Source organism: Pagrus major, chromosome 2 (assembly GCF_040436345.1).
Source record: "Pagrus major chromosome 2, Pma_NU_1.0".
NCBI lineage: Eukaryota > Metazoa > Chordata > Actinopteri > Spariformes > Sparidae > Pagrus > Pagrus major.
The window spans coordinates 4,699,563-4,751,887 of NC_133216.1; the positions used below are offsets into that span (position 1 = coordinate 4,699,563).

General features: G+C 40.8%; 4 protein-coding genes across 4 annotated transcripts; 1 reads left to right on the forward strand and 3 right to left on the reverse strand.

Annotated features, from left to right (window-relative positions):
* Positions 1-5,543: 5,543 nt before the first annotated feature.
* Positions 5,544-17,899, reverse strand: tgfb1a (transforming growth factor, beta 1a). Its single transcript, XM_073487527.1, has 6 exons — positions 15,786-17,899; positions 9,507-9,776; positions 9,103-9,337; positions 7,955-8,105; positions 6,955-7,065; positions 5,544-6,837 (listed from the first exon to the last, which is right to left on the reverse strand). The coding sequence occupies exons 1-6, from the start codon at positions 16,114-16,116 to the stop codon at positions 6,790-6,792; spliced, it is 1,146 nt and encodes a 381-aa protein (XP_073343628.1). The 5' UTR covers positions 16,117-17,899; the 3' UTR covers positions 5,544-6,789.
* A 3,606-nt stretch (positions 17,900-21,505) lies between these two features.
* On the forward strand, positions 21,506-27,971 carry LOC141008929 (cyclin-dependent kinase-like 1). The gene is made up of 10 exons (XM_073481295.1): positions 21,506-21,586; positions 22,349-22,537; positions 23,045-23,166; positions 24,218-24,290; positions 25,549-25,639; positions 26,004-26,204; positions 26,370-26,452; positions 26,551-26,607; positions 27,018-27,170; positions 27,851-27,971. The coding sequence occupies exons 2-10, from the start codon at positions 22,370-22,372 to the stop codon at positions 27,944-27,946; spliced, it is 1,044 nt and encodes a 347-aa protein (XP_073337396.1). The 5' UTR covers positions 21,506-21,586; positions 22,349-22,369; the 3' UTR covers positions 27,947-27,971.
* Positions 27,972-28,398: 427 nt separating this feature from the next.
* Positions 28,399-34,334, reverse strand: LOC141008912 (cytochrome P450 2G1-like). Its single transcript, XM_073481273.1, has 9 exons — positions 34,058-34,334; positions 33,504-33,666; positions 32,900-33,049; positions 32,263-32,423; positions 31,926-32,102; positions 31,545-31,686; positions 31,000-31,187; positions 30,347-30,488; positions 28,399-30,125 (listed from the first exon to the last, which is right to left on the reverse strand). The coding sequence occupies exons 1-9, from the start codon at positions 34,226-34,228 to the stop codon at positions 29,941-29,943; spliced, it is 1,479 nt and encodes a 492-aa protein (XP_073337374.1). The 5' UTR covers positions 34,229-34,334; the 3' UTR covers positions 28,399-29,940.
* Positions 34,335-42,198: 7,864 nt separating this feature from the next.
* LOC141008922 (cytochrome P450 2F3-like) lies at positions 42,199-46,581 on the reverse strand. The gene is made up of 9 exons (XM_073481284.1): positions 46,363-46,581; positions 46,062-46,224; positions 45,786-45,935; positions 44,455-44,615; positions 44,054-44,230; positions 43,604-43,745; positions 43,317-43,504; positions 42,969-43,110; positions 42,199-42,755 (listed from the first exon to the last, which is right to left on the reverse strand). Exons 1-9 carry the CDS (start codon positions 46,531-46,533, stop codon positions 42,574-42,576), a joined length of 1,476 nt encoding a protein of 491 aa, XP_073337385.1. The 5' UTR covers positions 46,534-46,581; the 3' UTR covers positions 42,199-42,573.
* Between the last annotated feature and the right edge of the window lie 5,744 nt (positions 46,582-52,325).

Sequence of the window (52,325 nt, forward strand, 5' to 3'; positions counted from 1 at the left end):
GCTTCGGGGGAAATATGGGACCCTCAAACCTCAGCTCTCTCCAGTTCTCCTCCCCTCCCAGCGTCATCATCACCCACTGGGATATGTTATTCAGTCAGGGTTGTGAGATTAAACTGCTATTTAGGGCCTGCCTCTCCTCTGGGTGTAGCATCTACATGACCAATGTTGTCTTTTCAGACCCCAGAGTCAGATCCTCCGCTCTGTTTATTATCCAGGGAGATGGTAGCTGTTTATAGGGGCAGATTTGTCCCTCTGTGACCAGGGACAGAGAAAGAGAGAGTGCGAGAGAGAGAGAGAGAGAGACACTGAGAAGCAAGGAAACGGAGGGGCGGTACCGTGAGAAGGAGCCAGTCCGGAGATGTAATTGGTACCTTTCCTTTTTTAGAAAACATTTCTTACTAAGCGAGGTCCAGCAAATGAGTCAGGGCGCAGCATGCTTTATAACCACACTCAGACACTCTCACATGGTTTATCATACTTTCCCTTTGTAGTTTTCACTTTGAAGAGGGTTTAAGTTTCTCCTCTGCCTTTGATCCTCCGTGTATTAAGCTATGATGTTAGCTACTGGTTATGTGCATGACAAAAGAGCAGAGCCACCATCTGGTGAGGACGAAATGAAAGATTCCCATATGGGAATATGTTGTTTTTCCCCAGTTAATCTTTTTTTCTTGTAGACATTAGTGTGAAAACAGTTTAGCTAAATGTCTAGCGAGCAGGGGTGTGTGGTCTTTTATTCTGTCTTCCCCATTCATTCACTCACCGACATCTGTTTTCTTCCCCTATCACTTGCATTGTTTAGTTCAGGTGATAATTCAAAATGGCAAGGAAGTCTTCAAAGAGCTGGAAGGGGTTAACAAAAAGATGAGAGAGGAAGAGAAAGAAAAGAAGAGATGGAGCAAGCGATATGGTCAGCTGACTAAGACTGTGATAACCATCTTAGCTTAAACTGCAGGTGTGAAGTGAGAGGGATGCTGGTACAGACAAGACAGGTGGAGTGGGAAAAACCTGTCAACTCACTAGCAATCTTATTCACATTTAGCAGTGATGCCTTCACACACTTCTCTGAAAACATCTCAGTTTATATGTAGACACTGGTGAATTTCTAAAGACTCACAAATCTAAGATATAAGTCATATGTATCTCAAACAATCATGCAACAAAAACAGTGAGACCAGTTAATGTGATAGGGTGTGTAAGTAAGTGTTAACGTTAACATGTTACCATTTCAAGGAGGATATTTATGTAACAGTCTAGCTAAAAATAAAAGAAAGAAATAGAGGAAACTTTTGTAAATGTAAACTACAGCTACCACAAATCCTGTCTGTAAGGCAAAACTAGAGACTACAATTCATTACATGGACATACATGGCTTCCATGCACACTTAAAGAGTGTTAAATACAATAAGGTACACCTAAATTAATAGACAAATAAAATGACATTAAGCAAAATAAACATATCACATATCCAGGATATAGAACATTTAAGGATGAATTTTTCCAATTTATTCAACCCTAACCCCTTATATCAATATTTTCCACCTTTAACCATGTCAAATAGTTACAATGTTATTTGGAAGAAAATTGATTACTCAAATTATTACACTTAAATGTCCATTGTGTTATATTTAGTGGCATATAACAGTGAGGTTGCACATTGCCACCAGCTGAACACCCCTGTATCACCTTATCCTCCCCCATGGTGGCTGCTAAAAATACAAAAAACATGAAAGACCCTCTTTAGAGTCAGTGTTTGTTCATTCTGGGCTACTGTAGAAACTTGGCAGTGCAACATGGCAGAGGATCCGCTCCTGCTGTAGATATTAAAGGCCCATTCTAAGGTAACGAAAACAACAATTTCTTTAGTTTCAGGTCATTCTAAACTTGTGAAAACATAATTGTGAATATTATGTTTCATTGTAGCTGATAGACCCCCCTAAATCCACACTGGACCTTTAAAGCGAGACAAAATTAAATTAAAATGAAAAAAAAAAATCACAAATAGTTATAACAGGGAGTAGGAAGGCATGTTTGTTGATGTGTGTATTTGTGTGTGTATGCACACAGCTTCAGCACCTGGGGCAACAATAGCTTTGAGCAGCTGTATGATTGTGAAGCAGAGCTGAGCAGCAGCAGGACACCGGAGTGTGTTATTAAGGTCACAGTCAGCTCCGTCTGAGTCCACAGGAATTACACCAGGCCGCTCTACTGCTCCACTTTTAATGACTGGTTGTGGCAAAAGATCAGTGGACATATAATTGCAAATGTCATAGATGTTGTAATAAGACAGAACCCAAAATAGCATTTCAAGACCAGTAGTGTGGCAAATCAGCGTACATTTAGCATGATCAGTTTTCATTGTGAACTTGTAAAAGTGCCACAAAGAAAAAACTTTTCGGGCAGCATTACACCAAAGAGAGCCTTTCATTTTTTTGCGGATAAAAGAAGACGAAACACAGCACATGGGTTCAATTAAAGGGCCAATTATGTCAAAATTGAAGGGCTTAATCACTCTGATGAAGTGCAGCAAAAGAACAATTTTCTGGTTACTCATGCAGTTGCATAAACACGGCACGTGGATTGCGTTAGTGGTAAAAGAACACCTGCTTGACCTTGAAATGCTGCAGGCATCTAACTTCACTCTTGTGTAACAGTCAAACGTAGTATGGTGATTTCCAGTGCCCCCTTTTCTCCTCTTCGGATTGAACATTTTGTGGGATGAGCTTCAGTCTGCAGCAGGAGGTGTCAGCAGTTTGTTTCTGTCCCATAAAAAAGCCTGAGGGCTCGAAAGGAAGCAGCTGCTGAGAAATGAGCATTGGTTAGAAGGACAAGCCTACTTGAGTTTGACTTCCCTCTGGGACTGTTCCATTAACACCACGATAGATTTATGAGCCTCTTGACATTCATCCCCTTTGTTTGGATGTTACAGGGAAAGTAAAACAGGTGGAAATGCAGGCGTTTTTAGAAACTATTTTTAATGATCTTGTCTCCTCCAACAAAATCTGTGTTTTGCGTGTTTGTGTTCGGTAATGATCTTGTTTTCTCTGAGAAAAAAAGGCCTTTTAACATTCCAATCACATTTGCCGTGCCAAGATAAAACAGTACATATTGTGCCCTGGCACCATTAAAAATCAAGACCTGGCAGTAGATCTGTCTGAATCACTTGGAGAGGTGAGATAAAAGGGGATTCAATTATGTTGATCATGTTTCATTTTACTTTGTTTATCTGCCTTTGGAGAGCACCTTCAAAAACAATCTCTCTCAGCGTTGGCTCACAGGGGGGAAAATTCCTTTGCTTTCCAGAGGAACTATGGGTAACACGACCAGCTTTGGAACAAGATCGCACAGATCACTGTCACCTTGTTAGCAGCACAAGCACCCCCCATACCACTCACTTGCACAAAGCTTATATAAGGCATTTGACGTTGATGTGCTTGAGTCGTGGCTGTGTGTCAGTGGGTTCAGTGTTTTCATGTGCATGTGTAGAGTATGTGTGTTTAATTTTCCATGTAGTCACTGCCCTTAAGTCTGGGACTTACCAACGGGTCTGGACCTGCTCGCCGCACTTCCAATTCAGCCTCATGGGCTGCCAGTAATCCCTTGAGTACTGAGGGAGATGGGAGGGGTGGGGCTGGTTGGGTGGGGGTGGGGATGGAAGAGGTGCTAGAAGATAGTAAAATATGTATATAGGGCATGCATCCCAACAGGTATAGTGTCAGTAACGGGCTGTGCATTTATGAATTCTAGTGTTGGTTCAGCCATCAGTGAAGCCCAGTAAAGCCTGTTGCTCTTCTTCAGTCAGTCCATCGTCGTCCAGAGTAAACAGAAAGGCACTGCTTGCCCAGAAATAGACCACACGCACCTGGCATATGTTGTGCTTTTCCACTGAAAGATCTCTCTCCTGGCACTGGACAGTCATTGCTAAGTGCACAACCCGGTTTTACAAAAATTAGCTGACAGAAGCATCATGTGTGCAAGAGTCAGGTTTAGGTAGAAGAGAAGCTTTATACTGAAGTGTAGGAGGGAAAGGAGTTGTGTGGTGGGAGCAGCCCCACACACAGTGACGGCTGGGTCCCTAAAAAGGTGAGTGGGCCCATCTCCAAATCTGTGCATGGAGGTGCTCTCTGTCTCCGACATAAACACATGAACTTTGCTATTATCAACATCATCCACTTTCTCACAGGCAGTCGTGGCTCCTTCAATGATTTAAGCTACTACTTGGCTAGCTACGTTAGCTGTAACATTAGCCTCCTGGCAGTCATTTCCATTGAAGAAAGTTGGTCATTAAATTATTACATGGGTCTGGGTCTAGCCCTGGCCACCTCCCTCTCTTTCTCTTACTTGTTTTTTTTGGCATCCCGATTTATCTGCAGGTCCTACTCCAAGCAAGTAGTTAGTTTGGATCAGTAAATTTTTCAGGTCGTGGCTGGCAGCATGAAACAGGCTACAGTTTGCTAAAGCAACAATAAATGTTTAGTTTTTATTGTTTTTAAAAGTAATGGTGCACATTTTGGTTTGAATAAAATAACAAATAAATACAAATTGGTCATCATTGCTAATTTAGCATGAAGATGATTTGTTTGCTCTCTGCTTTTGTGAATGTAAGTCAATCTCTGTAGTTTCTCTCCTGTGACCCTGTTTGCACTTTCAAACATCTGCCTTACTTCACTGTTTCATCATAATTGCTTTCAGCTGTGTCAGGAGTTATGGCTGGTGAAAACCAAACACTTCCTAATTTTTCTGCTTGATAATAAAAGCTTTTAACCAACAACATATAAGTCCCCCCTGACTTTTATTGTAAAGAAGTTATCAAAAACAAAGCATGTTTATTACCAAACTGGAGGAGCTTTGTTAGCATTGATAATACCGCAGGGAGGAAGAGTATTTACAGCTGTTGCTTTGACCACTACTCAAGACAAGTGCGTCAGCTCGTCAGTTTAAGACCCATCTTCTAGCAGGTAGCAATGTTTTAAAGGAATTGCAAATCCCTGCCGCACTGGGCTGACAAGCGTCAGGAGCCAAACTGAGCCGAGCCGAGCCTGCACATGTTTATGGAAAAGCCCCACACGGGCCCCCTCGGGGCTGAGCCACAAAGAGCTTGCCCCTTTTCCCCCCGATATGTGCGGGTTTTTAATATAAATGTTCAAATACAGCCTTAAACTACAACAATCTGCTCTCAGTTTCAAGTTCAAGCCAGTTTTCAAAGTTTTTTATATCAAAACTAACCATACCTTAAACATCATGAATCAAAACATACCCAACACTAAGATAAAACCTTACAGTCATGTTTTCATGTGCAGAACAAGACTAAACTGAATGTCTAAATGGTGTTGGCATTCATGCCCACAACACAGTAGGTGTGTTTTATTTTGTGCTCATTTGGTAAAATGTTCTCTCCCTTTACCGTAATCAAACACACACATACACACATGCAAGCACTGACAAGTGAAATACACACACGCACACCTACGCAACAGTTCTCTGACAAGTGGAAACACTGCATGTTGTTTTATTTTGCTCGCAAAAATATTCCACTCGTGACGTGATAATTTAACTTCAACTTTTATTTCAAATGTTTTAAATATTTACAAAAGCAAATTTCAAATCGTAAGTGCACTAATAAAAAATATGGTAAACTGAAAAAAAAATCTTGGCTTTATTCCTAAAACATATCATAGAAGCTGAATTAATTCTCAAGTTGTACAAAAAGCGTCACACTTCAGATGAAAGTAAAACCTTGTCCTGAAATAAAAGGCAATACATTGCCCCTAATTTACTGCAGTGATTAAAAAAATAAAAACAGCAAATGTGTGTATTAAGTCTGAATGGCTTCCCTAAAACCAACACCACAACCACATCCCCTGACCCTCACCATCTAAAGACAACAAACTGTCTGTAAATCCTGAGAGAGGGAAAAACATGGTGTCATCACTCTCATCACAACCACTGATATTACTCATGGCTTCGACAGCAGGGGAGGCTTCATGAGGACAGGCTGACATTCAATTATGAACACAAACATAGTGACAAAAAAAGCATTGTATAAATCACATGGGTTGAAAAACAAACAAAACTGATGGACGGTTCGTGTGAAACGTTGCTCAGTTGGCTGACAACTCCAGTCGCTCAGTCAGAGGGAGTTTCCCCAGGTCGGACTGTCCCTGTGGTTGTCTGCTGTCCTTTACGGTGTAACTCTCATGCTGGCATTATCTTCCAGGAAAACCCCAACAACCACTGCGTTTCATACCTGGGAATTAGCACCTTTAACTATGACTTCATTAGGAAGACTGAAATGCCCCAGACAATCATCTGTGAAAACAAAAGCGTTCTTCCATTGTGGTCATTTTGGGCCACATGTCCTTTGGCATCCTTTATCCACCTTTTTTTGATTATAATAAATCATTTTACTCCTTTTTCATGTCAAACTGACACACTTTTATACATGTATATCACTTCTTTACAGATCTGTCTCACCAACAAATAAATTAGTTCATTTCAAGACAGATATTTTACTACTGCAAAGAAAAAGTATATACACATAGAAAAGAAGATCTATAATATCTAAATAAAGATGTCCATGTTTGATGTGCGTTCAACATGATAAGGCAGAGTTCGCAGGAGGAAAAGTGGACCACCAAAATCCTAATGACTTTAAATATTATGTTCCCCTTGTCCACATTTCTCTCGTCCTCTTTATCTCTGTCACATGCTCCTCTCCGTGGTCTCAAACACGGCCTCTTCCATCGCTGTACATGTTTGAGGAGAGGCAGAGCACAGTGCCATGCTGTATCTTTAGCTACACTTGCAGGACTTCACAATCATATTGGACAGCTGCTCCACCTGAAAGTAAAAAATCAACAGTAATGTGATAAATCATCTGTAAGTGTTGCTTTCACATAAAATGTTCTGTAAACATTTCACCCCAGTATGAGGTTTACTTGGCTGTGGTATAGATACCTTGTGTTGCCTGCCCACGTAGTAGAGGATTGGCAGTGGCTCCAGTGCCTGAGGAACACAGCAGGGCTGGGCAGAGGCTCCTGGGTTGTGATGCTTATACAAGGCCAAAATCTGTTAACAGTTATATGAAAACAGAGTTTACCTCAGCATTTCATCATCAACATGAGAGACAAAGTATTTACTAGTGTGAGTTACAAAAGTGCTTTTGTCAAGATCCAGCTTTAGCCACAAAGTGTCTCCAAGTGGTATTTGTGTTGCTGTTGCAAAGACAACTGGATCTTTTTCCATTTTCCTCAAAGGAGCAACGACCAACAAAGCAGTACAAAACATGATTCAAATATTCACATTACTCACACAATGTGAGTTAGTTCCTTGATGTGTGACTTCAAATGACACTCTAGTGGCTCTATGAGGCTGTATGTCAATGCTGAGATGCTGACTTTTAGCACAATGTTTACATCTGTCACTACCCGATCTTAGTTTTGGACAGCTAGTCACGGCAACACCACTTGGACAAGCCATATGCAGAACTGCAGTAAAACCGGCAAGTGTCCAATATGCTGTATGTACTGTACTCACCAATACACTAGTCAAATTGGATGTTACACCCATTTAATCATGTTAGTTCATTGTGTTGACATGCTTAAATTCTGCTAACTATCACAATACACAAAGAACACCCGAGGCTGATGGCAGGTATTTGGTTGTAAACTGAAGTATTGGACAAATTAAAATTTTGACCGGAAAAGTCGGGCATCACAAAAGTTTTTACAATTCATCCCAAGTAGGACATGAATGTGCGAACAAAATTTAATGATAATCCATTCAATAGCAGAGATATTTCAGTCTGCAGTCAAGTGGTGGACGGACAGACTGCCAGTACCCTCCCTGGAGCCAGAGAAAGCTTTTGGTCTGAGCTGCCAAACCTTACACAGCAGTACCTTATTCATCCATATAAACGGATGTGGACTGCATACTACAGTGAGGTGTTGTACTATACCTGAGAATACTTGTTTTCAGCATTCCAGATGTAGGTGCAGGACCCCATGCAGTAGTTGGCATGGTAGCCAGTTGGCTTATGTATCCATTTCCATCCCAGATCTTTCCTGAAGTCGATGTACAAGCTCCTCACACAGCAGGTCTCTGTCTGGCTGCAAAAAGAACAAAAGGGAAAACTCTTTTGTGAAGTGAGGTGTGTGATGAGATGTCACAGAGATTTTTAGAACATATATGCTGTATGAGCTACATTTTTCAGTTTTGAAGCTGCATTGATAGTTTATATACAACACACCCCATCAGTGTTTAGTGTTCATTGGGCGTGCTCATGTGTTTGGTGAACAGCGATCTGAGCGTATACATTTGCACCTAATGAACGTGAGCATCGTCAACTCCTGGGAAAGTTAACATGGGAGCATTGTTAACTACGCTCATGCACAGTTTTACTGCACCCAGCTTTAAATGGAAGAGGGTCATGTTTCATAGTGCATAATCAAGGCACAGAAGCTCAAATTTATTGTAGTTCATTACAAATCCAGTAGTGGGCAAAATTGTATAGCCTAATAAAGTTTCTCAGTCAGAAACACAGCCTCTGATTGGTCGACAGACTCGACCCAATGCATCATGGGATTGCCTAACATGCAGTTTTCCAGAGATATTTAGTATGTTGCGTACAATCTTATTTGTTGTCGCATCAACGTCGCTCCCAGATAACGAGGTTAGGCAGTAACGCGTGACTTGACATAGTAAATGTAATAATATTACCGTAATCCTAATAGTAACACGTTACATTACTTTGTTCCTGCTAAAAGTAATATAATACTGTATCATGTATCCCCAACACTGGTGGTAATATTTCTGGGCCGGAGATGGATGGGTAGGAGGAGGCTTGGAGCAGCCCTTTTTTTAAAGAAAAACTTCATGAACTTTGTTTTTGGGACTAAACTTAATTCAAAGCATTTCATCCTACTAAGACTGTAGAAATCCGGTCCATTTACCATCTAGCAATTAAAATGACCACAGACTCGTCAAGACGGTAAACACTGTCACTGCCTTTTGAAGCTAACAATGGGTTAGGCTGCCAAGTGCAGCTTTCTTCAGGTCAATGAAATAAAATACAACAAGAACTATGTGATGTGTAGGACTGCTTACGCTGTACAGGTATCCTTTGTCTCCGTGGAGCGTTTTTTGCGTGAGGTGAGGTGGCTGCTGACGTTTTGAGGGATAGACATGGTCAGGATGTACGGGTATTGCTGCGACACCTGTTGTAACCCTTGTGTGTCTCCCCTACTGTTCGAGATCCCGGAGACCTCAAAATTGATGGCACTGGTGTCGCTAGCCTGGCCGCATTCACAGTACAGTCGAAGTTGGAAACCCTGCTCATCATCTGCCAAAACACAAACATTTACAACATAAAGCAATTTAAAAAGTGGCTGGTTACTTTATCTGTAAAGGTAATTATCTTCTGGAAATTGCATGAGATTGCACATGACCTCAACAAATGGACAGAGGTGATTGTAACAGAAGATAATTACATAAAGCTTGTTTAATCTCACCGTTCCCTTTGAGCCAGTCCTGAAGGGTCTCTGTAACATCGAAGGACAGCCATTTGTCTCTCCACTTGTTAGTGATGAAGCGGGAGGCGAGGTAGCGGGCGGAGGTCCCCAGACCCTGGTACAGCTCCACCCGCTGCTCATCAGGTATTGTGGTATGCTTGATGAGCATCCGTAGCTCTGCAGTGGTCAGCAGGCGGTAATCTCCAATACTTTCTCGTATCTTAGAGATGTTAAAGGCCATCGAGTAGTTTTTGGGGCTCTTGTCGGTACCTGTTCAGCCAAGAAAAATACAAAGACTGAGTTTCTGCATGTACAAACAGAAGGCATGTTAGAGAGACAAATGGAAAACATGTCCTACTGGCGTGTGATATATAATCTAGTGTCTCAACCAATCATATCCACAAAGACAGAGAACTACTTTAAATGGGAATTGTTTCTTAAATGTTCTATGTGTGATAGTTTTTAGACTTTTTCCTTTTTTTAAAAACCAAACCTACTTAGGGCTGTCTAAACGTATTAATTAGTATATAAATATTAGAACAAGACTCTTTTTCAGTTTATTAAAACACTCAGATCTGGAGCAGAGGTACACTGAGGTAAACCTGTGTTGTTTCTTTCCTCACACTTCATTCCCTTACCACATTTTGTGGTCTTGAAGGGGTGGTGGAGTTCTAGTTCGCTGGCGAACCACAATTATGATCTATACGCAGTACTAAGCACTGTAGGCTTTACTGCAATTTCTCTTGGCATAAGAACACATTAGTTTTGAATGTAACAAACACAACAATGGGTAAATGGGTGCTGTAAGAGAACAATTAATGTACATGAGGTTCAAAGAAATTCAAACTCCTAAATGATGACATTTAGGAGTTCTGGTGTAACAGAAACATGTTTTCTTACTGGATTTAGAAACATATCCTGTCTTGTCTTAGGATACGAATTTAGTCATCCTAACTGAGGAATTGCCTAATTTAGGAAAACCCTCAAACTGTCGGAGAAGCTAACACTGATGTTAGCCTGCGGGAGAGACGAACTTGGATGTTTATCTGTTGGCTATAAATTTACCTGACAATGCGTATATATCGTCTGCTCTACTGACACAAATAATGCATCTGACTCAGCGAAGCTGAAATTGAACGCCCATCTTTTCTTGTACGCTATAAAAAGCTTGCTAGCCAGCGACAAGTGAGTTGAGCCAGCCGTTGTATCATGGATACCGATAGTGTAGTAGGAATGGCAGAATGAGCGCTGAATGAAGAATTGAGATAGGACAGGACACAGTCGTGAGTTTAGGGATTGCTTCTGTAATATTTAATACATTTTTCTGTAATGATGTCCACAAGTTCGGATTTTTTTTTTTTGCCTCTTGTTTGCTGCATTATACTGCATGAAAAGTTTTGTCTTAGATGTTTGTCTGTACAACCATAAATAAAATGGAACAGCCAAATTCAAAGTGTTACTCAATAATCTTAACTGCAGCCAAACATTCATCCACTCCAGCTGCTGTAAAGTTGACCATAGAGAGGGTTTTGTTTTCTTACAGTATCCCTGCCCATATTTGCAACTTTTATTCCTAAGCCTGCCCATATCATGACAGCAGGAACATTCCCCTGCAGAGCCTGATACAAAACAGAGCCAAGCTACTGAAGGCTTTAACACCATAAATCTAGCAGCGTTACATTACAAAAGGATACGGCGGACGGAGACCTGCAAAGATAAGAGCAGGAAGGCAGATGATCGAGAGTGAAACACTGTGTAGAAAGAGAGAGTGAGAGAGGGGGCTGTAACGGTATCTGCAAAGAAAACAGCAGAAGTGAAGAATGCATTCATGAATATAACTCAACAGTTGTCAGTGGTGGTGGTGGTGGTAGTGGTGGTGTGAGTGGGGCTGCAGAGAAATTGGAGATGTGTATCAATGTAGCCCGGGTCTGGCCCAGGTCCAAACCCTCTACTCTGCCTCAGCCTGTCAAAGCCAGGATTCTCTGCTCTCAAATCCCGGAATTACTCTTTGACAGCGGCTACAACCCAGCCTTGCATACTTGAGCTGCATAGTCGATCTAGGCCGTACCAGGAACCTCCATGTCACGGCTGTTTATGTGTATCATTTACCAGTATCGCCATCTGTGTCGTTGTGAAGGTAGTGTTTCACCCCTTGTTGTGAAGCCAAAATGAAACTGAAAAGAGCTGGTGGTGAGTGTAAAGGGAAATGAGATGACATTTTACTGGTCCCACCCAGAGCACACAGAGTCAAATGTTTGGTTGTAAGTACATGAATGGAAACACAGAGTGTCAAAACAGTGTACAGTATGTGGGGAGCAATGAATTGGCAACAGTGTACCAAGCAACACCAAGCACGGAAAGTCATCGTCTCCAGCTAGTTTGAGTAAACTAAGATATATGTGTTAAGGGTTAGAGAAGTGTTTACGAAACAGGAAATTCCGTCACTTCCCCTAAGAAGCAAATTGGCTGCAGTACTATAGTGAGCTTCGATGGACCTTAATCCTCACTTCTACTTTTCAATTAACAGAGCTTGCATCGTCTGAGGAGCCCTATCACTGAACTGCTCATGTGATCAAAATAAAACACTTTGAAGGAACAAAGTGTGAAATCTCTTCTCTATGCTTGACTTGAGAAAAGGCCTAGCTCCTCCAGATAGGGGTAAAGATAGCACCCTAGCCTGCGTACTAACATGGGTGTGGGGGGATTTGTGTGTTGAATCAGGGCCTATCCGCAGGTAAGCCGGGGACAGCTGTTGTGACAGGTAGGGAGACAGCTCTGTAATTACCACTTGGAGGAAACAGATTCCAGCAACAGCCTAAATACCTGCCTCCTTCATGCGCTCAGCTCCACCCTCCCACAGCCCACTCGTCAGTGTCTCGTTTCCCCATCTCACCCTGTTTTACACATACTGTCCGAACCCTGCTGCTACTCCTCTTCATCATACAGTGGTAGCAGCTTGATTTACTCTTAATTATTTCGGAGCCGTGAACTCACTTCACTCCCAAAGTGGCTTTTTTGCAAAGGAGAAAAGAGTTCCCTCTGTAAACAAGCTGAAAAACATTTGGACCAGTACCATGGTAAGTGGGAGAGGTGAATTGTGGGCTTCAACGGACGGATGTAACTACTAACTGGCTGAAGGAATTTAGCCTAATACCACCACACAATTATCATAATGGAGACTAAAACTATTAAGTCCTAAAATGCTCTCCACACAAATATGCATCCCTGTAGGCTGTTTTGGAGTATCAGGAAAGTGTGAGTCGTCCTATAAAAAGAACCACAAATTGAAATAACGGATAAGATTGTTAATGAATATTATAAAAAACAACTTGTACTCCAGTTGGACCCTATTATAATTGCTTTGTTGAAACACAGTTCCCTGTCTTTTACTTCTCACATAGGAGCAGAAGCTGGATTGTCTTCCACGCCCCTTGCGTGTGTTTTTTTTTAAAATAATTGCAAAACATTTCTTGCTGAGCCTCCACACGTACACACATACAGCTGGCGTTCACCCTTTCCCAGTGTGTGGAGGTTGAGTCTGTTAAAGGTACAGTTCACCCCAAAACCAAAAATACACATTTTCCCTTTTATCTGTAGTGCTATTTATCCATCTAGATTTTGTCTGGGAGTTTTTGGAGATACTGTCAGTAGAGATGTCTGCAGTCTCTTGAATATAATTAAACTACATGACACTTGCACATGACACGTGCCAAAAAAGTACATTTGAAAAACTCAACAGCAATGTGTCTGCCCAGAAATCATGACCTGGTTACTCAAGATAATCCACAAACTTTGCTGTGAGTAGTTTTGTGTAGGACTGTTTTCCCCCCACAGAAGTACACCTACCAAGTGTATCACCATGCCGAAGCAAGAATGCATTTTATGCTGTGTTCCAGTAAAAATCGTAGGGTTGGAATTTCCTAGTTGAAATTTCCAATTTCCGACCTCCAAGCGTTCCAGGTGCATGACGCCAAAGTTAACAAAAATCTTGGCTGACCGTGACAAAATGATGTCTCTTTGGCAATTTTATACATAAGTGAACTCTCCTAGCATATATAAATGAAACAGTGGTGGGAAAACCACACCAGGTAACAGACGCCATTATACATTTTATTTAACGGCACTTGTATTCTTGGAAACAAATCTAAATACTCCATTCACCAGCCTAATACAAATCATGTCATCTACAAACCCCCTCCCCATGGGTGCTGCCATTGTTGTGTGACGTCAGCTGCTCCCACATGAAGTAGGGGTAGATGAAGTAGGGGTAGCATTACTGACTAAGCTAGCCAACATTACAGCTTAGCTTAGTCCTCTTACGAGGACAGCATTAATGGTCACATCCCATGCTGTCGCGAGCACAAGTCTCTCGAGTAGATCCAAGTTCTTCTGTTGAGTTTTTCAAATGATTTCTTTTTTTACACTACAGGTTTTTTTGCACTACAGGTAAATATGTATTTGTGATTTTTCTGCTGAACTGTCCCTTTAAGGAGCTGTGCTGAGGGTTAAGACAAGTGTTCTCTGGCATTCCGCAGAGGTAGGAAACACATGCTCCCCATGGGCACCGCTTGCACCGGACCTGAGTCACTCAAGATCTCAGTGGCCATCAGCCTGCCTTCCTTCCTGCCAAGCTGCCCTGTCACAAACATGCTGCAAACACACTGATAATAAGCTCAGGAAACCCAGCAGAGAGAGGAGCAAGAGCGAATAACAGAGAGACAGAAAGCAAGAAAGAGAGAAACGGGTAATCACTGGCAGAGAGATATGGAAACGAAATAGAAAATGGTCAAGGGAAAAGAGAAAGATATGATGGAGAACAAGTGACAGGATAAACAAGGGAGAACCCAATGCTCAAGTTACAGGAAACCCCCAATCCCCGGGGGAACGAGAGGGAGAGAAAAAAGAGAAATGAGAGAGAGAGAATGAGACAGGGTGAGGGTGAAGGAGTGCATTTCACGTCTTCTCTCATCTAATTTTTCCATTTCCCTCCTGTTCTTTGGTTTCCATCTAACCAGAACAAAATCATGCCCTTCATTTTGAAAGTTCCTTTGTTCTCTTTTTGGTCTGCACGCTCCTGAGCACGGTCCATCCACTCTAGTCTTTCTTTTGAAGTGGTGGATAAAAGAGGGATAGCGTGGATGCCTGCCTGATAGGGTGAGAAGTATAGACATGTAGAGAACAATGGAGCAAAGACACAAAATGAAAAAAAACAACCTGTTTATCATAATAGTTTGGGAGTCACTGCACAATTACAGCCAAAAACCATTTGGCTGAACAAACAGCGTATGCAGCCTAGCCAAACAAACAGCGCTAATAAAGCAGTAAAAATGCCATGGACACCACGAAAGCAACTCAATGCTTCAGACCATATGCAACACACAGTCCGGCTAACTTGTAACGCCTGTGATCTCTGAACTCCTCAAGCTGCCTGAAGATGTTGGATGGAGATCAGAAGGGTTCACATGTTGAGGGAATTTATGGACAAGATTGGAATTGACGCCAGCCATGGGGCACATGCTGGTTAATTTGGGCTGTATCCGCTAGGTCTGCCTATCCCAGCAAGTGCTTTATGGCTTATTAATGCTGTATTGTAGTGGGCCAAGTCTTTGGGCCAGTAGTCTTTGGTTTCGGTACATTTATATATAGTAGTTCTTGTCCAAAGGTCACCTGTTGATTTCCCTCTGTCTTAGCAACTGTTAGGTTCAATCAGGTTACCCTTCCCCTTGTTTTGTTTTTTTTACCCCCTTTCTTCAGTAATTGAATTCTCCCCCTATGAAATGGGGCAACCCTTCAAGAACATCTTTTTCACAACTTCACACTATCAATCAGATCATCAAATGAAAAGAACACGGCTTCTTTACCTGGCCACCAGCGGTGCTTTATGGGCCAACAACATTGAAATATGTAAAAATGCTCAGTTTGGAGGACCATGTAGCCCTAACACGCCTTACCCCTCAATCCCAACAAGAATCGGGATATCCTTCAACTATGCATGAAAACTGAGGTGTAGGGCTAAGTGGTAGTGGCACGAGTGTAATGTGATTTGGCCCTGATGTGAAGAATGATAATTTTTCAAAATACTCTTGCTCTATGCTCTTTGTTTCCATGCGTGTGTTGAGCAGTGTGTCTCAAGTGCCTGTAAATATAGGAGCATAAATCAGTCATACTATTACTTGACATTCTTAGTGCTGTAGTTAAGCCATCAGCAATTGCCTCCTGACCATGGGTGTCCATGTGTGCGAAATACATGACTAATGTATTGCTGTTCTGAGTACTCACTGCTCGTGTTGAACTTGTGCACCACCTTGGCAAAGTACTCCTCCTCCTCCTGCTCTGTGGAGATGTCAGTCTGGACCTCAGTCTGCTGTTCCTTCAGCATCTCCTTGGTGCTGTTGTAGAGGGACAACAGGGTGCTAGGGATGTCCTCCTCGTCTCCAGCCTGATCTGGTGCAGGCTCTGTTGGCAAGCGCAGTTTGCTAAGGATCTGGCTCCTAATGGCCTCAATGCGCTTTTTCTTCACCATCTCCAAGTCCAGCGTCTTACATGTAGACATACCACTGACTTTGCCCACCGTGTACACAACCATGAACATCAAGAATACCAGCTTCATGGTGCCAACTTGACTGTGCACTTGTGCACTTTGGTTCTTCGCAAATCCTCTCTAACCTTTTCTTTCACTGCCCGTCTCTGACCAGGGATGCTTTGGCAACAGTGAATCACTCTGTAGAGAGGTGTGAGTGACGCAAGGTGTTTACACACGACAAAACAATTAAAGCACTGTGGAGAGTCCTGAAAGTTCAGGGCTACTGGTGCCACTGCTGTCGCTGCTGCTGTGAAAACTACCTAACACTTGTGTCTTCTTTGCATAGAAGCAGGTGGAGAGAATCCCAGTGGGCAGACAGACATCCAGTGATGAGCCAGCCTCTGACTCAGCCACACAGGTAACACAATGACGTCCCAGACGCTGAAGTGAGTCCAGAGCAGAGCTGTCAAATGCGAACAGAGCCCAGCCAAACATGCACACAGACAGCGTCCCCAAGGCTCAGAAAACCTTGACAACACTGATCAGTCCAAAATAATCTAAGACTCAGATATCCAACAGAGCTAGTTATGTGCTCACAGATTAACTTGTAATTGGTATGATTTCAAGCCTCCACCCACAATACTAAACTGAATCCTGTTTTACTTGAAGCAGCTATACTGTATACATCTCCACGTGTCGGCTCAGTGCTGTACTGCTCACCCGGCAGTCTCTCTTTACATGTCCCCAGGGACACAAAATGAAAAGTGTTGTTGGCAGAGCCTAACTTACTTACTATTTGAGTCTAAGGCTTTCGTTTCCCGTCCTCCTTGTCCCACAAGGTCTCTTCACAATTAATTTAGGACTATTGTATTTGTATGTAATGCCAGATAGGCCCTCTCTAAATGTGTCCAAGGAAGAGAAAAAAGTAGTAATATGTCTTGTGCTTAGAGTAAAAAAAATGTCCTTCCTATTTCTCTGTTTGCTGTTTTTGAAGTTTGATCAGATGACCTCTGGCTTCCTTTACAGCCCAGATTGAACTCTCAGAGGCTCTGAGTCAGCCCAGAGCTAATCAGATATCTACGGTACAGAAGAAAAAAGGATGCCGTTGTATTTAAATATCTCACTAACTTATTATACTCCAGTCATAAACCTATGCCATCAGGCAGTTAAGTTAAAACACAAATATCTGATAAACTTGTATCACTCTCCACTCTGACTACCTCTTTTTAGCAATAACAGCATGTGATCTGTCTACAGCTGCAGTTCACACGTAATTGCTTTCAAAACCTCCAACTCATGCCTACTTCAAACACAGCGCAGTTGTCTCTGTAACTGTGTCTTCATTCTGAAACACAATAATAAGATTATATGTTCTCTGTGTATCAATCCTGAGATGAAAACAGCTCAAGTATGGAAGATAAAACACAGCAAAACTGTCCTTCTGTCAATCAAAGACTGTCCTCCTATAACAATACTTTTAAATTTGACACACCTTCCTCTTTAAATGAGAGTACCATCCAGACACAGCAGCAGTAACGGCAGCAGTAGCAGTCCTTTGCTCACGCTGTTTTGGGAATCGCAACTCTGGTCTCGTCTCTGTCCTCTCCTCCCTCTATCCATCCATTCGTATCGCCTTGTTTATGCCCTCTACAACTCCTTCACACCTTCCCTCTTGAGTCTCCTCTAACACAACTCCCTATTGGCACCTCTATTTAACTCCCTGCCTCGCTCCCTTTCTCCTGGTGCGCTCTCTCTCCTGGTGCTTGTCAGAGCTTGCTGGTGACAAAGTGATTTGTGTGAGCTCTGAGCTCAGCTAACTTTTCTCTTGCACTCACATACTCTGCCTCTTTCTCTCTCTCTCTCTCTCCCCCTAACTCTTCTTTTTTTTCTTGTTCCTGTTACTCGTCTAATAGAGCGAGCAGCTCTCCGCCCAGGAAATGAGGGTAACGGCCGCAGTGTAAAACATCTGCTGTTTAACAGAGCTCTGCTGCCTGCCCTGTGTCCACATCAGGAAGCCAGGAGCTGAACACGCTGAATAACTCACTTTAGAGGCACCAGCTCTCTTACTGTCTGGCCTGCCTGCTACTGAGACAGTGATGACTGACGAGTCAATAAACCATGACAACCAGACAAATTTACCTGGTGGCTGTGAAGGTGAACGCCTGCCAGGCCAAAGAGACTAAATGTCTAAAAGTAGAACGGTAAAGTTCAAGGGATGAAGAGGGCCAACAGGGCTGGACTGTGTGGTGCACTGTCCTAGGCCTGGGTGCTTTTTAGAGGTTGGATTGTGTATTTTCAAAAGGAAGGCAAGACTAAAACAAACCGGTGATGGTTTCAATCATATGTCTGTCTGAGGGATGATTCAATGGGGAAGTAAAGATAGTAAAATACTATTGTACAGTCTTTGTTCTTGGAATATTTCAGGTTTTGCCTAAATGTGTTTCCAATGGGTTTCTATTCAGTGAGTCCTTTCTGAATAGTGAGCTATTCATCCAACACTGGAAATGAATGGTGACATTTATCAGAAGGAAATTCAAGGTAAAAATCCCCTAACGTACTAGCATTTATGACAACAATGATGACACAAACAGAAACCATTGACAGTTTGTCCCAGTGTCGACTACACTACACCTCTGATTACTGTTAATGATAAGAGGTGAGAACAAAATGAGGCTGACTATCATATGTCAACAACTCTTACTGTAACTTGTCCTGTTGTGCTGGTCTGTGGGAGCTTTGATGGGCGTGCACTGCCACCTGCTGGTCAAAGATGATTATTATCCACACGTATAATCTTCTCATTCTAAGTAATTGTGCAGTACAAATGTACACAACCATTTTAACAGTAGTGTATAGGAAGTGGAGAAGGGTCACAACAGACAAAATTACAGATCTTCCTGTATACTTTAGTCCAAGAAAATAAAATAACAGCAGCCAAATTAGAAGAATTCTTCAATGCACTTACAGGTTTTGCTTCGATTAACATAGCAGCTACAGATTTGATGAAACAAAGGCATTAAGCATTTCCTCTTTCACCCATTTAACCAAATATGTTTCCTGTGATTAAAAAAAAACACCATTAGAAAAATAAAATTTGAAAACTGTATTAAAAGAGGAAACCACTGAGCAGACATTGCGCAAAATTTTGCTCAAGCAATACACTAGTTCTTGTAATGCAAATAAAGCTCGATTGCAAATCCTAAATAAATGTTTTGAGTGGAGGTTGACCCATTAATTGGTTCAGCTGATTAACTGGCATCGATAGGATATTACAAACTATTGGTAAGATGTTCAGTTAGAGATGTATATATTTATTTAGTTATGTTTACTTTGAGTTTGATTTTCAGTGACGCAGATTTATGTATTTATTACTTTGACATAGATTTTCAATTCAGCAGTTTCTAAAAGTTGGAGATTGTTCATTTCTGATATCAGCCAATTAACCAGCTATCAGCTTTTTCCTGCTCCAAACTATTGTTTCTATATCAGCTTTAAAAAATACATGATCAATCAACCTCTAGTTTTGACCTATTTTCTCTGTTCTCCATTGGTTTTTAACCTACTGCATGGGCCTCTGAACACAACAACCAACACATCTTACCCATCTGCCATGGGGCATTTCATACCCTTCACCACAAGGCCTCGATGCCAGCACCTCAAGGTGTCTGTGTGTCTCTGAGCACAGGAGTGCAACATGGTCTGCTTTCTCATCATTGACTGTGAAGTCATAAATGATTCTCCGTGTGATTCTGCACTGGATCCCATCGAGCTGCGGCAAACCCCAAAGTCTCTGAGCCAGACAAGCCGAGGGAGCATGCTGGGAGAAAGATATTCACAGTCAACGGAGAGAACAGATAGACTATAAATCATGTTACCACATCAGAGTTTGTCCTGCCGACATTTCATATCTGTGGCAGGGTGACACATTGCTGTGGCTTCTTGTGACTATTGGACAGTGAAAAGAGGCTTGCTCTGTAACTTTGGAAAACAGCGCATATATTAATTGCCTATATTGGTGTATGGGCATGCATTTATAGTACACAATAATATGAGGTAGGACTGGGCCATATATTGATTATTGTGCTATCATGATATGAGCCTATATATTCGATTTTTGGATATCATCATACTAATGTTATTTCATAAGTGTTGTCTTTTCTTGGTTTTAAAGGCTGCATCACAGTAAAGTGATGTAGTTTTCTGAACTTACCAGACTGCCTTGTCCCACTTAAGTCATTTCGTCAATATTACTGATGATTATTTATCAGAAATCTCATTGTGTTATATTTTGTCAAAGTACCAATAGTCATCCCTTCAATATCGTTGCTGTATCGATATTGAGGAATTTGAATTATATTTGATTTTGTCTCACAGTCCTAGTATTTAGGTGCTTTTAAGTTGATTTCAAAATATCAAGATATATTGTGTATCACAATATAACCTAAAAATATCACAATATTATTTTAAGGCCACATTACCCAGCCCTAATATGAGGCATGTTCCTGTTTCAGTATATTATAAGCAGTGGTGGGGATATTTTGCTCAAGTAGAAGTAGCAAAATAACAATGTAAAAAATACTAAAGCAGAAGTCCTGCATTCAAATCTGACTCAAGTTAAAGTACAGAGGTCATATCAGCAAAATGTAAAGTATCAGAAGTAAAAGTAGGCTTACTTATGAAGCTTAATTGCCGCTTTCAATGTTATATATAATTAATATTATATTAGTGGTTAAGTTTGAGCTCATTTTAAAATGGATCTTGTATGAGTTGATCCTATGTTTGGGTTGTTTGGATCTTCAGAGTAACTTTAGCTGTCCAATGAGGTACAACAGGCAACTGGAGTTGAGTCAAAATAAAGGTTACCTACGACTGATGAATAAAATATCTATTTTTACACTACAAACACAATGGCTGTGTTTATAGTCGCTTTAAATTGAGTATAAATGATTCAAACAGCTAAATTACCAGTAGTGGTTTAAGCGAAGTTATTACTGAATCATTAATTTAGGCTACAAGCTAAGCTACCTGGCCTCACCTGCTGTCAGCCCGCTGTCTCCTTGGTTACAACGCACGTTTATTCCCATGCGCGTTTTTAATTACGTAGGCAGCTTTGTGAGTTGGTGTCCTGTACGCGTACCGTGTTAGCGTCGCTCCTTTCTGCGCAGTTTCTAAGGGGTAAGTCAAACGACCCATTCCTTCTGTGTTTATGAGTAAGCCTTCTTCAAAACGTGGTTTTAAGATGAAAATGGATTCAAAATGAAGACTCAGGTCGAGACAGTGGACGGTGCCGAGGGGAAATACTAACCAGAGGTGGGTTACCAACTATGGTTACCAAGGTAGTGACGACGCACAGGACGAGCAGACAGCGGAGGGAGTAGAGACCTCTGAGCTCCTGACCGTGACAATATTCACATTTACGTTATGAAGTTAAGCCCAGAGAGGCTGAGAGAAGTGGCTGCGCACACATACATGTAGCTCTGCGGACTTTTCATGGACTGAAATCACCCGCCGACTTGTTCCCGACTTGTCGATGTGGACCCTCTGAGATTCTGGACAGGTGAGTGTGCCCCTCAGTCTTCAGGCTGCCGGTTGTGACACTGACTAGTTTTCTGCATGAGTTGGCCTGTCTACATACCAGAAACCTCATCTGGACTGTGGCGTTATCTGGCAGGAGTCACAGGTGAAAACCTTTCCAAGCTGTAACATTCATTTCATCAATTTTAGGCTACTTGTATCAATTTTACAATTGTACTTAAGTTAGTGTTGAGTATTTCCATTTTATACAACTACCCTCCACTTCATTTGTCTGATAGCTTTTCCCACTAGTTACTTGTGTTTATTTTAAATATTTCTAATAAACTGAAGAATGCAGTGTTTCATTTATGAGTTGGGATTCTCCTTAAACTAAATAAACCAGTTATTAACACCTCTTGGATTAATTGGATAATGTCACAAAGGTTAAAACAGGCCTGTTTTTCTGAGCTAAAGAAAAAAATACCTTTTTGGAGCAGTAAAATGCAACATACACATGAATGCAGCAGGTGTATTCTGTAAAAAACCATCAGGTATAATAGTAAAAGACTGATAGGGAACATTTTAGTGCACAGTGAGTAATTTTACTATCCATTTTGTTGATAATACTTTTACTTGTGGAGTATTTTCATAGTTTGGTGTTAGTACTTCTACCCAGATACAGGACCTGAAGTACTTCATCCACCACCGTATACATTCAGGTTATTTTATTTGGGGAATGATTAAATATCACCTTATTACATTTTATTGAGGTGGTGAGTTTGTGAAAATGTTTGCCTTCTGACAGGTGACAGCTACTAACTGCCCAATGGAGAAATATGAAAAGCTGTCCAAAATTGGTGAAGGTTCCTACGGTGTGGTGTTCAAGTGCAGACACAGAGACACCGGCCAGATAGTTGCCATCAAGAAGTTTGTGGAATCTGAAGATGACCCGGTCATTAAGAAGATTGCATTGCGAGAAATACGTATGCTGAAGGTAAGAAGAGATTAGTATTACCTAATAGTATCAAGTTAGCACGCATCTAACACCACAGGTGGACACGCACGCACACACAGGAACACATATTCAGTCCACTCTTTAAGTTAGATGATCTTTTTTCACTTTGAGTGTCATGCACAGTTGTTATTATCATTATCATTACTATAATTATTATTATACACAAGGCAGTTTCAAAGAGCTTTACAAACATTTAAACTTTAAAAGGATTGGAAACAAACTTTAAAAGACTGAATAAAATAAAGCGTGGACAAATTTGGCAGAAACTCTGATACAAAAATTTAAATAGAGACATACAATCAAACTAAAAGCCATAAACATAGCATTAGGAGGCAGCAGAAAATAACAGAGTTTTAAGTCTGCTTTTAAAGATGACTCAGAGTTTGGACAGACCTTAGATCGTCTGCGGTTTTAATTAAGCATTTGTCCAACATTTTGGGCTGTTGAATGCTGACACACTGTCCATGTTCTCCATTGGCCCTGCAGCAGCTGAAACATGTGAATCTGGTCAACCTGCTGGAGGTCTTCAGGAGGAAACGACGGCTCCACTTGGTGTTTGAGTTCTGTGAGCAGACCGTCCTCAATGAGCTGGACAAACACACTCGAGGGTAGGTCATGGGCATAACATGGCTTAAATGCGTAGCAGACAGTCATCTGCTGCCACATGATATGTTAAGGGTTGTTGAGTAACATTTGAAAGTACCTGTTCCCTCTTTGTGAGTTGTTTAAAATTAGAGAGGTGTGGTATTGTAGACACTTGTATTGTAGGGTTTTGTACTTGGAAAGGCAAATAAAATCATTAAATCTTCATAAGTCTATCTGTTATCTATGTTGTTTGCACCTCTCTCAGAATTCACAATATTGCACAGTGGTGGACTAAAACTGACTGAAAGACATTAAAGCAGGTAGAAATGGTGCCAGTCTGACTAGATCACCAGCCTTAATTTTTCCAGGAGATTTTGTGCCTGGTGGCAGACAAAATAACATATTGAAAACAAGGTTTATAGAGACGCCGGTGGTGTCATCATTCTTTAGACATTACAATGTGCAATCATCATTTACTTCATAATGATAAGTTAAAGCATAAAACTTCTATTCTAGTTTAACTAAATAACTAATTGTGTGTCCATGTATTTGTCAGAGTGTTGTTTAAGTGAGAATGGCAGCAGAGAAGAGCCGGTGAATTACATAGCGGGAGTTAAGACAGCTGCCAAGAGATTTTGAAGATGTGTGAATGTTCTGAACAGAGTGAGGGAGGAACAGCCAAGTCTGAGACTAAGTATTACTGGTGTTTAGGGAAAAGGCACAATGCTTTGAGCACTCCTCATGCAATCTATGGTCACAAGATCAGTTTGTAGTTTATTTTTTGTCATGTGAAGTCACACAGCGAGCCTATGTCACAATGGCTAGCTGCTGCCTCACCATTTTTCCTTTTCCCACAAGGCTGTGCAGCAGAAACTCTAGCTGCTCCTGAAAACAAAGGCGCTGTTGCTGTTAGAGACAGGCCAGCGGTTACCCGGGTGACAAGAGGGCTGTGTAAAGCACCACTTCTTTTTTTGAAATAGCTGGAATAATAGATGAGGAAAACACGACTCGTAAATTGGTTTTGTTTGTTCCTCTTACAGCCATGCATATACCTTTGTCTCTTGTTGTCTGCAGGGTACCTGAGGCTCAGCTGAAAAGTATAGTGTGGCAGACGCTGCAGGCTGTCAACTTTTGCCACAAACACAATGTTAGTATATTTTTAATCCAATACTTAATTCAGTGCTTTCGCTGTATTATTTTTTTTATTGTGTGATTTTCTCCCACAGTGTTGGTTTCTTCTTATTTGTCTTGAAGGATAAGTTTGGAGGTTTTCAAGACTGTCTTAGACCAAAACTTTCATGCCATATGTACAGTACATTGAAGTACTTGTTTCCTCCTCTTGTATTGAGAGCCATGCAGTGATCCATTCCTAGTATGATGAATAAACTGTAATAGATGGGGGACATCTAATGGCCCTTGGTTATTGTTTTAAGGTAGAAAAATCTGAATTTATCTAGAGCTGCAAAAATTGGTTGATTCATTGATTAGTCGAATTAAAGAAAACTAATGGCCAACTGTCTTTGCTGTTTTCAGCATTCTTAAATGTAATAATTTGCTGTCTTTCTTTGTCATATTATAGTAAATGAAGAGTGTTTGGGTTTTTGATTGTTGGTTGGACAAAAGAAGCAATTTGAAGAGAGACATTTGATAGACTAGTCAATGAAAATACTCAGCAGATTAAACGATAAAGAAAATAATCATTAGTTGCAGCCCTAAACATATCTTAATTATGTTAAAAGTTTCACTGTTTAGTAGTATATTATTATAGTATATTGATTTTTTGCTCCTATATTTGCTTAAATGTATTTCCTGATTTTGTTTTCTGTATGTTCTGTAGCTGCATCATTGCATTACATACTCTATATCAAGTTAACAAGTTATTATTAATTATATTAATTATGTGTGTGCAAGGGCAAACTTGCTTACTGTTGCTGCTCGCAGCATTGCTTCAAATATGTTTTTTCTGTGACAGTAGTTTACCGATTCCCACAGCCATGCAAAACCAGCTTATATTTGACTAGCCCAGTTTTCAGTGTAAAATAGTTGTCTGAGATGTCTGAGAATTGGCTGAAGGTGTCCAGGCATTTGTACCATCTCAAAATATAAAACTTCTGAGCAACCACTCTAACTTGCCTAACTTAAAGAAAGTATACAGTAATTCCAGACCACACAGAGCAAAGTCTGACTGTGTTTAGACTTCAGTTCCTCACAACAGGAATCAGCAAAGCTCAGTGACTGCAATGCCGTATTCAGTTTCAATAGTGACATGTATAGGTTTCTGATCTCTCGGTATTGTTCCTCCACGCCTCCATTCCTAATTTGTCAGCCTTAATATAAGCCTCTCTGTCACTAAGAGACTGTGTATCATGTTGCAAAATCCCTGATCATGAGCGTTTATGTTGCAGTGCATCCACCGTGATGTAAAGCCGGAGAACATCCTCCTCACCAAAACCGGAGTCATCAAGCTCTGTGACTTTGGCTTCGCCCGCATTCTGAGTAGGTCACCCAGAGAGCCAGTGCATTTATGTGCATTTAGTGTTAATGTACCTCTAATGACTTATTCAACACAGACCCTATATCAGCTCCTGCTGATGGCCTCCTCACTTTCAATGTTTCAATGAATGCATTGCACCGGATGACAATTCAGCCAGTTAGTTCTCCTCTGTGTGGTGTGTCTCTGTTTACCCTCCCTGCCTTAGGTTTCAGTGTTATGTTACCATACATTAACATGTAGTCATGTAGTCATTCAGCATGCCATGTAATCCTTCCCTCTACAATGTTCGTGTTATTTAGTGTTCATTATTCAGTATTTAAGTGTATGCGTGTCAGTACAAGTTATCTCCCTCTGTCGTATACTCAGCGGGACCAGAGGATGACTACACAGACTACGTAGCGACCCGCTGGTACCGGGCCCCTGAGCTGCTGGTCGGAGATACTCAGTACGGTCCTCCTGTAGATGTGTGGGCTCTTGGCTGTGTCTTTGCTGAGCTGCTAAATGGGAATCCACTGTGGCCCGGGAAGTCTGACGTTGACCAGCTCTACCTCATTCGAAAAACTCTAGGTACGTTGATAGGAGACCACATCAAGATATCATCTACCTGGGTGCACAAACTCGCATGCATAATTGTGGAGATGATTACAAACGTTTCCACCAATTCACACACACACACACTGATAACATTTTGGTCATTAATGGTGATTTTGATGATCTCATTTCTGACCTCAGGTGACCTGATTCCACGTCACCAGCAGGTCTTCCGCTCCAATGTTTTCTTCAGTGGAGTCAGTATTCCTGAACCTGACACGACGGTACGAGTCCTGTTATCATTGCGTATGTTCTTTATGGGTAAGGAAGTGAAGTATGTTGAAGTGTGATGTTTCTGTTCCCCATTTACTTTTGCTCTTAGGAGCCCTTGGAAAAGCGCTTCCATGGAGTGTCGCTTCATGCCCTCCAAGTTATGAAGGTATGTTATGTCTGATACACCGGCAAGATTTTAGCTTATCACAGATATGTCGTATCAGCATATTGTATATGTTAATTAGTGAGTTAGTGACAAGAAAATTTCACTTTAGAAAAGCTAAGGATAATAATCTGTATTTATAAATAGTGTTATCATTAGATACTAAAGTTAATTTTTCAACCATGAAATAATCCTCTAAGTACATGTCTTAGTCACAGTCCAAATTTAAGGGATCTATTTTGAAAAATACTTGAGTTATCTTTTAGTTTTGGACATCTGACTCAACTCTTGGATATCATATCAGCCTTAAAAACCTAGTTTGTAAGACTGTAGTGCATAACATACAACTACAAACTGAGATCTGAGATGCATACGTTCCACCATGCTTACCTTGTCGGTCTTCTTGTGATCAGTCATGCCTGGTGATGGACCCTTCTCTCCGGCTGTCCTGTGAAGAGCTTCTGGAGCTGCCTTACTTCCAAGAAGAAGGAGGAGCCAACTGGGGCCGTGATGGTGAGCGCCTTGGGAGACGACATGACAAAGGCTCCCGACGTAGACAGGCAGGGGTGAGTATGAAATACCGTGGCTTAATGGTGTAAGAAATCATTAAACTACCCAAAACTGCAGACTGTGCACTCTGCTAGCCATGCATGTCTTTGAGTTGGTCGAAGTGACACAAAGACAGACCCTCCACCCAAAATCTTTTTAGTACAAAATATTCGCCCCTGTAGGCTTGACAATGCTGCTATGGGTTAGTTACTGCATCCATGTGCTCAGTATGCTCCAAACACTGAAAATATGATCTAGTTTCATCCAATTCAGTGAATAAAGTTATAAGGCTGTGTTGTTGTACAAGATATAAGGTTGTGTTTTCGTACAGTAATCTGTGAGGCCCAGCCCCCAGAAACACTCCACTCTGGCAGCGTTCTTCTTTTTATACATCCATCGGAGCGACATAAAAATTAATAATGCTTTTATTGGATGCAAATTTGTATACACTCCCAAGTGCAGGATGAGTCATCAACCTTTTTATCGTTTTAAAGGAAATTAGGAAACACCATTAGTAATATCAACGAAACAACTTTTTTTTGCCACTGTTGGGCCTGATACTGGACCCTGATACTGGACGATTTAGACTCGGGAACTTAAAAAGAAAAGGTTTGAGAAATGAACAGGAGATAGTCTGGGTAGTTTAGTTTTTGGTAGTCATCTTTTCACTCTCTCTCTTCCCCTTTCCTCTCTCTAGGCACAGTATCTGCCACAGTTACCGAACAGCAACATCTCACCAGCACCGGATGTCAAGAAACAGGTGAAGCATAAATACCACCTGCCCAACATTTAACAAAGGCTGAGCTGAGCTGACAAAGATGGACTTGTGCTTTGCTTTGTGCAACCATTTGAATAAAGTCGCATATATTCTTCATGTGACAGTGAGGCAGTGTATTTTACTTCTATGATCAGTTTCACTTGTCATTTTAACAATGTCTCTTAATACTCTTAGTACAACACACAATAGGTAGGGCACTTACAGCTGCAGATTAGGCAACACACTTACTGTATTATCACCAAAGAATACGGTAAGTGTCCAAGTTGAAGACACTTCCTGGTTCTGCATTTTCAACATTGTTTTATAAAAGTTACCAGTGTGCCATCATCACTTGGACAAATGTACTATTGTTTTCTTCTTTTCTGGCTCTGTCATTGACAACAACTGATCTCTACGCACATTAATACTGGCTACAAAAATATGTACTTCATATTAGGATGCATATATTAAACAAGACAGTTGAAAAATGCTGTTTAATTGATTTATTTCTCATACATTTTATTAAAAATATAGAAATCATGCATTAGTTAGCTTTAGGTTTAGTAAACAAGTTGTAAATGTTGTATTATAAAACCAAAAGTACTGAATATATAATACAGAAACATATACAATGCTGTATATGTGACGTGTACCTTCCCAACACCGTCCTATTAAAGGTTTAATAAAACCTGACATGACAGTTGGTACTCTAAGTAATTTGATGGGTTCTTAAGATATTGCAGCCTCCGTCTTTGACAATGATCCCCGGAGTCTGACATGGACATTCACTCTGTTGCTCGGACACAAGACAGTGATACACTGGAACATCCATCCACACACTGACAGGTTGACACACACCTTGACCGATCACCTGACCTTGAACTCATCAAATTACAGATGTGACTACTTGCTATACATCAGTGAGCTCTACGGCTGTAAAGCAGAGGGTGTTAATCTGGCCGATAAAATTGATTAGTGGAATTTGGACAAAGCAGTCAGTATTCATTTTTTATCAATAAATGATACGGATCAGTATGATACTGTATCTTGATCTTGATAAAGTGTGCTATTACAAACAACTACATAAGACGGGCTTCCAATATTTAGGTATCTATGACAGATGATGTGTGGTTAAATTTTATACAAATTTGACAACTGGGGACTTAATCTGCTCTTCGGGATCATTTTAGATTATTACTGGTAGAGTAGATAAACTTTCTGTGAACTGTGTATTCTGGGGGGAAATCTAAACAGGCTCAAAACTCATCCAGGCTCAAAAAGAGAAATGCCATTGTGACATAATAAAAAAGACGGCCTGTAAAATCTTTGGTAAAACCTTTAAACACACAAGACATCTTTTCTGCTGCTAGTGGTCTCTTTATCAAAACAAAATACATAACAATTTTCCATTTGAAGCGGGCTGACACATTTATTAATATGATGACATACTGTGGATTTGGTTTGGGTACTTCAATGGGAATACTGGTGACATGATTTAAAGCCATAAGAGGACAATAAACGATGGCAATGAGGTAGGTATAGATTACAGCAGATGGAAAGAAATTCCCATTACAAAAACATTTGAAAAATTCCAGTTTTTTCCTCCTTTGGCATCACTAACACTGTTCAAGTGTGAATATCTTTGTGTATATGTACATTGCAGAGAGCCAGTTGTGTGCATGGTAATATTTAAATAACCAGTGGAGATTGTCTTCATCACTAAAAATGTAATTGATTGATTGTTTTTTTAATAGGATTGTAGCACTATTGGCAACAATGTGTCTACATTGTGAGGTTAATTGCAAATATGTGCCTCTGTGACCTCTGAGAAGACATGGTCAGAGCGAGGAGTCCATTTTAGTGCTGTCATGGCAAAGTTTAGAGATACAGGCACAAGAGAAAGAAATGTTCAGTCACTGTGCTTGACTTACACACAAAATTAGATCCCTTGGTATCAAATCATACACACTTTGGAAGTGGTAAGCTTAATGAAAGGCTGAAAACATATACATATTCTGTAAAATATATCTTCACAACCGGGGAGTTGCAATTATCTTGTACCTGCGAGGCACATTGGCGAAGCTGCTGTATTCAGGGCTGAGATCTACACTGTCAGGTCCTTCAGGGCATGAAAAGGTGAAACGCTGCAGAAGTGACACCACAAAGAGGAAAATCTCCATGCGTGCAAGGGACTCTCCAACGCAAGATCTCTTTCCTGAGAGATAACAACAAACAAATCATTGAGAATTAGAATTTTATGCCCGAGATAAATAGAAAAATGATTGTAGGGACTGGGTTTTTAAAATTGGTCTCTTGAACGCATCATAGAAAAGAGCTCAGCTGTAAACACTAAAATCTCTTTTGCAAGCAGGTCTGAGGATTCAGCCTCGTTTTCTGAGTAAAACATAGTGAAAGATAATTGACTTAATTATTTACCTGCAGAGAATGGCAGGAATGCAGGATTTTTCTTAAAGTTGCCATTCTGGTCCAGGAAGTGCTGTGGATTGAAGGACCAAGGGGTCGCCCACAGTTTTTCTTCTTTCAACACAGAGTGCAACAACGGAACGATCATTGTATCCTGTTGAGACAGGACATTATATCAGGTGGAGCATTTCATCTGTAAACATTCTGCATCAATGACACTTTATGTGATTAAACCACTGACATATATAAAGAGGGACGACATGTTTTGACTTCCTCCCACTGTACAAAAAAAACCAAAAAACACGTAAATGGGCGCTGCCATCTTTCGCTGGTTACATTAGTTGGAACCAGAGTCTGTGCGGTACTGATAGGGCGGTGGAGCTGCATTATTTAGCTCAATCGTGAGCTAGGCTCAGCTTTCAATCATGACCATTGACCCTCATTTTATAGCAGCAAATAGTTAAAACACTTGAACAGACAGAAACCATTTTTGGGAAAAATTACGTTGACGTGTTTTGAGTTTTAATTTGGCCCATGTCCCATCTGTGATCATGGAGGGGGTAGGTATTATGTCCTATACTGCAGCCGGCCACCAGGGGGCGTTGCATATATTTTGGCTTCATGTCGTCCATCTTAACATAAGTAAATGGATGGAACCAGAATACCTTAGGAATTGTATAACCCCTGAAAGAGATGTCCTGGAGTGAGTAGTGAGGGAGGCTCATGGGGACAATATCCATAAGTCGCTGAATTTCATGGAGGACTGCATCTGTAAAGGGGAGGGATTTCCTGTCTTCCATACAAGGACAGCGCTCCTGTCCAATCACAGTAGCAATCTCCTGCTGCATAGTCGCTTAAAAATGAGAAAAAACAACAATGGTGAAACAATTAGTCGATTGATTCATTAGTAAATCAACAAACAAAACCTATTTTGATAGTCTTTCATATGGCAAAAATACCCACAGTCATAATGACATGTCATGTTATGACAGTTTCAAAAGTATCACGTGCAACCAATGACAAGGCACAAGGTCAAGAGCTTTATTACCTTAGGTCAATGAAAAAAATGTGAACCTACAATGATCTTGTTAATTGAGATGTGTTTCAAAGAAAGTTGGGTAAGAGAATCTATTTGATGTGAAAGTCATCAGACTTGTTGAACATGTCCAAGTGAGAGAGATATTCTTTCACACAAGCCTCTAAGACCTACCCTGTATTTTCGGGTATCTGATCAGTACATTTAGCCCAAATCTGATCGTTGAGCTGGTGGTTTCAGTTCCTGCCAGGTACAGATTCAACACTGTTGACACCAAGTTGTCATGGTGGAACTCAGTTGTGGGCAAATTCTTTTCCTAAAGAAATGAAACAACAACCATTTTACTGATATGACTACTAACTAATTATGATGATTATCATCATCATCATCATCATCATCATTATTATAGGGTGTATGTGCATTTGCATTAATGAATGACATAAGTAAGTAATAAAGTGTAACAAAGCAAGCTCAACATGCCCAGAGAAAATTAAACAGGCATGACTTTTAGTCCACTGAAGCTTATTCTGGTTAATGAACTGATGTTGGTCATACCTGACTGAGTCTTGTGAGGAAGCAGTCGATGTAATCCCTGGGTGAGCTCGGGTCCAGAGTGTCCTGGTGTTCCTGTATTTTTTTCATTATAAACTTTCTCAGCTCCTCAATTCTGCCAAACGCCTTGTGCTGTTGACCTGGCAGCCACTCCATCAACCGAGGGAAGATATTATACAGCTGTGATGGGGAGTGGAAAGGACTCATGTATATAATAAAGTATAAAGTTTCATAACTGGTTATAAACTGAGTACCTGCATTTGTGGTGCTGCTCAGATTGAAATGCATGGACAGTTCAATTATAATCATGGCCAAGAACTTGTTTAAAAACTCATCTTACCTGACCCCAGGGACTGCTGCCAAACTTGAGGGTCTCTGAGATTATCTGCAGGAGGTGGAGGAAGTGGTCGTCGTCATAGCTGAAGCGTTGACCAAACACCAAGCAGCAGATCACATTGGACACAGTGCAGCTCAAGAAATAGGTGGGATCAAAAGGTGTGGCTAGAGAAAAAAAGGAGAAAATGCTCAGTCAGCCTTCAGTGTGACTGTTAATAAGGGCCAACACCACTTGGACTGTTTTGCCCCCCCCCTCCCCTATCTGAGTGGTATGTTCCATCTCTTCACTGTAGTTCTGAGTTTCAGTGAAAACAATACTGCCTTTGACTGTAAGTACTTTAAGTCTTATTTTAATACCCATTATATTCATCCTTTGAATTGTTTGAAGCTGGAAATATCAAACGCTCTCTTTGGCAGAATGTATTTCACACTATCCAAGTAAAAAAAATAAAAATACAGCAGCCCAGTTTTGAGCATTTGTCTCAAGAATTTAAATGCCATGTGCCTTATTTACAGTTTATTTAAGCAAGTTTAAAGCCCATAAATATTGCTTATTTGGAACAAAAGAATGACCTTTCAGTCATGACCCTGTTTACCTAACATACAAGGCAGCACAGTCACTGTCACACATACATACGTACCTTTGGCACAATTTATGCGGGCCACCAGATGTTTGCTCTCCTCCTGGATCCACGCTTCCATCCCCTTACGTCCCATCCCAAAGTCTCTCAGCGTTGTCAGGGTGAAACGTCGCAACTGCCGCCAGCGCTCTCCATTACTGATCCCCAGACCTTTAAAAGGTGTACAAATGGTAGATACAATTGACTCGTATGAAAGAAAAAGCTTGTAGCTAGTTGGTGTGAATAAATCTTTGCAAAATAATTTGGGATCTCAAGGCTTCCAGAGACTTGGATAACGTCCCCATCTACTTCAGTTGTTTATGAGAATGTTTTTTTTATGTTTTGTGGACTACAAAACTTTACTTGACTTTCCACCCGCATGGCGAGAGTAGACGATGAGTGAATTTTCATTTTTGGGTGAGCTGTTCTTTTAAAGTACAATAAAGTAGCAAGTTGGAAAGTGTGTGTGGTTGTGTGTGTTGTGACTGCAGGGAAAACAAACATCAAATATTTTTACAGAAGCATTTGGGAACATTTAACTAATAAACCAACTGTTTGCACTAATATGCAGATGATTAGATCACATGTTGACATGTTACACAAACATCAAACAGTGCCATATTACCATAGCCCCTGGTGGCTCTCATCAGAAAAGGAACAGGACCTCTGCCAGTAAAGTCATCTGCTTGCTCCACCAGTGCCTCCTTCACTGCATCATACCCCACCAGAACCACAGTGCGCTGACGGCCCAGGTACAGAGTCATCACAGGGCCATAGCTTTCACTGAGCTGAAGGTCAAACAGAGCAAACGGACAGCCCTTTGACTCTTGTGCAGGCATGCAAGGAACAAACCAAAGCAAATAAACCAGTGTACTGCAGAGAACAAAACACATGGGCTGGGCTCCCAAAAAAACACAAAACAAGAGCAACCACTGAGACTTGGTAAAAGTTTAAAAGTAAATGAGCAAAAGTAGACTTAAAGCACAGTGTATCTATATATCTCTTAATAAAGGGATTTATGCAAATAAGGAATTTTAATCCCAATGTACTTGCAAGGTTGCACAACACACTGTGATAAAGCCAAAGCAGACAAATTATAATATTATGTACAGACAAGAAGATGAGAAAATGACAGATACATATAATAACAGACTGTAAAAACAAAGTTGTCATTCTCACCTTGAGCAGAGTTTTGAATGGAGCTCTTTTGTCGAGCTGCAGCAGGTTTCCTATGACAGGCAAGCCAGAGGGTCCGGGCGGCAAACTAATCTGTCTGCGGCTCTTCAGGATCAATATCCACAGCAAAACAATGAGCAGCCCTGCTGAAATTAACGTGACCGAGATCTCCATAATGCTGCCCGAAAGTAGAGATAAAACCTCTGCAGCCGACGAGGGTCGAAGTCTTCAGAGAGAGCACCTGATTGCAACCTACATACAGCTGTGACTGCTGCTGTTTGTCTGCAGGGTGACCAACCTTTTACCTGGTTTTCCTGCTGGTTTACGGCAGAGCAACTGGGCAGGAAAAAGGAGTTCGTGTCGTTCAAAGAGTAACTTGTTGATGGTCCCTAAGTGAGACCCCCTGAGGGGCTCTGATGTGAGTTCACCTTCCTGTGACTGCAGACACAGTGGGTGACTGAGAAAACTATGCGGCCGTGTCCGGAGTGAATGTGTGTCAAAAACAATATTAAAACAATAGACTAAACCGGCATCGTGCATGTAACACCCCTTTTTGATTGAAAATGTGTAATTGATGATCATTTGAATAATTAGCCTGCAGTTTGTTGTTGTTGTTTGTTTTTTAAAAGCTTCACACTGTTTTCAGGATATAATCACGGTGACTTTTAGAAAGTTTAATCTCTCCACTCTCAGTTCCTTTGTGAGTATTGTGCAACTGCTAACGACTTACATTAAGACACACACTTGATACTGTGTGATGCATCGTTTGTCAGGCCTATTAAAAAGCCCAGTGCTGCTCCTGCCTGTAGTAATGGCAGCAGCAGGGATGTTAAGGTGTAGTTTTGTAAATATTGGCTATGGTGTGTTTTAATACTATTTAAGAACTAGGCTCATCCAATGAAAATATATGTTATGGAGTTGATTCTTAAAAACTGGATGAAGGAATTTTTATTTTTTTTATTTTTTTATTTTTCCTCTGAGGGATTGGCCCCTTGTCATGATCAGGGGGCTTGCTTGCCTCAGTGACCCCAAGTGCTATACCGGCACAAGCTTAGACTCCTCTGGTGGGACACCCAAGTCGGATATGTTGGGGTAGAGGGTTGAGACCTGACAAAGCACAGTCCACTGGTCCTCCAGGTTGGGGGTTGGACACACTGCAACCCAGTTCCATAGAGAAAACAGTGTGACCCCCCCTTAAAAATTGCTGCTGGCGCATTATGTGCACCAACGATGCCCGCTTCACATTTCTGACTGCCACCTAATATACGTCTGCCTAAAACTGGCCCTGCTTGGCAGGTTTGTTGTTGAGTACCCAAGGATGTGCAGTATCGAATTTAGAGCAATTCAGACATGCAATGTGTTCAATATTAATACATTTTGAATAAACAGTGAACTGCTCTGTGTCTAGTTTAACACACTGGAGCATTGTTGGAGTATTTAGTATTAAGGGACAGTCAAGAGAAACTGTGTGAACATTAAGCCTCGTTTGAAGCGTTTTTAATTATCACAGTTTCAACCATTTCATGTTGCTCTGCCTGCTAATTAGTAGAGTAGCTAGTTTGTAGTCCTTAAATCCAGAAAATCGATCAACATTTTTGTACATCTGGTTCCTTCGTCTCAGAGTCTATGAGTGTTTTTACTCTGTTTTCAGTTACCACAGGCTTAAGATATTTACACATTTTGATCAACAACATAAAATACATTGTTAAAAGCCCCACAATTTAATTATAAAGCCCTTGCGGCGATTGCTAACAAGTGGCGAAATGAGACTACAGAGGTTGAAGCGGGCGTTAAACATAAACATGCCGAACACTTTTTCAAACTTAAAATGTAGTTTATAAAATTAAAACCATAATATTGGAGCATGGAGCATAGTGGAAAGTGGTTTTCACATGCAAAAAAACATTGTTGCACAATGAAGTTTGTTGTTCACAAACAAAATTCATGAGTGAAACTGAATCTGCAAAACTTCAGCTTGAGTTGAACATTTAAAGCTCTGTCAGCAAATGATTAGAGAGAAATAGAAATTAACATTTTAGCTTTTTTTATTGAATCAGTATTTATTAATATTAGTATTTCTTCTTTTCCTTCTTCTTCTTCTTCTCTAATTATTATTATTGTTATTATTATTATAATTATTGGTCTATCATTTAAAGTTTCCAATTGTCTATTTTCTATGGTAGTTTTTTTTTAAGCTAACCTGGACATCAAGGTCACCTCCTGCTCCACTGGTCTCCATACATTGCCAGAGGTCAGTGGAGTAGAAGTAGCCTGGACATCAAGGTAGCCTCCTACTACCAATTAGCTTTTGAGGGCAATTTAAAGCCCCCAATTGGCTTCGTGGTTGCGAGGAAAGTGGGAGAAACCGGAGCACCCGGAGTAAACCCCATGTCACAACTCAGGCAGGTCTCAGGCAGTTACGGGCCAGAGAATCTGCAGATGTCTTTGTGTTGTTTTGGTGGTGTCGTCAGATGATCTGTGAAAGTGTCAGGCGATCTTTATAAATCAAGGCCATACAATTATCAAGTATTGGGAAAGTGTTTTTAAAAGTTTTTTTTTAAAGCTAACCTGGACATCAAGGTCACCTCCTGCTCCACTGGTCTCCATACATTGCCAGAGGTCAGTGGAGTAGAAGTAGCCTGGGCATCATGGTAGCCTCCTGCTACCAATTAGATTTTGAGGGAAATTTAAAGCCCCCAATTGGCTTCGTGGTTGTGAGGAAAGTGGGAGAAACCGGAGCACCCGGAGTAAACCCCATGTCACAACTCAGGCAGGTCTCAGGCAGTTACGGGCCAGAGAACCTGCAGATGTCCTTGTGTTGTTTTGGTGGTGTCGTCAGATGATCTTTGAAAGTGGGGGCACTATTTCTCTGCACAGAAAGGCCTCTGCACAACCCCACATTTTACATGGGGGGGTTGTCAGGTGATCTTTAAAAATCGAGGCCATACAATTATCAAGTATTGGGAAAGTGTTTTTTCTTTAAGTTTTTAAAAAAGTTTTTTTTAAAGCTAACCTGGACATCAAGGTCAACTCCTGCTCCACTGGTCTCCATACATTGCCAGAGGTCAGTGGAGTAGAAGTAGCCTGGGCATCATGGTAGCCTCCTGCTACCAATTAGATTTTGAGGGAAATTTAAAGCCCCCAATTGGCTTCGTGGTTGCGAGGAAAGTGGGAGAAACCGGAGCACCCGGAGTAAACCCCATGTCACAACTCAGGCAGGTCTCAGGCAGTTACGGGCCAGAGAACCTGCAGATGTCCTTGTGTTGTTTTGGTGGTGTCGTCAGATGATCTTTGAAAGTGGGGGCACTTTTTCTCTGCACAGAAAGGCCTCTGCACAACCCCACATTTTATACGTGGGCGGGGGGGGGTGGGTTTGTCAGGTGATCTTTAAAAATCAAGGCCATATAATTATCAAGTATTGGGAAAGGGTTTTTTTCTTTAAGTTTTTTTAAAGCTAACCTGGACATCAAGGTCGCCTCCTGCTCCACTGGTCTCCATACATTGCCAGAGGTCAGTGGAGTAGAAGTAGCCTGGACATCAAGGTAGCCTCCTACTACGAATAAGCTTTTGAGGGCAATTTAAAGCCCCCAATTGGCTTCATGGTTGCGAGGAAAGTTGGAGAAACCGGAGCACCCGGAGTAAACCCCATGTCACAACTCAGGCAGGTCTCAGGCAGTTACGGGCCAGAGAACCTGCAGATGTCCTTGTGTTGTTTTGGTGGTGTCGTCAGATGATCTGTGAAAGTGGGGGCACTATTTCTCTGCACAGAAAGGCCTCTGCACAACCCCACATTTTATACGTGGGCGGGGGGGTGGGTTTGTCAGGTGATCTTTAAAATTCAAGGCCATATAATTATCAAGTATTGGGAAAGGGGTTTTTTCTTTAAGTTTTTTAAAAAGTTTTTTTTAAAGCTAACCTGGACATCAAGGTCACCTCCTGCTCCACTGGTCTCCATACATTGACGGAGGTCAGTGGAGTAGAAGTAGCCTGGACATCAAGGTAGCCTCCTACTACCAATTAGCTTTTGAGGGCAATTTAAAACCCCCAATTGGCTTCGTGGTTGTGAGGAAAGTGGGAGAAACCGGAGCACCCCGGAGTAAACCCCATGTCACAACTCAGGCAGGTCTCAGGCAGTTACGGGCCAGAGAACCTGCAGATGTCCTTGTGTTGTTTTGGTGGTGTCGTCAGATGATCTGTGAAAGTGGGGGCACTTTTTCTCTGCACAGAAAGGCCGCTGCACAACCCAACATTTTATACGTGGGCGGGGGGGGGGGGGTTTTGTCAGGTGATCTTTAAAAATCAAGGCCATATAATTATCAAGTATTGGGAAAGGGTTTTTTTCTTTAAGTTTTTTAAAAAGTTTTTTTAAAGCTAACCTGGACATCAAGGTCACCTCCTGCTCCACTGGTCTCCATACATTGCCAGAAGTCAGTGGAGTAGAAGTAGCCTGGACATCAAGGTAGCCTCCTGCTAACAATTAGCTTTTGAGGGCAATTTAAAGCCCCCAATTGGCTTCGTGGTTGCGAGGAAAGTGGGAGAAACCGGAGCACCCGGAGTAAACCCCATGTCACCATAGAAGACAAGGCCTCTGCACAACCCCACGTTTTACACAGGTAGTTGAAAACTGCCAGCAGCCAACAGGGGACTAACCTTTGTACGTCTGAATGGCTTGGAGAGGAATTTGCCCACAGAGGAGAAGAACCTGCAGATGGCGCTAGGTTGTTTTGGTGGGGCTGTCAGGTGATCTTTAAAAATCAAGGCCATACAATTATCAAGTATGGGGTCTTCCAAATTCAGTGAAAGCAATAGCATCTCTGCACTGCCATATATTCCACACAAGTCTTTAAAAATGGCCTTTTTGATGGTTTTTAAACATTTGATGTTTAAATCTACACCTTCAACCTTAGCCCATGTGGTTTCAAATAGACGCTGAATGATGTCATCTTTGTTTTTAGGAAACACATGGACTTTGAGGAATGTATCCCAAACCACCATCTCGACGAGTAGTTGGACAGACAATTTGTTTTGTACTACCTGTGGTGTCTCCTCAACTTCAAAGGCTATCTTGGGAGTCTTTGGCACGTGGTACATTAAAGCCTTTGTCACCCTTTGACTGTGTCTGTCACTCTGAGTATACAGCCACCAGCTCATTAGGGCTAGAAAATTCAGCACTTGGATCTCTATGTCAGCATACATGGCAGTACATGGAATGGCAACATCACTGTCCCAGCAAGTTCGTGTCCCAGGTGTTTGCGTTACTTGGACAACCTCCGGGATGATTTCATTTGTGATGTAACTGTAGAGGACAGAACTCAGTTCCTTTGTGACTTCCTGGGATTTACCACTGGAAATTTTTTTGAACAAAGGAACCAAAGCCAGCTCATTTTCACCATCACTTTCACCATCTTCTGTCTGAAGCAGAGAGTCAATACTATCTATGAGTGGCTGCAACGACGGACTGCTTTCACTGCTGGTGTCCTGATGGAATTTTGCCTTTAGCTTTGCTGCAATGCGACAAATGCCTGCTTTGGCAAGAGTCTTTGCAACAAATGTTTTTATCTTGCTGACCACTACTTTCAGTTTGTGCTTCTGTTTGGGTTTTGGACTGGGACTTGCAATGTCTGTCTCTTCCAAACTCACAGTCTTTTCTACAATGAACTCAGCGATGTCATCTGCAACAGCCATAATCTCCTTCGAGGTTTCGGATTGAAGCGTCTCATAAGCAGACACGTCATCCAAAACAGGTTCTGCGATGTCATCCAGCTCTTTCCTAATTATTTTCAAGGCAACTTTAGATGCTGCTTTCACAAAGCTGTCTTCTGATGAGACACTCTCTAAGCTGTCTGATTCCACTGTTCTGACTGATGACTGACTGACTGCAGACTTAAGATTTTCTTCCTTCTTCTGTCGACCTAACTCAGGCCTGGAAGAACATTTCATCTTGGGTCTCAATGCCATTAATATTTTGCTGGCATGTTCAACCATAGCATTAAGTCTGCTGGGGCAAGTGATGTGCCGATCGATTACAGGCTCCTCGGTGTCCAAACTAGTGGAGAGCGCAGAGTTGACGCTCTCTATAATCTCTTTGCTAACCAAGTCTGACAATTGTTGTGAGCTGACAGACTGGACTGGGTCAGAAACGCCCAGAGCATCAGCAAAAGTTTGAGTAAGTCCATCGGTAACATTGTGCGCATCTAGAGTGTGACTGTCCAAAGGCATGTCTTCATGTCTCTCAAGTTGGGCCAGCAAAGCTTTAGACACAGATGTTTTTATATGCAAAAGCAAGTCTGCCAGCATAATCCTTGTGGCCACATCAGGAGATCCAAAAGCCAGCATTCTCCACCTTTCTGGTGTCATCCTTTGAAAATAGGATTCAACCAGTGGTCGAAAAGTATCGATGCTACATGGCTCCTGTATCTGAGTTGTGTCCTGTGTTTTTGTTGTGTCCATGCTCTCTGTTGTTGTATCCTGATGGATCATCTTTGATTCGTTTGTTAATTACTTGGCGTAGTTTCCACTTACTGGTCTGATAGTTTGAACACTAGCAGAAATTAAGTCAACAACCAAATATGTGTTTTAATCCAGGGTTTTTAATTTATAAGTGTAGCAAGAGTGATACATCAAAGGCATTTTAGAACGGTTGGTCAAACATCAAAGACAATCTGTTTTACTAGTGATACATCAAAGGCATACAATGTGATACAAAGGCATTCTAGAACTGTTGGTCAAACATCAAAGACAATCTCTTTACTAGTGATACATCAAAGGCATACAATGTGATACAAAGGCATTCTAGAACTGTTGGTCAAACATCAAAGACAATCTCTTTACTAGTGATACATCAAAGGCATACAATGTGATACAAAGGCATTCTAGAACTGTTGGTCAAACATCAAAGACAATCTGTTTACTAGTGATGCATCATTCTAGAACCTTATTCCCCCCCACCCACATCAGCATAGCAACCGTTGCTAGGCACAAAAACCCTTTGTGCCTTGCAGAGGTTTCAAAATTACCGTTACACAAATAAATTGTGAATTTACACGTCTGATGTAATAAACATGAAAAATCTGCAACTGAATAGCCATAAAATTTTCACGCATAAAAGTACTTTTGCAATGTTTTTTTAATCTAAAATGTTACATTCATGTAATTACATTTATTACATTAGATAGAATTTCTTACAATTAACAGTAAAAGGAGTACTGGTTCTGTTGTTTCATTTGCACTAGTATAGACTTGTTTGTTAATTGACAGATATATCTTACTACAAAGAAAGGACACTCTGTCTTTATTTCCTTCTTTCTTTCTGTGGTTCACATATCTCGAGAACGGTTCATGCAATGCAGGAAAAATCCCTCACACTCTCCACAAGAAAATATTCCTTTTTGTCTTCATGTTTTCTCTTTGCTGCTCATGAGATCTCTTTTAACCTTTGATGGGTTTTTTTTATTGAGACAGATGTTTGTTTAATATTGAAGAAATTAGTTTAGACAAAAGGCTGAAATACTCCAGAAGAACACAAAGTGATCATTTTTGCAGCTTCAGCTAACAAGCAACAATATTAAAATAGATATATAAACATAAATGCAAACAAATAGATCTAGATTTCAAATTTCTGTTTTACAGGAGGGCAATGGTCAAGAACTTCATGTTGAAAATAACCTATTCTCTTTCAATGTTATGACTTTATTTTTTATTTTGGACAACTTTAACAATGATTGTGCAAAATGAAATGTGTTTCAAATAAAACAGGCATTCCTCACTTACGTTTTACAATGTACATATGTCTGTATTTTATTTCATGTGACTTTTTTGCTGATCTATTCTGTACACATGTCCATGCTGGGAGCTAAATCTATCTTTTGTTGCTCCTGAGGTTTCCTTCTTTATTTGTTTTCTCTATCTGAATCGAGGTACTAAGGACACTGGGTGTTGAAAACTTTTGAGGTTTTCCTTGAGGCAAATTTTAATTTGTGATTCTGAGCTACATAAATAAAATTTACATCTCTTATGTAAGTGGGTAAATTTCCTTGTTTGATAGCTCTTCCTCCAATTAAATTATGTAGAATAACAGAATATTGATGGCTCAGGGTTCATTTATTTATCATTTTATATTTAATATAAAGGGGAAAAAACAGGTATTTACACAATTCTTCCACAACAGGAAGTGTTTTATTGCCATTTGTATTAAAGGTTTTAATACTTTTACAGGGGTTATTTAGCAATACATTTTAAAGTAGTAATACATTTGTTTTTTCTTGTGTAAGAAAGCGTATTCAAAATTAACATGAGGATCAAGAGTTGATTAAAAGTCACACAAAAGAAAGATATTTATGAAAAACAACCAAACCAAAAGACAAGAGGATTCAAACATTAAGTCTGACTGCTATCAGCCAGGTAACAACAAACATCAACTGTCCAACAGACATTGCTTTTTCACAATAACATAATGTATGTTGTATAGTCATCCTTGTGAAAACTTCAAACATCAGTGTGTCTGAGTGGAGCTCCTCTTTTCACCGTGGTGTGGCGATGATCTGGTAGCAGCGAGGTACATTGGCAAAACCGCTGTACTCTGGAATGAGGTTTATACTGTCAGGGCCTTCAGTGCAGGAAAAGGTGAAACGCTGCAGCAGTGACACTAGGAAGATAAAAAGCTCCATTCGAGCCAGAGACTCGCCAACACAGGCTCTTTTCCCTGTGAAGAGACAGAATGTCACTGCTTAGTGACATCACTGGAGGCCATTTATCAGATAACATTCAGCTTCTCTGGTGCCATAAAAAGCTTTATAATACTTTTTCACATATGCAACAGTACTCCCCAAGATCTGTAAACACTCTTTAATGTGTAGAATTGGTGGATTTACCCTTTAACTGCTGATTTATCAACTGACTGAGGACTGTGTTTTACCTGCAGCAAATGGCATGAATGCAGGGTTTTTCTTAAAGTTGCTATTCTGGTCCAAGAAGTGCTGGGGGTTAAAGGACCAGGGAGTTGCCCATTCCTTTTCCCCTTTCAGCACTGAGTGCAACAATGGAATAATCATAGTGTGCTGTTGAGACAAGATATCATGTTAGAGTAATAATGCATTTTTCTCTGATGAATATGGTAACTCTGAATTGTATAAAGCCCCTAAAGTCCTAGAAGGTGATATTTTCTTGTGCACACAAGATATAAATCTCGTTCATACAATTTATTATCTTGTACCCACAATTATCCCCTTTCAGGACTTTAGGGGCTCCGTAGAATCAAGGATACCTTGGGGATTGTATAACCCCTGAAAGAGATGTCGTGGAGTGCATAATGAGGGAGGCTGAAGGGGACGAGGTCCAGAAAACGCTGCACCTCATGGATGACTGCATCTGTGAAAGGGAGGGATTTCCTGTCCTCCATTTTGGGACAACGGTCTTGGGCAATCACAGTATCAATTTCCTTCTGCATTTTCTCTGTATGGGACAAAGTTAAAAGTATTTTTACTCTGTAATTATGAATGTTATAAGGTAGGACCAGATTGTGTTAAGAGCTGGTAAAATAAGATGACCTACCCTGTATGTCGGGGTGTTTGATCAGCACACTGAGGGCAAATCTAATGGTGGAGCTTGTGGTTTCTGTTCCTGCCAGGAACAGATTCATCACTGTAGAGACCAAGTTGTCATAGTGGAACTCAGTTGTGGGGATGTCCTTTTCCTGACAGGACAAAGTGGTACATGACTCACAACAGAACCAAAATTAAAAAAATGAAAACACACTTTAGTCAGCAGGCGACACAGAACATCTTTTGTTTTGCTATTACATTTTGGATCATTTGAATTGTCATTATTAACAGTTTTATTCCAGAAATAAAAAAATCAGTCACAGCTACACCAAGACAACAATTCTCAGCACCTCTAATCCAAAGAAATAATTTTAACGGATAAAGAGGAGTTTTAACATGAAACTCATAGGATGAGGGAGCGTTCCCTTAACAAAACAATTTATTATAAGTTCTTTCCAACCTGATTCATTCGATTAAGAAAGCAGTCAATATAGTCTCTCGGGGAGCTGGGGTCCAGTGTCTCTTTGTGCTCTTGGATCTTCTTCTTGATAAACTCTCTTAACTCCTCAATGTGGGCAAAAACAGTATGCTGTGGTCCAGGCAGATGCTCTACGAGCCAGGGAAAGATGTTGTACATCTGTGGTAGGAAGACACACAGCAAACTGCAGCTTTGTTTCTCAGGGAATAACATCAAAATGAAAATTAAAGTGTATTGGTGCAATCATTCCAAAGTTTTTTCAGAATAACCTCTTTTAATATTTCTTGAAGATGATATATGGGGAAAAAAACAGATTTAAAAAACATGGATTTGTATTCAGAAGACTATCAGCCTCTGACTTTCCGGCTCTCACCTCTACTTACCTGACCCATGAGGCCACTATTGAACCTTAAAATGTCAGCTATGATGTTGAGGAGGTGCAGGAACTCCTTGTCATCATAACTGAAGCGTTGGCTAAACACCATGCAGCAGATGATATTGGACACGGTGCAGCCTAACAAAAACGTGGGGTCAAATGGTTTGCCTGAAAGAGGAGAGGAAAACACAGTTGGACTCATCTATTAAAAGTACTAAAACGTGCAGCACAGTCGGCAGAATAAATGTTGTTTTAAGTATCATATCAACATTTCTGCAATATGTGTCATATCATGTTCAGATTACATGTTTATGAGCTGACGTAAAGTTTCATCATATCTGTGGTTTGCAGAAGCGTACATTGCTAGCACTTATTCTGGCGATTCGGTTGAAAATGATTTTGGAAAGATCAGAAAACCTACTGAGAAAATGTTTTTGCCTGTTTTGCAAATTATCTCAAAATGCAAAAAGCAAAATGTCCAAACTTTTAACACTTTCCAGCAGACTTTTAAACAATCTGATGTAATCCGTATCAAACCATTAACTACTGGAATTTGGGTCCTGCCATGTAAATGTTTTTAAAGGATTTAGCTTGAAAGCACAACATTTGGCCTTGTGGCATAAAGTTGTGTGAGTCTGTAGACATCTACTCACTATCTGGTGCGAAGGTTTCTCTGTGGCAACCGTTTTAATTTTAAAACACTTTGTTCAATCATTAACCTGTAATGATCAATACAGAATTTAAAAATTTTCAATAAAAGTATTATTTGAATTCACATTGATAATTTGATCACAATTAACCACATGTGCTATTTGTTCAAATTCAAATATAGTTTAAAATGCACTGTTTGAGCTTAGTTCTGTCCAAGCTTCTGTGTTTTAGTGGGTTGTGTAACATATAGTTTGTTTACTTTGCACAAACTGCCATCAGAGAGAGATAAGAATTAAAGGAGGCAGCTAAGACAAGACAGAGAAATACATCAAGCGATCCAACAAAGCTTTCACACCAATTATTTTCATCCATCATCTACTTTTTTTTCATTTTTTAGTGTATTTTTTAAGGCTCTATTTGACTGTCAATAGTCTTGTGCAGACATGCATGAAGGTTTTTTGTATTTTTTTTTTCTAGAGGTGTGTGATTAATAAGGTGTTTCCTTTGTCCGCCTTCATTTCCCAAGTGTAATAATGAACTGACATCTGGTTAAATTTACTGAACTGAAACATTGGCGTGAGAACATCTCTGGGACTGAAGCTGTGATTAAGGGCTGTGCAAAACGGATTATTCACACATGAACCTCCAGTGAAATATGTGCTCTTACAACAACAGTTAAAAACACACCTTTAAATGTTTGTATGCGGGCTCTCAAGTGTTCGCTCTCCTCCTGGATCCACTCTTCCATACCCTTACGTCCCATCCCAAAGTCTCTTAGGGTTGACAGTGTGAAGCGTCGTAGCTGGCGCCAACGCTCCCCATTACTGATCCCCAAACCTGTCAAAAGGAGATGTGTGCTTGGAAACATGCAACAGAAGCCATGTATATACGGACACATGAGGCCACTGAAAATTAACTAATTCCTTGACAGAGAAAACAGAGATTTGAGGTGTCTTATGTTACCGTAGCCATTGGTAGCTTTCATCAGAAACGGCAGCGGCCCTCTGCCTACAAAGTCGTCTGCCTGGTCCACCAGAGCCTCCTTCACTGCATCATATCCAACCAGAACAACAGCCCGCTGCCAGCCCAGGTACAAGGTCGTCACAGGACCATATGTTTCACTGAACTACAGAAAGACATGGTTTGAAAGGGTAATAATTATTCTGATTTTAATTCAATTCCTTTTCTGCAAATATTAACTTGTAGACTTAGAATCGAATTCAAAATCAAATAATAAAATTAAGAGATTTGTTTCCAAACTCACCTTTAGAAAGCTTTTAAAAGGTGCATTTTTGTCCAGCTGTGGCAGGTTTCCTATGAGAGGAAGTGCAGTGGGTCCTGGAGGCAAACGATACTTCCTACTGTTTTTTACCTTAAACAACCACAGCAGAGCTAAGATTAGCCCTCCTAAGATCAGTGTGGCAGAAAGGTCCATAATGCTCTTTACCCCGCTCGGCTCTTTGCTGGTATGCAGGTCTTTTTTATACTGACTTTCACTCTGTGATTGGAGCTTATATAAGATGATTTGTGTTTATATTTAACAGGGAGTTGGCAGGAGCACTGCACTAGGCTACAGGTGAGTCATGTGACTCTCCAGTGTGTCACAGTGCACGCTCACCTGATTATTGTGATGGATCCTCTGAATCCGAAGTGTTAAAATTACAATGCACATCTGTAGGGCAGTAGTTGGAATCGCTGTGGTATATACAAATTGAAGCCATATACAGTTTACCAAATCATAACAGCATTCAAACATAGTTGTGTGAAGTACTCATTACAGCAATATTATATTAGAGAATTATAATATTTTAAACCTATTAAGTGATCATCATCACTGAGACAATTTACCATGTACACGGCAGTTCAATGAAAATGTAATTTAACATCACAGGCTGTATACTAGTAAATGAAGACTTATAGATGGAATTTATATAGCATATTCTGTTATTATTTTCCACTCACTGCCATAAAGAGTGTGGCTGAAGGGAGAAGGAAAAATGTGCTGAGCAATTAACAAAGCTTTCACACTCTGCAAACCCATTGCTTCATCCGTCCATCGTCCATCTTATTTATTCAGTAAATGCATGTGTGTTTAACTTGAAAGGTCCTACAAGGCTCCCTCATTTGTTTGATCCTAGATCCACGCTTACTTCTCTTACTCATAAAACCATATAATATAATATATAACTTGCTTGAGGTCAAGCAAGTCCAGTTGCCTTCAGTTTGCATTTAGATATACCATGACTTGCACCGATCTTTGCACATCTTCAGATAGATCAACAACAAGAGCAAGACAGGCTTGCCCTTTATACACACACTCTGTTCAGGAAGCCATTTAGATATAGAGAAAAAAAAAGACTGGAGAGAAAACACTGATTCCATTGATTAGGGATTTGAGCACAACCTTTGTTATATTTTCTTTTTTAAATAGTCCTCAGTGCATTAGCATTAGCAATTTTCCATTGACGTCAAGTCATTGACTGAATTTTTTTTCTCATACAAAGTTGAAAGGAGAATGGTATTTTGCAACAGGTGAATTCAGATGTGAATAGTTTCAATTCCAACATGCTTTTGCTAATTTGCTTAAAATATATAAAAATACACAGCCCAGTCACCGGGAAAAGTTTTGTCATTTTAAATTTTGCAAACCATGGATATGTTAAATTTGTATGTGTCATACATAACATATATACCTCTGTACATTACTTGTCATATCAAAATCACATTACATGTATTTGAGCTGACTTTCATGGACATTTTCTAGGCATGTCTGTGCAGCAGAACAAGGTATTTTAAGCCAAAACGTGGTCTTTTCCTAACCTTAAAAAGTGTTTTTTGTGCCTAAACCTAACCAGAGTAGAGGCACAGTGTTGTCACAACATAAAATGAAAATTGAGCCTAAGGAAACTTAAAGTTGCATCATAAAGAAATTTGAGCATGTTAAACATAACCCTTGTTTGTAGAAATATACATTGCCAACATTTATTGTGGTGACTAGGTTGAAATATAATCACAATTCCACTTTAAAAAAAACTTTTGAACATGTTTTAAACTGCTAGTAGTGCATATTGTCAAACACATTCCTGTCTGCTGGTAGCTGAATTACAAAAAGATGACTCATGGCTTTTGGGGGGGCGGGACAGCAGGCTAGGTGGCTGTTTGGTCTGGTTGGCAGTCAGCCAATATTGAGCGAGATGGCTTTGAGGTACTCGCAACATTGATGATATGGTAAACACCGGTGATGTTTGTGGTAAGAAATTATTCAGAAAAGATTATCAAAAATGACAACGAAGCAGAAAGATTTATTTTTGGTAAGGAGGTGTGGTTTGTGAGCAGGTGTTGCATGTTGATCTCAGCACATGTCGCCCATTCTGGTGTAAAAACCGAGAGCACAGGTCCATGCACATGAGCTGTAAACCCAAGAGATTATTTTTGCCGTGCGACAAATCTCAGATAAACACACACAGCCATTCAGGTTCTGCATATATCCCTCTTGTGCAAATCTGCAACATCATCCCTGCTCTCCAAACCTTGGCCTAGTGTCGGCACTCACACTCTGGATGCAGAGAGAAAGACACACAGCGTGTTGACAGCAGGATTTATTAAGAGTTCACCTTTGGACTGCATTTCTTATAAGTGAATAGAATATGCAGATGGTGGGTGATTTCAGAAAGCATGACGAAAAGGAAATTGTGCAAATGAAATGGAGAGAATGTGGATAAGGAGAATATATTCACAGAGGTGAAATGTTTTAAAAAAGTATAAAATGAACATAGTGGTGAGACGAACAGTTGAGAAACATAAGTGTTAAAGTTCTGAGAATAAAATGTCCTCATTAACATCTGCATTATACTGCTTAACCTCGAGCCGTCCTGTGGCATGGAAAGACTGATACAACACAGACAGACAGTGTTCAGAGGAGTCAAGATCATGAATGATTTACCTGAGGAGCACGGGCATAAAGCCAGGAAGAACACCTTCATTAATTTATAAATTAGACGTATAGATAATTAAACTGAGTGGTTAATTAATAACAACGCCCTTTTTTTATAAAGGAAAACTAACAGAGGGATTTTTATGAGACTAAAAGGTCTTTCACACAGTTTCCCTCCCTTCCCAGTCAAAACTAAAAAGCAAAGCCTCCACAGTCAAATGCATCAAAGTCGGAGTCTCCTTCAAAGTCGAAGCTGTTGAAGTGCGGGGAGTCGACGTCTTGGCTGCAGGCGTGGAAGGAACCTCCTGCGGAAAGCTCGGAGAAGCCACCTGCACCGTGGGCCATCTCTGGGCCTCTGCTGGCGAGGGGAGAGGAGGGGGAGCAGGAGTTGAGGTAGCCAAGAGCAGAGGAGGCCGCTGCCCCTCCCATCAGCAGGCACACTGCCCTCACTGCCCGGGCATCGCTGCTGTTGCCATGGCGAAGACAATCTGACACACGATGAGGGGGGGCCACAGAAACACTACGCAGAGGTCGCCGGGGGGCACTCGCTGAGGAGTAATTTGAAAAATAGTATTAATAAAATGGTTGTTTTCATTAAAAACACCAAACTAGGGAAAAGCTGACGAGTATCTGTTTAAGTATGTTTATGTGTTGTTTGGGTTTTTTCCCTCTCACTGTTGCTTCATATCCATAAGTCTTCCAAGATTCCTGGATGTGTGTGGGATCAAGTAGCAGCAAATTATCGTTTCATGAGATGAGACTACAACAATGTCCAACCAAATTGCCAGAAGAAATGTTGGCATTGTACGTTCCTGCAAACAATGGATATGTTGAAACTTAAAATTTCAACTTTACATTTCTTCACTCTTGAATTTTCAATTTTATGTTGTGAAAACATTACATTTATAGTCTGGTTAGGTTAAAAAAGCCAATTTGTCAGGGTTAGGTAAAGATCATGTTTTGGTTTAAAGTATCTGGTTTAGATGGCCACTAAAACAACGCTTTTTTGTTGGCTGAAACAGTGGTCTCTCACGTAGGTGTCATGTCACCACCACCACCATCCCCTCCTCCTTGTGACATGAAAGTCAGCTCATATACATGTTACAATATCATACGTATTGTAGTAATGTTGTTATTATACATATGAAACACACAAATTTAACACATGCATGTTTTAGCTCATCAAAAGTTAATGAGGAGCCAGTTTGCAATAGCATTATTTCAGAAAGTAATATTTTTGATAATAATATTGACTCAAATCGTTATTCACCCCACCTTTGCAGTGCTTCTAGCCTTTTTTGCTCATTGTTAAGGGAAGAGAACTAAAGAGATTTTCAGAAATGTATCACAGGACTTGAGCTGCCAAGCCAGACCTAAAAATCAAGTGAAGATTGCTGGAAATTAGAAACAATTATGATATAACTCCATGTTGTCTGCTGGATGTTAAGCATAACACTGTTAGCTTACATGTCACCCATAATAATTTGATATTGCCAACTGTATCAGCTGTGTGTCTGTGAGTTTGCTTTGTAGTCTTTACACTCATCTGTCTCCCACAGCTGAGAGAGATACACTAATGCAGCCTTACTTCAGAAAACACACAAATGAAGAAAAAATTGTCATCACTTTGACATTATATGCACTGCAATTAAACATTCGAAACACTGCAAGTCACAAAACAGAAAGATTTCTCTGAAAATGCTAAAAACTGATGAACACATACATTTATTCAGAAGCCTTTTACTTATTGTAGGTAAATATACTCATGCACCTGAAGTGTTAGAGAGTGTTTCTTAATTTGCTTGTGTTTAATGTTTTCTTTTAATGCATCCTGTTGTTGAAGTGGTGGCGATGTTTTCTTCATTTGTTTTAGTTTTTTTCTTGTTAAGTAACTACAGATGACCCGATAGCAGACCTTGGTTCTGGCCTCGGTCTCTGAAGGAGCCTCCCCGTTCAGTGACTCGAGTCAAAGGAGGGGTGCCCTCACTAATCCTGGGTGACCCGGGGTCTTTATCACTGAAGGAGTCGGGCAGGGGGTCTCTGTCGGTGATGCAGGGAGTGATGCTGCGCTGTCTCTGAAGGGTGAGGGGGGACATGACACCCTAGAAAATAAGGGGGAAAAGGCTAATATTGTAGTAACAGTAACACAGAAACTCACATATTGTGAAAAACAAACAAGAAATTCCCCTTTTCAGATATTTTTAGAAATGTATGTATGAAAACACAACTAGAAAAGAGGGGTGAGGTGCTTCAATGAAGACACAAAAACAGGTTTGACTGAAGAATCAACATGACCAGACAAAAGCCAAAACTGCTGACTCACCTCCCTCACTTTCCTGATCAGGTTCAGCCACAGACTGTGAAAGATAAAATGACAAGTCATTAAACTTGAACCACATCCAACTTGGTAGACGGTCATAACAACACAAGAGAAAGTGCAGATCTGTCCTAACTGATAACCATCAGCAGTAAACACGTCTGTTAGTAAGTGGGACAAAGGAGACCTAATTTCCAGCATGTGTAGGCTTAAACCCGCTAAGATCGGGCTTTTGTGTGCAATGGGTAAACTCTGCATTTAAACTCGGGTCAATTGACTCTGCACTAGACCCGGGTTTTTATCACATCGGCTCAGCTCGGCTCTGATCCAAGTGAGATTCGGGTGAACGTGCTAAATTCCGCCACAGGAAGTGATGACGCGTTATCAACATCCGGTGGTGGCGCATAACTAAAGAAGGAGTTTGGGATGCATCTATCCAAGGTCGTTTTATTACTGGACACAGTGTTGGAGGTGGAGCCCTGTTAATTCATTTGAAAGCTGCTCAGTGGTGTTTTGAAGACAAAAAAGTTTGACTTCCCAGCTATGAAAATACCTGGATCGCCGACCGAGCCGGCTAACTTCCGGTTTAGAGCCCGGCTAACTTGAATGGGGAAAAAATAATTTAATCGTGCGGCTCCTCTAGACTTCCCAAATGTTATTGGACTGAATGGCTCAAATGGTGATAGTGAAACAAGTGATTTCACAGGGGTTGTGATGCTTTATTAACGCTTCTTTCACATTTATTGTTGTTTTCTCCTCTGTTACAACTGTTTCCGGCGCATTCATGACGTAAAACATGACGACGGTGACGTACAATGTGACACTTCAGATAAAAAGCACAGACGGCTGCTTTAAGCGGTATATGTGTCAATATGTCACCAGGTGCAGTTAACAACTGATAATGAGTGGGGCAAAGGACTTTTCTGTGTGTGTGTGTGTGTGTGTGTGTGTGTGTGTGTGTGTGTGTGTGTGTGTG

Coding starts and splice junctions, on each gene's coding strand:
- tgfb1a (XM_073487527.1), bottom strand. CDS start 16,116: ATGAAGCTGGTATTCTTGATGTTCATGGTTGTGTACACGGTGGGCAAA. Junction 9,777..15,785: donor GCACAAGTTCAACACGAGCA/GTGAGTACTCAG, acceptor TTGGCTGAACAG/GTACCGACAAGAGCCCCAAA. Junction 7,066..7,954: donor CTGAAAACAAGTATTCTCAG/GTATAGTACAAC, acceptor AACTGTTAACAG/ATTTTGGCCTTGTATAAGCA.
- LOC141008929 (XM_073481295.1), top strand. CDS start 22,370: ATGGAGAAATATGAAAAGCTGTCCAAAATTGGTGAAGGTTCCTACGGT. Junction 26,608..27,017: donor ATGCCCTCCAAGTTATGAAG/GTATGTTATGTC, acceptor TCTTGTGATCAG/TCATGCCTGGTGATGGACCC. Junction 27,171..27,850: donor CCCGACGTAGACAGGCAGGG/GTGAGTATGAAA, acceptor TCCTCTCTCTAG/GCACAGTATCTGCCACAGTT.
- LOC141008912 (XM_073481273.1), bottom strand. CDS start 34,228: ATGGAGATCTCGGTCACGTTAATTTCAGCAGGGCTGCTCATTGTTTTG. Junction 31,188..31,544: donor CAGATACCCGAAAATACAGG/GTAGGTCTTAGA, acceptor CTCATTTTTAAG/CGACTATGCAGCAGGAGATT. Junction 30,489..30,999: donor GGGGTTATACAATTCCTAAG/GTATTCTGGTTC, acceptor CTGTCTCAACAG/GATACAATGATCGTTCCGTT.
- LOC141008922 (XM_073481284.1), bottom strand. CDS start 46,533: ATGGACCTTTCTGCCACACTGATCTTAGGAGGGCTAATCTTAGCTCTG. Junction 46,225..46,362: donor CTTTTAAAAGCTTTCTAAAG/GTGAGTTTGGAA, acceptor GTCTTTCTGTAG/TTCAGTGAAACATATGGTCC. Junction 43,746..44,053: donor TTCTTAATCGAATGAATCAG/GTTGGAAAGAAC, acceptor TTGTCCTGTCAG/GAAAAGGACATCCCCACAAC.